The 60916-nt window shown below is 41.6% G+C and overlaps 1 protein-coding gene across 1 annotated transcript; it reads left to right on the top strand.

Moving 5' to 3' along the window:
- Nucleotides 1-3696: 3696 nt before the first annotated feature.
- Nucleotides 3697-46616, top strand: igdcc4 (immunoglobulin superfamily, DCC subclass, member 4). Its single transcript, XM_070908133.1, has 20 exons — nucleotides 3697-3763; nucleotides 19232-19546; nucleotides 26139-26280; nucleotides 28473-28606; nucleotides 32962-33096; nucleotides 34004-34156; nucleotides 35312-35722; nucleotides 35830-35994; nucleotides 36302-36439; nucleotides 36894-37076; nucleotides 37794-38006; nucleotides 38550-38651; nucleotides 38778-38964; nucleotides 39775-39902; nucleotides 42034-42204; nucleotides 42334-42468; nucleotides 44247-44349; nucleotides 44533-44764; nucleotides 44893-45021; nucleotides 46089-46616. The coding sequence occupies exons 1-20, from the start codon at nucleotides 3697-3699 to the stop codon at nucleotides 46614-46616; spliced, it is 3771 nt and encodes a 1256-aa protein (XP_070764234.1).
- Nucleotides 46617-60916: the final 14300 nt, after the last annotated feature.

The raw sequence follows: 60916 nt of genomic DNA, 5'->3' as shown, positions 1-60916 counted from the left end.
TAACAGTCACCACAGAGTTGGTACCGGGCCGGCATAGTGGAGTCCAGATGAGTTTCAAACCAGCAAAATCTAGATCACATGTGCTGAAGAAAGGAAAGGTGGACAATGCCTTCCATTTCATTAGATGGGTTACCATCCCTACCATCGCAGAAAAGAGACCAGGCCACTCCTGGTGTATGAAGTGCCAGTCTGACAGTTGAGGTCCTGGAGAGGAAAATAAGTTATCACTGTAGAAGATGGCTAGGGCTGCCTAGGAGTCTGAGCGGCATTGCACTCTATGGGTATAACAACAAGCTGCAACTGCCACTCAGATCCTTGGAAGAGGAAGACAAGACAAGAACCAGGGAGGTGTTGCAGGGTGCCGATTCACCCGAAGGTGACTACAGCTGGAATCGAGGTGAGGAGACATGCTGCCTGGTTCAGGGGGAAGTGAGAGCAGCAATAGAGGAGAAGAGGCCACGCAGGATGTGATAGTGCAGCAGGGCGCCTGGATTAGGTGGGCTGTAGAGGAAGGTGTCATCGGCAGTGAGATGGAAAGCTGAACCCCACCAGATCAAGTTCTTTGTCCAGGCGGTGCAAATCTCCACACAAGGGGCAAAGCTTAAACACTGCCATGTCTGTGCTCCAAACGTGGAACCCTAGAGCATATCCTGAGTTGCTGCCCCAAGGCACTAGGAGAGGGGCGATACCGTTGGCGTCATGATCAAGTCCTGAAGGTAACTGCAGAAACCAGAGTTGAGTGGAGCAAACAGTCCCACCCCTCAAAACAGGCCATCACCCTCCTCAGAGCTGGGGCGCAGCCAAGAGTCAGTTAGAACATCTGTTGGATGGATAAACAGCTCAAGTTCCCTCAACACATCACAGTCACCACCATGAGACCAGATATTGTTCTTGTGTCCACATCCTCCAGACAAGTCATCATGCTGGAGCTAACAGTCCCCTGTGAAGCTCTAGAGACAAAGCTCACCAAGGACGAGGAGCTGGTTGATGAATGCAGGCAAGGTGGCCAGAGGTGCTTCCTGGTTGAAGTTGGATGCAGGGGCTTTGCAGTGCGATCAGGCCAGAGCCTACAGTATTTTTATAAAAGGAAGGTTGCATTTCTTCAGTTGATTCAAGAATATTCTTGAAATTGCGTGAGTGCACAGGACACAAGTGTTTTAAATCGCATCCCATGCAGTTATTTTAAGAAAAGCATTTAATCTCACCCTGAATATGGAATACAATTCCTAAGATGGACATTTTCTGGACGGCAGCAGAGTTGCTTAGCTCCTCACCAACCAATTACAGTATTGTCTGTAGTAGAAAAATCTAATTTGTTTTCAAAGAAAAACAGCAACACCAACGTACCTCTTACTGCCAAGAGAAACTACTAAAACCTCTTGCTGTTTGACTCAAGCCAGACAAGTTTACTATCGTAATTGGTCTCAGTGGGCAGAGCGTCAAATGTGTAAATAATTTTCTCAGCAATTGGCCTGCTCTATCTTTGGCTATCCTGACTTTCCTTCTTTGCCTGCGAAAAGAAAGCTGTGCCTGTTGGAACAATGTCCTGCAATTCCTAGAGCGCATAGTTTTTTGGGTTTTTTTGTTGTACAAAACTGCTTAAAATATGGTAATGAGAGACCAATATTCAATCACAGAGCCACTAATCTTATAACACATATCAACCAGAGTGCGTGGCCTGCCATGTCTGTCGGGGGTAACAAATTGCAGATGGGGTCTCAACTGTTGCTGCAGCATGGTCAGTTGTATTGTGGTTTAAGGGACTCAGGTTACTCATAATTAAGAACATAGCTCGGAGCAGGTCGTACCCTCCACCGGATCAGCTTTTGTGGCTCTGACGGGGCACAAGTCATATAATTTCTGTCTGGAGTGTTACCACTGCAACATAAACTTAGAATTACATTGTATAATAATGCTCTGCATTACACACTTGCATTGCTTTTATTTGTTAACACTTTCTACAATAACCATACAGTAGAGCACACACATGCAGAGGCTCACCGCCAAATACTCCAGCTAATAGTGAAGTGTCAACATTTTATTAAAAAAAATTGAACTAAAGCTATTTGTCATTAGTGGTTTGTGCATTCAAATCATAGTGCTTTTGTAGAGTGATTTGCAAGCAGCTGGTAGTTTGTGTTCATTAATTTTACGGTAGCTGGGGAGGAAAAAGGAGAAGCAGGGAAATTGCAGCTTGACCACAATCACAGAGGATACAGCAATGCTATTAGTTTTCCAATACAATCACATAATCCAATGGCCCAGACATTTCCTTTAATAAGACACCTGGGAAATGCATCCATCCCATTTCATCATTTCATTTCATCAGCTCAAATCCATCTCATATCAGTATTAAATGAATACTCTGAGATGAGAAATCTGGCTGGACAAGATATTATTACCAACGGGAACTCCTTCATCATTACTGCCTGTTATGATTGCCTGACTTTTTTCCTCTATATTGTAGGCAATATATAAAGCATGCTTAAAGCCTTTGCGTTTTTCCTCTCCTGCTCTATCTTTGCATGCTGGTGAATGTGGGGATGTTGCCTGTATCAGTGATGCTGGGAGTGCAGCACGAGGCGAGTCTTTGTCTGCTCTGGGAAGGCTGGGCTCCAGCTGGCTCCGGCTATGTGCAAAAGTCAGTGGGTCCCTCAGCACTCAGTGCAGGAGGCGAGCTGGTTGATTGATAGGGATGCACACCACTAAAGCCCCCCCGCCCCCTCCTCCTCTTGCCTGTTCTTGCTAGGGGAGCACATGTGCCTCTCCTGCTCTCCATTTTTTTTAAACCCAGACCTGCCTGATCACACACAAACATTCATGCAGCGTTGCACACACGTCCGTGCGTACAAAACAAAGGTGCACGCTCTCACACACACATTGAAGAAACCCTGAAACACACTAGGATATCTTGATTAAATCACATGACTGAATGTGTGTAGATTTTGCATCACAACGCAAGGTTTTAACTGAAACGTGTCTCGGGGTGTGTGAGCGCCCACAAACACAAACCAGTGTCTCCAACATTGGGTTCATTCAGGGCAACGCATTTGCAGTCATTACAGATAACCGCTTAGCCAGACCGTTCCTCACACTTCGTCTTGCTCTGGCACAGAACGAAGCATTACCCTGACGAATCCATCATTCCAGACAGAGAGCGAGAGGGCGCCTGGGGTAAAACAGATTTTGACAAATTTGGTATCGCAAGTGTTTCTACGGCGTGTCCGCTTTCAATGAATCTCCCAAGTGTTAGTTGGAAGCGTGGAGTTGGACAGAAAGGAGGAAGAAGGGGTGTGTTTGAATCACCGACTGCTTTTCAGGACTCCAGCGACGACCAGCCAGCCAGTGTCTGGTGAACGTGCGTGTGCGCGTATGTGCGCGCGCACGTGTGCGTCCGTGTGTATGTGTGTGTGTGTGTGTGTGTGTGTGGACCAGCAGGCAACACACACTGAACATTCGTTCGCAACATGGCGTTGAAGCGCCGAGAGACACGACGGCTCTCCCCCGACTAATGCAACCTTATTGTTAGGGAAGCCGGGGGACTGTTGACCAAAGAGACCTAAACATTCACAGAGACTCCTTCCCGTGCCGGCGGAGACAATAGCGGATTCCAACATATATGCATGTCGCTATAACGGTATAGCTGCCTGTATAGACGTACGCTGCTACCCCACTGGTGGAAATCAAAAGCTGTACATGGCGGTGGAGAGCACAGTTTGGCTGTTCTGTCTTCTTTCGCTGTTTTGTGGTCCATCCAAGCAAGGTAAAGCGCTCACTTCAGTCTTCTGCATGCTTTTCATTGGAGTGCATGTGTGAGGCAGCGGGCCACTCATATTACACTGAAGTGCAGTTACTCTGAACACAAGTGGGCTGTGATAAAAAAGATAGGAGAGAGCTACTGGGTGAATGTGCACCTTGCGCGGTACGTGCTATATCTCCTCCGTGTTCTGCCTTCACCTCATGTGGCCTCTCCGGTGCGTATGAGGGGTGTAGGCTGTTGTTAGGCTACTTCATGGGTGACTCTCAGGGCGCGCTGTAAAGGCTTTTGGCGTTACGAAGTTGCAGCACATTGCCCAAGGAGCAGCCCGGAGCTGTGCCACAGAGCGGCCAGAGGGCTTTGAACCGGCCGGGGAAGTTCCGGATCAAACAGGGGATGGGGCTCACCGAGGACATGTGGGCTCGGCCTTGGTGTTTAATAAGAGTGGAAGCAGCTCCGTCTTAAAATGTGTAGATTGCTTTGCCAAAAAGAAAAATCTGAACTTTTTTTTTCCACACAGTAATAATCTATAACGAATGTGCGCGTGGGACGTCTGGTTTTAGCCACTGGCTCAGAAAAGTTGAGTGAGAGGATTTTGGGGAGAGAGTAATGATGCACGGTCTTGATAAACTCGAAGAATGAACGTGTCTGAGAGCTGAATGTGAAAGATGCACAATAGCAGTTTTATTGCTGTGGCTCCTGAGAGTGGAAGCAGGGCTGGTTGGAGAGGAAAGTCTGCCCACACAGGCTGCGACGAGTGGGTGAAAGAGTGGCCACAGGATTTACATGACAAAGACCTGTGCAGAATATCAGTGGAGGTTATGCAGTTAAATGGTCTTCAGGGCCCGGCAAAGAAGATATAACAGAAAGAAAACAACAGTGAATCTGCCATGCATTTCTTTTCTTAAAAGTTTTTTTTTTTGAACATGCACACACTGATCTGAGAACATTTATGCGTGCTGAAACATGCTACAGGTGAGCAGGTAACAGAAGTAATAGTGATGTAGTGAAGCAAAATAGTCTAAAATAGTATATTACCCATATTATCTTTGTACAGACCTTTAGGGAGTGAAATAGGGCTGAAATTAAACCAGTTGCCATCAGACTGTGTGTGTAAAACTGCAGCAAACTCTCACACAGCTGCAGTATTCAACTGAGGGACAGACATTTAGGTAAAAATTGAGGTTCACAGCTGCATAAAGTTTGAGTTACCAAGCATTAACATGTTAACAGTTTGGCATTTATCTGTCAAGAGCTTGTCGTGAGGACCGAACAAGTGGGACTGTGTGTGTGTTTGACAGAAAGAGAGTGAGAGAGAGAGAGGTGGCACACTACAGGAGTTTAAGATTTATCTTCTTTTGGACTAAGATCTCCAAGAGGTGGCATTCACATTCTGGCTGGCCAAATGGTAGGATTAAAATGACTCCTGAAAACATGTGTATCTTATTTAAAGCTACACTGTTTCACACTTTGAATTACAGCTACTACAGACAAATTCATAATCGATTAATCGCTTCAGTCATTTTTAAAGTCAAAATGCCAAACATTATCTGGTTCCAGCCTCTCAAATGTGACAAATAGTATTATAGTGAACTAATTATCTTTGGGTTTTAGATTGATGGTCTATCGATTTATAGAGCAATCAAGAAAATAATTGACGGACTAATCAATTAAGAAAATGATTGTTAGTTGCAGCCCTACTATGAATTGCTACCCACTTATTGTGGAACATTCACATCAAATCCTCCCTGGAATAGGAGTTTAAACATGATATAAAACAGGTTTCACTTCATGTGAGAAACAGCTGCTGCAGAACTAAACTTTGACCAGTCAAAATCTTAACATGTCCTGATGTGAGAACAGGCACGCCATCACATCTGACTACCTTTGACTACATGTGCCCAGTACCTGTGATTTCCTATGTGATATTTTATTGCTGATATCTTGTATTGGTTGATTAGCCCATCAGAATACTACACAAGCTATTATTTTCCACTAGATCTCACATTGACTTAAAGATTTACATTGTCTTACTGCACTGTAATGTTGTCTGTGGTCTCTCTTCCTTTCTTACAAATAGAAGACAGGTATTTTCCTTCCATTGCCTTTTGTCTTACTCATCTGTATTTTATCCTTCTCTTGTGTCTGGAGATTGCCTGCACATAGCTATGCTGCTGCTGCTGCTGCTGCTGCAACTCTAGTATGACATGCTCTGCAGTGATTGCTACCAATACAGTGACGAGAAATAAAGGAATATTGTGCACAAGGATGGGTGTGGCGGCGAAAAAGTCAAGCGTGGCAGAATGAATCTATCAGAAAACTCTAAAGTACTTACGCACATCCAGGTATATACACCACCCCCTGTAAGATATGCTGGAATTTTGTCATATAATTTCTGTTATTCATTGTTCAATTATGCACATAAAAGCCTTAAAAGGGAGGCAACGAGAGGTATGCCTCCTTGACTTCCATCTGATATAGTGGTAGAAGGTCAGAGGATACAATTTATATAGAATTAGATTACCATGCCCTGCAGACTCCAGCAGAGCAGGAATAAGGAATTACTCCCCTTGAGATCCTCCTGACAGGAGAGTGAGTGCCACACTAGAGGCGATCACATCCAGATGATGAAATCTCTTGCAGGTAAATGGCGATTGTGATGGAGGTTGTCAGTGATAAGAGTGAAGAGGAAATTGATTTATTTACACTGTGAGAGATTTATCATCGAAAGTTGCTGCCAAACTGTTTTGACATTTGGTTGCTGTCTAAAAAGCCTTTGAACTGATAAAATATCACATTCATAAAATGACTAAAAGAGCAATAACAAATCACAGACTAAAATCAATTTAAATATTTAGTAACTGTCATCAAAGCACATTTTTGCTTCAGAGCCACATTCGCGAGTGGCATCATGCTTTATGATCAAATGAACAAATTAGTATTTATCGTGTGTTATTGCTAAATAACCAAGACCCGTTAACAACACAGTCACAGAGAGCGACTCGTGTGTGCATGTTTCTGTGCGTGTGCATTTTGTGGGGTTCAGAAAGTGGAGCATGAATGTTGTCGGTGTTGGTAGTTGTGGGAACTGAGGCTGGTGAGTGGGGGCGGGGGGTGATTCTGGGACAGGGATGAATTGGCGGGCGCTGGTGGGGCGAATTTGAGGGCAAAGGCCATTGCTACAACCACAAACAAAGAGCTTGTTTTGTCCATTCCATCCTAAAAATCAAATGAAAATAATTCAGCTTCACTTAACACATAGCAAGCAAACAAAAGTGTCTGTGTGCTCACACTCCACGCAGTTATTAATGGACATAATAAAACATATAAAAACATCTGCACTCCTGCAAGACTTTATGAGCAAATTAATGTGATTATTGTGACGCCTTTGGCCTTTTTATATGCACATGAAAATTGTAAACACAACAGTTACATGATGAAGCCTTGGCACCAGGCCAACTGAGAATATCACATGAGATCATTTAACATTGATGCACCAAAGTTGTCCACACTATTAGGACATCTGTTTGTATTAACAGTCTAACTTTCACATTAGCCCTTATTAAAAATCTCCTCTCAGTCCTCCTAGTCATGTGATTTGTATCAGCAAGTGTTTCTTGAGCTCACATGGTGCTTTTCTGCACTGTCCAGCTTAACACTCACACAGTCACACAGTTGGGAGATGCCCAGTGCAACAGGGGTCTCCTGCAATTCCACTGGAGCAGCGTAGTGTGATGTGCCTCTTTTGATAACTTGTAATGCTACCTTATACAGACAGACAAAGTAACAATGTAGTCTGCAGTGAAGAGCTAATGTGCTGCACTATAAACTTTTTTTAAGGTTTTTGAATATTTGAACACACTGTAAACCAGTTTAGCTAAGTGAATACTATGATGACCTTCTTTCAAAAGAAAGGTATCCAAATGAGCAGCATTTGCTCACATGCGCTTGACATGCCTGTGAAGCATTGCAACACAGTTGATCTTATTTTTAGCTTGCTTTGAAATCACCTCACTTTACCGCCATGTGATTTCAGCTCTAGGAAGGATTAAATTACATTCCTTTATCGTGATATTGATGGATAACTCGACAACTCGACATTTAGTCCCTGAGTTACTGTTGAAGGCAAAAACCACAGTTGTACCTCTAATATTCTCGGGTCAAACGGGGTCATCTCAGCAGCTTGTTTCGTACAAAGTTAATATTTCGACTGAACACCGAGGAAAATTGGCCTGTAGGAATCCCACTGCTGAAGTGACCCTGTGCAGCGTTAGGCATGGTGGTGGGAGGGAAATGTTTTTTTCTGAGTCAACCATTTATTCCACACACCGCACCAGGGTACTCTGGGGCAAAGTCCATTCTCTAGCTTAAATATCGTGGAGATGTAAAGTTACACAAGGGTTTACATTTTCAGCTTGGCACATTATCAGAGGAAGATATTTGGAATCTAGTGAGGTTGTTGTGTTAAAAACATCACTTTAAAAAAAAGTCTGAACAAGGTTATTTGTCATGAAATTTAAAAGAAATCACGTTTTATGCTTAAAATTCAGTTAGCAGCACACTGAAGTCATGGGTATCACAGTCCCAAAGGTTGCATCACTGACTGAAGTTGAATGGCATTGTGCATGACAATCTTATCTGTGCTACATTGAATTGCATGATGCTTAACAGCAATTTTAAATCAAATGTTTTTTCAATACTCTTCTGCTTCAGTGCTTACTTCCATTATGTTGCCTTCAAGCTCTGTGTATCAAATCACCAGAGTAATGTCAAGCAAAGCAGACCAAATGCTGAACTGTGCGTGCTAATAGATAATTGATTGTTGGACGACTCAAACAAGATACTAACACAAAGCTGTGGGATAACAAACTCTTCCATTTGTGTCATCATAGAAGTTTGAAATTGCAATACAAAGTGCAACAAAGGCTGTGGTTGGCAACAAGCCTTTCCTTTACTTTTGGCCAGGCTCTCATGGTATTACACAACACTGTGTAACATTTAGCCCACAGAAGAAACAAAGCAGCATGGGCATCTCGTTTTTAATGCAAGTCCAATACTCTCACGGCCTCGGTTTGGTCTTCCAAATATTGAAAACAATTTCCGGCACTCTTTGCCTTGGTAGATGCTAGATTCTCTTCCACTTGTTTACATTGTCTCTCATACAGTAAATGTCTACTACTGGGCAGGTTGTGAACAAATGGCTTGTGTTACTGTACAGGGATGTTGGAGCTAAGAGCAGCAAACCAAAACATAGAGCACGAGGCATCAGTACACCAGTGATGTAGTGGTATTTTTGGAGGTTTTCCGTCATTCTAAAGTTTCATACTTGGTGTCAAAGTGGTATCAGAACTGGAAGTAGAGTCGAGTTTTCAGCCAAGCATGCATGCACATAGCAGGGGTTGTGAGTGTCTCTAAATTTACAGACTAACAAACACACACAGAGCTGTTATATACAGGACTAATATGCAAAGGAAAAGCCATAGAAAAAGAACAGCAAACTTCCTGCAGAAAGACGGAGGTCCACCTTTAGGTCCCCTAAGAGATGTCGTCAACGTCTCCTCCTGAACTCTACTGCCATCTGTAATGTTTAGAGTGTGTTCAGCTCCAGTTTGTTGTGTCTACACCAGAGGGCCAGCTGTTCAACTTCCCGTATAGTGGCAGCTACAGAATATTAAACATTGAATTTGTAGAGGGATGTATGCTGTCTGTAGATCGACTTATGGCCTTTACTGCTCTGACCTGACATGTCTGTGTAGGTTGTTTTTGTGGTTCTAATTCTAACAAGTAAGTGCGGTGGGTTAATGTGGAGAAATACATTATAACTATTTCTATCTCACAAGTCCGTCACCTTCCAGTCTTCCATGTCCTATAGCAGATTAAGAGATCCTCTCCTCTATGTGAGCACACCACCTTAACGACTTCGCGTAATTGGATTTCTAATTTAACTGTTGTATCAATGATGTATTTATGTGAATTGCACGTTTAATGACTATGTTCTAGTTGTTAGACCTTGTTTGAAGTTTGGGCCTCCAACTTATCGCACTCTTTCAGTATTTCTGTGAACATACATAAGCAGATCTCCTGAGACCAGAGCGTGTCGGACAGCAGTGCCTGTGGAGAATAGCTCATTACACATTAGCAGTGAATTAAGTATCTGCATGTGTGTGTTTGCTGAAGTACATTCGCCCCTGCGTGCCATGCCCGCTTGCTTGTGTGCAAGCGTGGGTGTGTCATCTGCAATTTGTGAGTGCTCTTGATCCCCTCCCCAGAGAGTCCATGCTAAATTAGGATGCATATTATTTAAAGATGCCCTGGGCTGAGTTTCAGCTGGGTATATTTGTGCAGTGAATATGTTGATTTTTATGGTGCCCTGTGTGCGCCTATTCATGCTGCCAGGAAGGCAGTCTTAAGCACAGAAGTGTTTGTATGAAAGGAGAGGAAGTCTTGAGCTTGATTTGTCGGCTATGAATTCAAATGATTTGCTCTCTTGGGATGTTCAAAGTGTTGTGTTGAATTTATTTTGTTAGTCCTTTTTTTCAGTCGTGAATTGCCCGACCTCTTAAAAATATCTGAACATAAAACTGTACGAGCCAATGAGTGTTTCATTTGAGTAAGCTCACATGTACGACTGGCCTGGATCAGATCTTTGGTCAAGTAGACAGCATACCTGGGTGTCTATCTGGTAAAATTATGGTTTTTTTTTGGCTTTAACACGAGGGTCTCAGTCATGGAAAAGTTACATTTGAACTCTTTTCAATCATGACAGGAGGGTTACAGATAGAGCAGCAATGCTTTGATGGCATTTGGAATTTGGCCCACGAGACAAGCCAAGTTACATGTCATGTATAAGGTAAGAGGTTGCTTATTGCTGCTAAGCTATCTTCCTCACCATCTGAAGGAGAACTGTTCTCTAATTTGGCCATCTGACCAATTTCAAGCCATTTTTACAAAAGTAATGTAGCTTGCACTGGTCGCTAAAGTCACACTTGCAGCATGCAGCATGTAAAGCTTCACCTCAAAGTCTTTTGTATGTATGTATGCATGCATGTAAGAGCATAGTATTCTTGAGTGTCCCTTTACCAGCAATGTAACTGCTCACACTTAAAAAATGTTACAAAAATGTTACAAGTTCATAGTTTTCGGATGACGCCAATATATAAAATCGCCAGAGCATTTACATTACAGGAAATGCCCTACAGGACCTATAGTAACTGACTTGCACCTCAAATGCACACAGAGATGAAATGTTCTCCAGTTGCTCTTTGGTAATGCTGCTATCTGTTAATTCTTTGATCCCCGGAGCACAAATAGATATTACCACTGCAATGATGCAACTCCGACGGATTGTGCATTTCATCCTGTCGGCTTACTAGGTCACTGAGGTTCGCCGTAGAGTTTAATTGATAACTTTACATGATGTGATTTGAGTGGAGGCTCAGAGTAGGGTCACAGCTGCACTGAAAGTGGCATGCAGTATATTACCTGAGCAAGCTTGGAGCCTTGTGCTCAGTCATGAACATCACCTTCATGTAAACATTACAAGAGTGATCAGTGAAGCAACAATGTTTTATGTAATGAGGTTACCAGACATGAAAGGGAGGCAGTCAACCAGCTACTTATAATAGTGGTTATTCTGTCGTTCCACAAATTTGCTCTATATACTTGGTACAACTTGATTTCTCACTTTTAGTTTTTTTTATTATTTTGACTTTTATTCTTCCAGTGTAGTTTTATCTTTGTATGTGTGTGTGTGTGTGTGTGTGTGTGACAGAGGCAGCGGTCTGGTGCCGCTCACTTGGTCAACTAACCTGCATTCACATTCCTTCCATTCCTCCCTGCTGTCTGCGTGGTCACATGAGAGCAGAGGGGTTGCACTGAAGGCGGCCATTGAAGATAGATAAATCTAAAAAGGAGTTATGGTACATTGATGATTTGAAGAGATTGACATGCAAGAAGTCAAAGGAGGGTTGACAATTCTAGTGCAGGCGCAGCCTTAATTCCTGGATTACATATATTCAATGTAACTGTCATACGATACACACATTTATGAATCTCTTCAACAGTCATTTGTGCATTTATACTGAGCACACATGCCCTTTAGTTCTCATTCCAATGCAGTATGTTACTCACAGCACATCTCTCTCACATCAGTGGTGGAAAGTGCCACTGCCGAGAACCCCATTGTGAGCATAATATGTGAAGCCCGCTCAGCGAAGAACACCCTTCCTTTCACAGTGCATGTACTAGGTAGTGTCACATAGCAGTCTCATTCATCATCCTGACCTTGTGTGAGATGCTCAAAGCTGATCCTTGCACATGAGCATTATAATGTACGTGTGCCTCACTTCAAAGAGGAGAGTTGTTGACTCTCAAGACTGTTCTGCCTGTTGTCCACTTTCCATATGTCCCATTGCTGTGTGTTCGTCTCTACATACTGGGAACCTTCACGTTACCAGTATACCATCTCGAAGTAGCAATGCCGCCAGAACAAATTCCGCCGCAAACAGATTCTGATTTGGATCTCCCGTGTTACTCCCATGTTAGTTTTATTGCTCGCTTTGTTGACTCATGCAAGTGGGCCTGGCACTTGACGTGGCCATGTGGAGGCCCCATGCTGCTGGGAGGCCCTGCATGCAGGAACGCTGCGGCGTGATTGGAGGATGGAGTCTGATTGGGATGAATGAGCACTGTACATAGAGCAGGAGGCATGAGGGACTGCATTGGAACGCCCCCTCTCTCATTCTCTGCTCTGCTCCCCTTTCTCCCTCTTGTACACACACATTCAGTGGGACGCAGGAGCCATGTTTGTCTCACCACAACCCCTCTTCTTTTCATTGTACACTTTCATGCCATTTGTTGTTCCACTGGCTTTGAGAAGAGGGCCACTGCGTGATCTTGATGATCGTAAGTGTAAAAGTTTTGGCTCGTTACTGTATGCAAAACATTGAAACTTTTCATATTCGATTTTGGACAGAAGAGCTTTAGTATATCCAAGTACAGCGTGACAGATGCAGAGGCAGGTTGACAAATACAGAAAGGTCTCATTATGTAAGTTTCGGTACTATTAAGAGCTGAAACAGCCAGGTCAGTCAATCCTTGCCCAAGGTCAGACAAAAAATCTTTGATTCATTGTATCAGCTTGTATCAGAGTGTGTGTGTGTTTGTGGTTAAGATGACTGGGTGTGAGAAGAACCCTGCTGTATCGTCACGGGAGGAAACACAGCTGGAACGGTTAACACCTGACACGGCAGCTGTTCAGTTTGCTGAGTGACTCACAGCCTCACTGTGGATTCAGTGTAACGTTGAGCCCTCTGTGTGTAGCATTGCTTAACAGTAAACAGAGAGTTTTAATTTGCCATCAGAGTGATTCAAAACTCATAAGGAGGATTGAATGTGTAGCATGCTTCAGACTCCTGATGGTGCTTTACGTTTTTACAGAAAGAACCCAATGTCCAAGGCAACATTTATAACATGGAAAGCAACAGATGAAGCCATCTAGATAAAAGCCAAAATATTTAGACAGTAGTGAGGTGCGTCTGTCAGCGAGACTTTCTGTTTCTTCTTATTACTCAGGCATTTCCACCTGCATACGGAAACCTGAGAACCTCCATCTCCCTGCAGGGCTCAGCTGTCTCTCTGCTCAGGTTATCACAACTGTGGCTTGAAAATATCGATTTTTTCACATGCCGGGTAATTTTGGGCCACAAGCAGATTAGGCTATTTTTTTTACCTTGTTGCTATGAATGTAAGGTAATTGAATTAGCAAATAAAGGCCCTGCTGAAACAGCTTGATTTGAGGTTTGGTTTGTGGTATCTAGGCCTACCACACACACACACACACACACACACACACACACACACACACACACACACAGTGCTATCAATCAGACCATCTGTCCCCGTCCACTCAGCTTGTATTTAGGTTACAGTGCATAGTGATGTACGAGACAAGTACTACCTACATGCATGAAACAATACATTGCCAACATCATTCAGGAACAACCCACAGCAATTATCTCCTGCCGCTGTGTCGATTTAGCAGGAGGTACAAGGCAATCTGATTATCACTGCTTTTGAGTGCGTTAGTGGTCCCTCTTCACAAAAGCATCTGTAATCACATTTCACTGCTCTCTTTCAGTTGGGTCTCAAGGACCTAATCTTATCTGCACTATTCAGTCCTCTATTTCATTCTATAATTCTGGGACTCTTTCTTTGTCTCGTATCCTCTCTTTCCATTTTTTTTTTAAGTTTATGACGTTGTTCAGCCTTCTTGGTTCATGCAACACTATAGTAGTAGCCATGCTAGTGGTGTAGTTCTGTGGATGGTAAGTCAACCACTTTGATCCAGACTGAAATATCTCAACAACTATTGGATGGATTGCCATGAAATTTGGTACAGATACTCATGCTCCCCCCATGATGGATTGTAATCACTGGTGATCTTAACTTTTCATTTGGCGCCACCATCAGGACAAATATTTTAATTTGTCCAATTCTTTGATTTATTTTTAAATATCTGCAAAACTGACATTCCCATCAGTCTCAGCTGTACTTTGTGTTTAGTGGTAATTTGCTAATGTTAGCATGCTGTCACGCTAAAATAAGATGGTAAACACGGTAAACATTATATCTGCCAAGCATCAGCATGCTAGCATTTCCATTGTGGGCATGTTAGCATGGTGACCTTAGCATTTAGCTCAAAGCACCACTGTGCCTAAGTACAGCCTCACAGAGCTGCTAGCATGGCTGTAGACTCTCAGTCTTGTTTAAATGCCATCTTTTGCGGCTGTGATATATATAAATATATAAAAGCCAATATGATGTATTTCAAGATAAGCTAATAACTGTGCAAAACAGATGTTTTGATTCGCAAACAATCTACAAAGACATGGCTCTGATAGAAATGTAGTGGGGTATGAATATATGACAGCACTGAGTAAATTAGAGGAGGAATTGTAGCAGCAGCAACACAGCATACATTCCATAAAAGCTGCTGCTAACGACAACATATGTTATAGTGGTGTATCAGCACTGGGCAAAAAAGAAAAAATTCTATAAATTACATGAAGCACCAATTTTTGGACTCTTTGAGCCGAGCCTCTTTGTGTATGTCTCTCGTTCCTGAAAGGCCTGAGGTTTTGTGCAGCTTCACTTTAGAGGCTGTGGAAACCTGAGCTGTTGTCCTCCGGGTCATGGGGTGTCCAGTCTCTGTTGACTGTGAGCTTGAAATATTCGCTGTGTTGGGTCACTCTCCTCCTCCTACTCCTCTCCTTCTGTTCTCCCAAACGTTTTGTGAATAGGTGATCCATTAACAGAAATGGACTAGCGAAATATGCATTGATGGTTTCGAGAGCACTGCTTTCCTAACTTCTCCATTTACTGTACCTTTTCTCTCTTTTTCTCTGTTTTGACTGACAGACAGGGATGTTCTGTTTCTTCTTTGTGTATTTCATTGTGAATAGGAACAACAACAATCCAGTCTTAAGTCTATCCATTTCTCCAGCTGTTACAGGGCAGTAGTATGGAGGTACACCAAATATGTAATTTAATTTCCAAAAATCTTGGGGATCATACCACACGCCACTGTTTTTTTACTTACTCCGAATAACTGTGATTGGCATAATTAGAAAGCCATTATGAACCCAGATAAGGTGTCCAAATCGTCTGCTCAAGGTGTATATAATTTCTGTGTGATATGTTTGCTTCTTTTTTTTGTTTTCTGTTTTTGATGGTCTCCTGTTGTCTGCCGGTTTCTATTTCATCCTCTCTCCCTTTTGTAAACCGCTGTTCTCTCTCTACTTAGAGTAAGCTACGAACCACTTGGCGCAGTGCCATCACAATCCATTCACTACAGCTCAGTGAGATCGCACAGCCGCTACTATATCCCAGAGTGCACCCTGTCCTTCCCAGCAGCTCCCATTTGTACAGTAAAATGGAAAAATGGCCACTTCACAGATCCCCCCTCTTCACCACATTGTGTCCTCATGAGACACTGACAGTTAACTGTGTGGGCGTGCATGCGTCTGTGTGTGTTGTAATGGGTGTGTGCGTGTCGGGACATGCGTGAAATTGTGTGTATATGTGTGTGTGCTGCACACGGCCACAAATCTAGGGCATGTTGTGGTTTCTGGTGCGAACGTGTGTGTGGATATCAAGTGTTTTATTCCCAGATGAAATAGCCGCTACTTGAAATATGTGATATGCTTACCTTGCCTGCTTTTTTTAAAGGAGAGTAGGTCATGCTAGTCGGAAAATGTTATAGTAACTTTTCTAGGTTGGACACCTATCGTTTTATTTCATCCTATTATATAATTAGTTTTACCACATTAAGACGTCTAAACCTCAGTAAAATCAAATTAGTGTTTTCTTTCTGCTTTTTTCCGCTCTATTTTGCATGTTTATCACACCTCTCCTCCAGTTTTGTGAGGGGTAATGACTTCCATATCCAATGCAGAATGATCCCCACCTCTCGCCAAGTGAAACCATTGGCAGTGAGCTGGGAAATGGCTGCTAACGTTTTAATGACTTAATGAGACCCAATTAGTTGAAATGGGGGAGAGGAAGAGAGGAGCCGTGGAGGTGATCTGTGTCGGTGTGTGTTGGCGCGCTTGTCCGACAAGATTGGGAGCGTGTTTTGGTGTTCTTTACATGTGTGCCTGTGTGTGTCTCCGTTTGTACGGGTTTCGAGTGCATGTGTGTGTATGCATGTTTATGTTGTCTCCATGGCAGGTGTGTATGTATATGTGTGTGTGTGTGTGTGTGTGTGTGTGTGTGTGTGTGTGTGTGTGCGCGCCAGAACACTGTGCAGCCTTTCTCAGCATTACTCTGCCTCTTCATCAGGAAGTGATGGTGGGGGGTCAGGCCTCATTTAATCAAGGAAAAAAATTCCATCTCCCATTAACTTAATTAATCCAACGCTGGAGAACAAGAGGCAGAAAGAAACCTGCCGGTGTGTGTGTGTGTGTGTGTGTGTGTGTGTGCGCCTCTGTATGTATGTGAGAAAATAGCTGAATTCACGAAGAGGTTTGTCAAATGAACTATAGAAGGGTACTTTATATTACTTGCACAGGTAAAGTAATGACTTCATGAAAAAGACATTTAAAGAAACTTAACCTTAATTTAGAGTATTTGTCAGCTGTACAGTAATCCACTGTATAACACTTTAACGTGTGCAAAGGATTTCACCTCTTAAATGCTTTTGCCAAGAAAGCTGTCCAAGAGATCCAGTGGAACCTTTTGCATGTTGAAAATATGGTCATCAAATTAAATGAATTAAAATAACATAAACATGAATTAAATTTCAACCAGTTTTAACAGATGGCTAGATGTCTTTTCTGGGCTGTGCTGTTATCAGCTGCTCCACCAACAAACTGAGACTTTGGAAAAAAATGAAAAGTAAAAGCCACAGGCCTCTGCCCCGTTAAATCAGTTATAGGAGTCTCCATTAAATCCTCTACTCTCACATGTTGCTTGGCCGGTATAAACATTTTTACAGTATCACGTGTTTCCGATTTTTATTAAATGATTCATTTCTTCAATTTGGACAATGCAAGAAATCACTGTGTGTGACGATTTAAATCATAAGCTGGCAAGTCATTTCTGCTGGGTTTAACTGGCTACTCCACACAGCACTTTTACATCCAGACTGTGGAGGTCAGACAGAGGCGGTACGTTAATGTTATTGTTGTCTAGTGAGAGTCGAGACTGAAAAACTTTCACACACAAACTACCTTTGCCTGTTGTCTGCCGACTGTGATTAACCCAAACATTTTGAATTGTGCTATGGCCCGGTTTGTCAGACAATAAGAATTAGTAAAAGAAGTACCCAACAGGGATATGATGGATATATACAGCATATAGGAATGCAATGTTTGCAGTGTTGCAGTCTTTGTCATTATGTATTTACATCACGTGCGCTCCTCTTTCCTGACAATTCAAATGTATTGATATGGAGATGCTCAAGATAAGCGATTGCAAGACAAATCTGTTTCATTTATTTCATCATTTGCTGCTAGACTGAAGACATATTTTGCAATGTTTTACCGCAATTGCTACTTACTGTACTAAGCGCCTGGCCGTAGCTCTTTTACAGGGTTTCATTTTCACTTCTTCCTTAATAAAATGCAAGCAAAGAAATGCTGCTATACACGCATGAGCGCTAAGAAAAGTTGTTTGCTCTGATATAGTAGGAAGTGTAACTTTATTGTCACAAAGGAAATTATTTCCTCAGGTCTCAGATTACAAAACAGATGTTCATGCATAATGTATGAAGAAAAACATTAAAAACATTAACAATAGATTATGCATAGGGTAATATGTGTAGTCTACTGAAAGTAATGCAATGTAGAGCTACTATTGACCCTTACTGTTTCACATTTCTTTCCTTCTGTGTCTAATGCTATCCAGCCTCCTCATAAAAGATAATTAACTGCCGTCATGTCAGTCAAGATTTGAAGTCTTCAGTTCTTTTTATCTCCCATCTCCGATTCTCTCTTGATCTTTCCCCTCTACGTTTTTCATTAATTCTCTTTCCTTCTGACAGCCTCCACTATTTTTTTCTTTTACCCTTTTGTCCTTCCATCTTGTTCTTCACAGGCCTGAATTAAAACTGTGTTTTAGTGCACTGTAAAATAGAGAGGAAAGAGGTGAAATACAGTAATATAAAGACAGCAAATTGCATTAAAACATCTGGATGAACAGTGCAGCAGGAAGAATACACTGCTATTCTTGTGTTGTCTGATATCATGAATGCCTTCATTTCCATTTAATCAAAATTATGTTGCGTTTAATAAAATGCTGAACTTACAAATAGTTATGAATTTACTCAAAATAAGAAGGAAGATGTTTTGGCATGGTAACATTGCCGTGGTTAAACTACAATATCTCCTTTGACTGCAATGCATGTAGCGCTCTGCTGCTCATGTCACACCAGCTCATCAACCTCTCACCTCAGGGCTTCCCCTCTCTCTCACTAACTTTAATGTCCTGCTGCTGACATACAAATCCCTTCATGCCTCAGCACCCATTTCATTTTACGAGCTCCTCCTCCTCATCCTCATCCGGCCTCCTCTGGCCTCCTCTCTGTCCCCAAAACACCCTGCCTCCAGAATGCACTACCCCTATTCATCTGTGCTGCCAACAATATTGATTCTATTGAAGTTATGTTATACAATGACAAATTGCCAAAAGTTGGAATTGATGCAGTAGACAAAAATGACATATGACACACATGTAGGAATAATTGGATCAATGAAGAAGAAAAGTGCAATATTTCATTTATAGTTGAGCTGTTGAGCTGTGATTGAGGTGTGCTCTGGTGTTCACAGAGCAATAAAAGGTTTCCTGCAGAGGATTCAGCGAGGCTCTGTAAATATTGAATATTATAAGTTACACTGACGGACGCATTAGAAAGTGACATATTTTGCTGCAGGTATAGAACATGGTTAGCAAACTTTTCCTCTTTGTCCCACACAGAAAAGCCTGTTTCGGTGGAGCTGAGCTGCGGGGCTGGGCCCAGCCATGTAGTGTTGGAGCCAGGTTTGCCCCTCTTGCTGGACTGCAACCTTGGGGCCAGCGATGCACCTTTCAATGTCACCTGGCTGCAGGATGGCCAGCCTCTGCCTCTTGAGGGGAGTGACTTCCTGCAGTATTTGGCCAACGGATCCCTCCTCCTGCTGCCCACCTCTAAAGATGGCCAGCCTCCCCAGGACGTGGAGGGGGGCTACAGCTGCGTGAGTGCCAGCGCCCTCGGAGCCCTGACCAGCCGGACTATAAATGTTCTCCTAGCAAGTAGGTGTCCAGCAGATACATTTGCAAGTTCTGCAGGGCTCTCGCATACAAATATAGGACCCCAGGTTAGCTGGAAGCTCAAAGCTGTGTATAGGTGCCGTGTGAGTGGTTAGTTCTGTCTTTCTGTAGCCCTGATAGACTGGCGATTTGTTAAGAGTGTATCCCGCCTTTCACCAAATGCATGCTGGGATAGGGTCCAACCCCCAAGTGTAGAAAGTACATGGATGTAATAAATGATTCAATAGATGGAGTAGAGCTGAAACAATTATTAAATTAATCCATAAGTTCATTGACAGAAAACCGAGCGGTGACAAGATTAGTGGTGAAGGGGTTACATCCCTTTGCTATGGTCGAGTCTCCTCCATTTAGGTATGCAAACTGCATTATTGATATCTGGTTATTCACAGCAATATCCATGGACTCTAGCCGTCTTTGATACATTGAACATCAGAAACAGCTGAAAAATATTGGAACTGGAACCAAGATTCCATAAGAACAGGATTCGATAAGCAGAATCATAATTGGAATTGGGATCGATAAAATTGAAACGATGCCCAACCCTATGCATCATATGAAAATACTGTTTACTATAGCTACTCTATTGTCATTACACGTGTTGTTGTGTGTCTGAATGTTGTGGATGAACGTTGGGGCAGTCAAAACAAAAACTGATGTAATGGAAAGAATATTGGTTTGCACACACACACACACACACACATACAGAGCAATGTGATTTGTCAGATTTGTCAAGGGAATTTCCTTGCATGGATGGAGATGAACTTGGTTCTCCTCGGCCTCAGATAGGAGACTTATCCTCTGGTGGAGTGCTAACAAGTGTCCTGGGAACAGGTACACTCTTAAGCAATTGTTAAAAGACACAAGAGTGAAGGAGGAAGAGTGGGTGGAAATGAAAGGAACAAACAGGAAGATGCGTGTGTGAGGGACGAGAGGACAGGCTGTAGCTTTTTAATCGCCCCTCCAAGGAGGCTTCGTTCTCTCACACTGTTAAGTGGTAGTCTTTATTTAGTCGTTAGCTTTGTGTAAAATGAGACAGTATCCTTTGTGGATGCCCCTGCTTTTGTCAGCTGTCACATGCCTATTTATGAGGATCTCTTGTTTGAGGGACAATAAGGAATAAAGGGGAGGGGGGGGGTTGGGATGAATGGTGGGAAGGCAGAAAAGGCTGAAGAGAGTTTGTGGTGATGGTGAAAGGAAAGGCTTCAGAGACCATTAAGAATGACCTTTGTGTGTGTGTGTGTGTGTGTGTGTATATGTGCATGTATGTGTGTGTGTGGTTTTTGAATTAAATCAGTGGCGAGAGGCTATGAGATAGATGTGGCCAGTGCGCAGAGGTGGAAGCCGAACTGCCTCAACATTGACATTGAGCAGACATTTTCATTTCCTACTGCGTCTTCACTGGCCTGAAATGAGACCGAAGAGAGAACGTAGCAGAGATCACATCTGTGAAAACACATTACGAAACCCACCTGCTCTAGTTTCCCCGTCGCGGTATATGATGCATGTGGCCTTGTCTGAAAGCATGTGAATGTGGCGGAGAGGGAGAGACACAGTGAAAGAGACCCGCTCCCTCTTTAAATGCAGATAAAAAATGTATGTAGGTCCACAGTATTTCAGTCTCTAACTCACTCATCTCTCGGCAAAATGCCAGAGGCGGCATACAGTGTGCAGTTAAATGATGATGCTGAAGAAAAAGCAGCTTTTAATGTTAATTAGACCAATTAACCTTCCTCATTATGAGACTGAGAATCATTGAGGGCATATCCTCACTTTCAATGATGTTGTAGTTGAGTACAACAGTATAAATACATACGAAAAAAAAATATTTCCAAAAACATAATCAAAGAGCTGATGTCATAACCATGAAGACTGTGCTCTCTCTTTCATTCAAAGAAGCTGCTTATGTTAAGTTTTTGCTCCTTAGGACATTGTAGGACTGTGCATTGTTTTTATTTCAAACTGGACCTCTTTATTTTGATACGTTTTTATCTTGAGGCAGCCTAATGTACAACTATATTAGGGCTGGGACTAACGAATATTTTCATCATCAATTAATCTGCAGATTATTGTCACGATTAATCGATGAATTTTTTAGTCTATAAAATGTCAAGACATTGTGAAAAATGCTCATCACAATTTCCCAGATACCAAAGTGATGCCTTCAGATTGCTTCTTTTGTCCAACCAACAGTCCAAAACTCAAGGACTCTTCTTTTATTATCATAAACGACAAAGAAAAGCAGCAAATCCTTACATTTAAGAAACTGGAACCAGCAAACGTTTCACAGTTTTGCTTGAAAATTACTGAATAGTACTGAAACGATTTATCCTTTCATAGGCATGCACCCCTAAAGGTGAAAGGATGAAAAGGAGACGAGGAGAATCACTTTTCAAGATGAGAAATGGTAGTTCAAGTACATCTAATATTATAAGAAGGTGTCCATGCTAAAAAAAAAAAGATCACAGATTTACTTATTAATGGCTTTGTTGTGTCTGCTGTTTGGAAGGTCTCTACATGCATGTCAACTGACAGAATTAAGCACTATTATAAAGCAAAAAGGGCAGTTTACTGTAAATAGGAAATAAGAATTTCTCATCGCACATATTTTCCAGTAGCTATCACAAATATCTGAAGCTGGGGGCATGCTTGATGGCTTTTCACACTGTTAGTCAGCCTGAAAGCAGGGTAGCCAAGAGGTCACGGGTGGAATTATCTGCTTGCACAAGGGGAGTGGAAAAAAACGCTGCAATCTGATAGCTGTGGGGCCAAAGAGTGGGGCATAGATAGAGGGACAGACAAAGAAAGAGAAAGACTCGGGCTAAAGCCAAGGGCAGGAGAGAGAGAGAGAGAGGGAGAGAGAGAGAGAGAGAGAGAGAGAGAACGAGAGAAGCAATGAAAAAAGACAAGCGAGAGGAGCAAGGAGAGGAGAGATCGGGACTTTTTATGTAGCGCATCGAAGGGTTACACACTTTACATAGAACAGTGCCCGAGGAGCTGCCTGAAAATGTTTGTTTTTTAAACATAGAAAGTCCTTGTTGCTAGGAAACAATTGGACATACTTTTGACCCTGTGACTTGACATGTCACCTTTTGCTGGGAGTGTTGCTCTGAAAAATTGCCCAGTGTGTCATCACAATCCCGGGCAGAACGGTGTCAACTTTGCAACATCTGAGTGTGTCTTCGGCGTGATGCTGGACGGATGTGCCGTGGAATTTCATTGCCAGCTTGAGGACAGTCATGGAATCCTGGGAAAAGACTAACATGATTATGTTTTGACAGAGCGGAGGTGGAAGCTCAGCCAGTCGCCATTGTTCCATCACAGCATGGGAAAAGTGTCTTCCACGCACCCCCCCCCCCCCCGTCCCCTTTGCATTAACGTCCGCTAATGTGCACTCTCGCTGATCAGCTGTTGTTCACCACTCACATGCCCCCCCCCAACACTCGAGCACATAGATGTACACTGTGATCCAGTCCAAGCAGTCCATGTACTGGCATCAAGGCACACACTAGAGTAAACACTCAGGTACAGTCAAGTTGACACACACGCAGTGAGTCTGGCATCCTGTCAGGTACTAGGTGGTGTGCTTACATGAGGGCATCATGCTGTGTAATGGCTGGAAGTGGCAGGGGTTAATCATCAACTCCTCCTGCAAAGCTTGCTACGCAACAGTCACAGCAAGTTTTTTCTGAAATGAATCAAATGCTTTCTGCTACTATGGCTGAGCAAGTGTGTCAGCCTCTGTGTACTCATTGAGAAACTTTGTTCCCTAAGCGCAGTAGGAAAACACAGATGGCCAGTTTGTTGCCATGACTAACAGTTGGTGTGATAGGGGTTAGAGCAATCTCGGATATTCTGCCCTGTGTCTCCTTGAGCTTAGAGTGGTTTGGAGGAAATCTTGTCCAAAAAATTGGGAAAGATTGAGTTTGGAAATCTTGAGGCAGCCATGTGATTGGCTATAAGTTTACAAACACCCACCTCTGAAAATGGCTCCTCTTGTTAGTTTTATGTTAAAGCAGAAACAAGTTTGGGAGCTAGTACCAGGCTTCTGCACTCAGTCCTCCCTTCCATAGTTTTGTTTGTTTAAAGTCAGATGACGTCCCACTGTGTCTCTACTCTTATGCAGCTTTTTTAGCAATGCTAGCGGCGGCTCTATGGATGGCAACGTTAGTCTGTTGGCCGGTCGAATGGTCGGTCTACCACTTTGGTCCTGACTGAAATATCTTAACAATTATTGGATGGACTGCCAAGAAATATCGGATTGGTTACTACACAATTTGATACCGCCATGGTGCTCAGAGGACAGATCCTAATGACTCCAGTGATCCTCTGACTTTTCCTCTGGCACCACCATGAGATTGGGCATTTGTGGTTTTAAGTTAATTGTCTCAGCAACTATTGGATGCTACAGACATTCATGTCCCCCTCTGGATGAATTGTTATATAACTTAACTTTTCAACTGGTGACATCAGGTCAAAATGTTGCTTTGTCCAGTTCCCCTCAGCCTCAGCTGTACTCTTTGTTCAGTGCTAATTAGTAAATGTTAGCATGCTAACGCGCTAAAATAGGATGGTGAATGTGGTAAACATTATACCTGCTAAACATCTGCATGTTAGCTTTGTCAGCGGGTGCCATTTAGGATACTGATGTTAGCATTTAGCACACAAAACCACTGTGCTACACTCTGTAGCTTTGTTTACTTTTTTTACTAGACTGCATTGACATTTCATCATTGGAGTCGGCTAGTCAAGATTAGGGATTAGAGTTGTTGGTGTGTAGTACAGAGTTAGCTGCATGGCTTCATCATGCAGTGCACTTGGCTTGGTCCAAACTAGAGCAACACAAAATAAGAAACGTTTTCAGAATCAGCTGTATTCAGTGCAGCACAGTTTATTAAGCTCTGACAATGGAAATTGGCCATTAGTCACTTCACCAGATGAGTGAACATGAAAACAGCTATCCGCAAAATACTAAGCATTTTTTCCTGAAGATCACGCTTGAGCAGAAAATGATGAGAAGAAACTGACAATCCTGTGGATACAAAACAGTAGTAGTGTGGTGAGTAGTGTTACGCTGGTGTAAAATGTAATTACAGCAGTTGAAATTGGGATATTTGAAAGCATGTTACCTCTAAGTAAGATCGAATCTATTGTAAAAAAGAGAGCTGTGTAATTTGTTCACACTTGATCACATATATGTATCTCTGCTACCAGCAGGGCATTGAAATGTGTGAATCAACTTTGTCCTTCCTGCAAAGTAGATTTATGTATGTAACGCTGCGGGATAATCTTTACATGTTTTCATGCTGTGCAAGTCTGGTCTGAATCAGTTCTGCGTTTAGCTACACGTGGACAAAATGTGTCACAGAACGGGATACTGAAACCAGGAAGAGAATGACTGATTAACAAATATGTTTTTGTTAAGATGCATTTATTTTTTCACCTTATTTTGTTAAATTTTACTTAATGCGAAATGTGATATAGTGATTTACACTCTTTTAGGTGGCTAATGTTGGTTTTCTTTCATACTACAACATGTATGCTGTGTTTTCTAGCCTGCTTATATCAGTTGGGATTTGGAGTCTTCTTCTTTTCTGTTACCTTCCCACTTTCTTCCTGCCTTTGGTTGCCTTCGCTGTCTTCTTTCTCTGCTCTCTCCTTTGATCCACCCCCCACTCTCTCCTCCTCAGTCAGAGCTACAGGCGAAGTGGCTGGGACAGCCAACCGGTTTTGTTCTCTTCTCCAACAGCATGTTGGGGTCAGAGGTTAGAGGCCCTCAGACAGCGCTCACTGCTGCCCCCTGGTGCTCAGTATTATCTATAGAAGGAGCTTTCCCCTGCGTGTGAATGTGTTGAGGCAAATTGGCGCCCTGCCAAGACTCGACCTGGAGAGAGAAATAATCTAGCCAAGCCTGATTAAATCCCCACATTTCTCCTAATCAGGACATTCAAGGGTGTTTAAATGGTCTGAACAAGTCTTTAATTAAATTACAAAATTTAAAACGGTACCTTTAAAATCCCTAAAATGGCCTGGATACAATAATCAGAAGTCTTTGAAACAGAGACGTTACGCACAGATTCTGAATTTACTTAAGCTAGTTATTTTAAAGTAAAGCAAGTGAAATAAATATACTCCCATAAATTGGATATTTTAGCCAAAAACGGAATGGGATCAGTGGTATTTTTATGGGGTTGTATTAAGACTTGAACTCACAATTAGTGCTTGTTGTCCTTTTCCCCTGTGACCGGTGGTTTGCAGCCCATTTAATTTAGTGTTCTTGGTATGTGTTGTGACGCTGTCCAACTGGGCTCTGGAAAGGAAGCTGTAGACCAATTGTGGACCATGGTTTCAAGATGACTGAACAGTCAGTCACATCAGGTGTGACCTACATCAAACAAACTGTGTCCTATTCATCATACCAGAGGTAGACGACATGACACACATGATTTCAGATCATTAAAAAAAAGGAATTTGCAGAAGGTTTAGATATGGGCCATTTTTGTGTCTGTCCACTGGGAAATCACCAGTTCTGCTTTGATAAATGCCCCCCTGACCTTTATCACCTCTATGCCCCCAGGTCTGTCTAAGTTCCATCAGGAGCCATCACCCCAAACAGTGCCCGCTGGGGGAGTTGCCCGCTTTGAGTGCCAGATTGAGGGAGTACCCACACCTGTTATTACCTGGGAAAAGGACAAAGTGGCTGTCCCTGAGGAAACAAGGTGACTCCTCTATGTGTTGTTGTCCTGCTATCTTCTCTTCTGTCTTTTCATTACTCTCTTCAGGATTTCTAAATTGGTCTCCAATTATTTTGAGCGCATATAGTTTTTGTTATTGTTCTTTTTTACTTGATACTTATATCTTTCTGTGTCCCCTCATTAATAACCTAGTACTGTCCATTGCATCATGAAATGGATGACATGATGAGCCATATGGAACATGACTTTCCTGTTTAATTACTTCCTATAAAGGTAAACTACACCATAGTTTAGTGAAATACTTAATCTTGGAAACACACACATATGTACAAGGCTATGCATGTCAGCGAATATGATGTGAAGACTGCTTTACTGTATAGCTCAAGCTGGCTGTGGCCCCGACAGTTTAAAATCAAATAAAGTTTAAAGTGCTAAGACTAAGACTGCTAAGGTCTTCTTATGGTGTGTTCAAAAGATTACAGATGAAAGCTACTTAGTGTAACAACAACAATTATCGTGTCACTCTCAGTTTGCAGCTCATTTGGAAAAACTCACATGCAGAGTTCCATAAATGATAAGAAATGGAAGCACATGCCATATCAAAATGACCTTTTTTTTATCAAGCTCATTTAGCTCTGTGGCTTTATATTTGTTCCATGCCAAAAAAATGCTACATATAAATATGCTTTTTCAATGGAATAATTACTAGTACTGAGTACTTATGTAATAATGTAGTAATGACTCATGGGTCGGAAAGTCAACATGTTGACGGGTGTTGCAGCTGGTATGATCCCATCGCAAGATGCTCTCTAGTTTCCTTTGGATTTTCAAGGTGAAAAGTGGAAAGTCTGTGGAAAGTGGAAAAGAAATGTTCAGGTAGAGGAACAGCAGGGGGTTCACTGAAGAGTTACTTGTTGATTACATTTGAGTTTTTCAGTTTCCTTTAGTTTTAATTGAAAATCAGTCAAGGACATCTACACGCCCCCACATGTTGTCTGTACCCAGCTGTGACCACTCGCTTTGAAACTTCTGTGCTCTCACAGATAAAGAAAAAAACATTAAGCAAAATGTGCACCTGCCGCCACATCCTCGACAGGTCTCTCTCTGTAAATAATCTCATTTACTGGGCCACTTACCGATATTGACATTTCACTGTGGCTCTACTGGCCCCAGCGCCTTAGAATTTGTTCCCAGCCTTATTGCACAGGGCTAAGTGCTAATGGCTGCTGTAGCCCTGCATGACCCACAAACAGCTCACTGCTTATAAGGTCTTATTGGTGGGATGTGGTTCTCCCACCTCAGGCGCTGTTAATGGCCTCTCACAAAGATGAGCCAAGGAATGGCTGCTACATCACTGGCTTTTTCTCTGTGTTCTCTCTTGCTCTAATGTGACTTTTCCTCTCTATTGGCCCCACTGCCATTTCTTGCTCTTTCTTTTTGCTATTATCCTGTTCCTTTCCATCTCTATTTCTGTTACTCTTCTATCCCCATGTTATCTTCTTTCATGGCTTCCTGTCTTCCTCTCATTATCTTTTTCTTTTCTTATTCTTTGTTTTTCCCATCCATTGCCTCTTTATTCTCCCTCTCTCTTTTTTTCTCACCTCCTCTCCACTCCCTTCGCCTTCCTCCCTGCTGAACAGGCTACAACGGGTCATATTTTGGTGGCATTAATAGGAGAGGATAAAAGCGATAAGAGGTTGTGGGATGGCAATACATTGCTTGCCCTGGGGGCTTGCAGGCCAGGAGTAATATGTCTGGAACCTGACCTCTATAAGGAAGAGAGAAGTAGAGACATGTAGGATTAAAGTCAAAATAACAAATATCAACAGTACAAAATAGACATTGCACCCAAAAAGATAACATACACAAATTGAATCACTATTTTTATGTACTGCTTTTTGGGGTGAAGCTCAAGAGCCTGTCTTTGTCCAGAAAACAACTTCATCTTTATATCCCTGTCTTTTAGTTACTTTTTGAGTTGCATGACTGGTAATTGAAACCCCTTCTTGTAGTGGTTGAACACAAAAGCCTCTCTACTGAATAAAGAGGGATGGAGTCCTGTGAGGACCCAGCAGGACCCCTGCAGAGTTCATCAGCTGGATGTTTTTACGCTACCGGGCACTAAGCCATTTATTCAGTTGTTTTTCTCTCTCTCTCATTTGCCTTTTACTCGTTCTCCCTCTGCCACCTCTCCTGTTTTCCCCCGTGTGCAACAGGTTCATTTCCCTTCCTAATGGGGTGCTCCAGATTCTGGAAGTGACCAAGGAGGATGAGGGTGCCTACCGCTGTGTCGCGTCCAACTCTGTCAGGAAGGACATCAGTCAGGAAGCCAGGCTCACTGTCACCACAGGTGAGGTCTGTTGCAGTGCTTTATAGTGTTTGAATAGGCAGCCAGGCCCTGCTGGGAGCCGCCAGGCCTATCTTAAAAATCTAATGTGAGTTTTAGGACTAGATGCTTGAAATATGTTTGGTCTCTCCAGTGCTAACAAAATGGCATTCTCTCACCATGTTCACACTCATGGGTTACAAACAGAACCCAGTGTTTGTATTGTGTGAAACTACAGTGACTAATCTAATCCAAATCTAAACCATATTGTCTCTGGCAAATATTTTGCAGACTGAACTATCAAAACAGCTTTGTCTAACAGATGTGGAATTTGCACTATTTGGGCTTTGATAAGAACAGGTTATATGCTATAATACTGAAAGATCCCCTCTACAAGATACTCTGCTTTGAATACATTTGTTTATGTAATGGTGAAAGAAATGAAATGACCATCTACTCCTTTTCCTTTATTTAAAAATCCAGAATCATATATATATATATATATATATATATATATATATATATATATATATATATATATAACAAATGTAACTGAAACTGAAACTCAAGGCTAATAAACAAGTAATGCTGTTTACAGAATAAGGGCATATCTTTCAGTATACTGTCTGTAACGTATTTGACTGATTTTGACATCAGCATACACCCTTCTCTCTTTGATCAAAATCCCCGGGTGACTCCAGCCCACAAGGACTTGCATTAGTGGATTACATGGTGCAGTGAATCAGTGAATTGTATTGTGAGGTGTGATTTCACCGTTAGGCAGCCCACATTAAAGCCATGTCGAATTATCTGCCTCTGTGGCTTGCTAGCTAGAGACCAGTCGACTGTAATTGGCTGTTCTGTGGAAACCATTGTGTCCTTTTTTTGAGTCACAGCCTTTGTGTCCTTTAAAAGAAAGACAAAAAAGAAGAGAGAGAGAGAGAGAGAGAGAGAGAGCGAGAGATGTGGCAAAAGCGAGTGAGTCATATACAGCATTTGGACTTTTAGAGGTTTTTACACCATCTGCACAGCCACCTTTCAAGTCCTCCATTTTTTTCAATTTCAATCTCAATCATTGTAATTTAAATTTGATGTCTTTTTAAGCCTGAGAACTTTATTGTGTTATCCTGACTTTTCCTTTTATGTAAGCACTTACTGCCCTGGCAAAGCTGTTTTTTAATGAAATTGTCTAATAACTTCCATCAATCAATCAGTACACCTTTTTGCACAACAGGTCCTCTACTCTTTGAATTCCTAAAGTCGAGATGAACTGAGTAATTCCCTTTTAACCCTTTTAGATCACATCACAAAAATCCAATCATATTTTCTTCCTGTTAAACAAAGTAGGATGTGTGCTTACATAAGCTTCAACCAACCATTAACAACATGACATCCACCTATCAATAAATCTTCAACTTTTAGCGGCACAAAGCTAAGATTCATTAGTTAGCTAGCTAGCAACAGCATGGAACGTAGGTTATGACACGCCCACTTTTCAACATTCAAATCAAATTCCTCCCAACGTTATGTCCCACCTGTTTCACTTGGAAATATGTCACGATACGGACGTTAGATACTCTCAAAATGCTGTTTCATCTTGACTATAAGGGGCATTTTGGAAATTAGCTTGCAGAAATATATACTGTATATTTGAATGGATTTTCACACCTAATGTAATGTAATGTAATGATAAGGAGGCTGATGTTTGCAGACTAGTTTCCCTAGGTGGTCTTGCTGCTGACATGGAACCCTAGGAGGAAACTACTTAAGGCTCTATTACGGGCCATTACAAGTAACAAATGTCACATCTAATGCTGTCACTTCACTCACTTGAAACTTCAGAATTCTCTTAATAGAATACCTCAAAACCCATTGACAAGCTTTGCCAGCTTGATGTTGAAGTCATCAAGTTCTCATACTTAACTTGAGAGGATGTAGAAAATATGAAATGCTCAGCTGCCTTAAACCTCCACTTTCTAGTTTCTTCCATTTCTTCTTTATTTTACCCTCTCAGTTTTTTTTTTACGTACTTCACACTGCAACCACACCCACCATATCCACATTAGGCCCTTATGAAGGCGCACCCCCGCAGTGCAGCCCTCGCAAAGGCAGACTGACCCACTTAAAGCCTTATGCATAACCAAGGATTTCTGTATGTAATCTCAATGATTAATTTATAATGTGTTTACAGAATGCCAGGTCGCTTTCTGGAGATCATTAGCATTATGTGCTGCTGAGACTGCCTGGGCTGAGCAGAATTGCAGGGAAGTAAGGCCCACCAACACCAGCTCTACCTTGGGGACTGACATACACTCAAGAAATGAGTGTCTGGTCCCTTCAACCCATAAACAATATGCTTTGAATAACAACCTTAGTCACTGAAGAGGAGAGATGTGCCTCACTTCCATAACCGAGGCCATTCTACTGCTACCTGTAAACAATGTTCCCTCTAATGTTTCATGTGTCAGAGCAAACACACAAACTCGGTGAGCAGTCCCTTGGACCACTGTGAGCAACATCAGACGTGTGCACTGTGGTCACGCCAGCATCGCATCCATCCAAGTTACATGGTTTATAAAAAGAATCAAATTACAGCATTTACATTTCTGTTAGAATACTTTTAATTAAGTGCTTTATCCCACTTACAATGAAAATGATAAAAATCTTGTTCATGACTTGTGTAGTATGTTAACGCTATTGGAAGTATAAATATTTAATTTTAGCTATGGCAAAACATGCCCACCAAACCAAGCCAACTGTAAACTCCAGTTTTGAAAACACACTAAACATTTTTATTATAAAGCTTAGACTTGTATTATAAGTATGAGCCAGTGTGTGAAGCTCCTGCTGTGCACTGGGTGAGATTGCTTTCAAATGGCTTTTTTTCTGTCCACAGTTTTCCTTCCGAAAACTCGCTTGCAATTTTGGCTTCGCAACATGTTTTGCAGAGCAGTCCTTTCTCGCTCGAAAAAGAAAAAATCTCCCCCAGTTTCACAGTTTTTTCTTCTGTTTGGACATATTCCGACAGCCATTCCATCTTAAAAGAACCACATTTCTTTTTTACTTTGGCATGGTGAGGGGATGTGCCGCTGCCCGTTCGTTTTGCCATTATTAGAAAGGGTCGACATAAGCAGAACTTAGCATCATTAGCGTGTCTTCCATCCACATCGGCTACACCGCTTTGCTAGCTAAAACACCGGTGGCTGCACATAAGAACGCCTGTCAATGACGTCGATTAGCTGCGACTGCTGCGTAAATACCTACAGTATGTGAATCGCATCATTCGCTGGAGCAGCCAGTCAACGGCCACTCACTGACTCACATTGAAAAATAGCACAGAATGAATTGTTATATTTTTATTTTATTTTCAGTTCAGTTTGGAGTTTTATTTTGTGCGCAGTGTAGATTTTCTGTGCGCGGACACCGTGTCAGCAGTGCGCAATTATTAACTATAGTGACTGTTTATGATGAAGTGACTTGCCGTGTTAGAAAGGAAGTCTGTGTCAAGGAAATGCTCAGAGTCCCTGAAAACTAACTCCTCCGAAGTCATCAGAAGTTCTCCAAATCTTGTCCTGTCGTCCATCTGAACTACTGTGAAATGCTAGCTGCTGATCTGAAGGCTATGCTAGCAAAATGCTAGCGCACTTCCCTTTGGACGTCAGAAAGTCTGTAGTTTTTTTTGGCGGTTTAACCAGCTATGTGTCCAAAAATCGATGTTTTCTCTTCTTTTTAGGCAATATCGCTACGTCTGTTTTTTCCATTGCTCAAATAGAAAACAGGAAACTTATCCCTCGACTATATCATGTTGGCAGTTAGTAGCCAATACAAAATATGCCTACTGGCACCGACAATGTCAACAGAAGGGGTGTGAAGAAAGTAAGTTTGTTCACAAGGCGGGCTATAGCTTCAGACGACTCGTCCTCAAATTGGAGAAATCCCTTACCAGAACTCAGGGAGAAAAGTGAAAATTTTGCGGTTGACCGCCTTCTAGTGTTTTGTTGAGAATTCCAGCTCTTAGTTCACTGAAATATTTTGTAGTATCACCCAAGAGGGCCTCAAAGCTTTTTAGCACACCCTTACTGTAGTGTTGACGTGCCGGGGCTTAAACAAGAAATAGTAAGAGAAACTTCAACAGTAACCAGTAATTGGTGAGAAATGGGATAGTAATGAAGCCAGGTAATCGGACTGAATTGCTATTTTGTTTCACTTCATTGGTGAATAATTAAGTATTTGAATTGCTGAAATAACTGTAGATGTGGGCAGCAATTCAGAAGTCGGGGCCAGGCTGATAGCATGTGTCATTCAGTCTGTCACTAACTAATCTAATATTTACTGCCTGATTATATCAAAGTATGCACTTTCTTTTTTTGTTGTTATAGGCTCTACTGAAGCCCTGAACAGAGTTGCGATTGTTGCACCACCTCAGAATGCAACAGTCGTGCTCGGCCGTCCCGCTGTGATGGAGTGTATGGCACAGGGCCAGCCGAAACCACTGGTGTCCTGGAGCAGACAAGGTAGCACCCGCAAATGCTCTTACTCACTCTTTTCTCTCTGTGGTTCTCATCCTGTTGGTTTTTCTTTTTTTACTGCTTCTGTCACACTTTCTTTATCTGTGTCCCGCTCTCTAACTATCAGTCTCTTACACACAAAGAACAAACAGCAACACGTCAGGAACAGATTTGTGTACCTGTAGCTGTAAAGTTGTTGTCACTTCGCTCCGTTGTTCTATTGGGCACATTGATTAATTCACACTTCCACAGCTTTGATGCTCACACACACACTTGTAGTCTTGGTGGGAATGATGTCATGTGAAACTTTTGGAATTCCTTCGTGCTGTGATTTGGCAACATCTCTGCAGTTTTCCTGGAGTCTAGTGCTGCATCTGAAATTCTTCCCTCATTCACAAATTTTCTGTCGAATTCTGTCAAAGACCATACATTGTGTCTGTTGTCAAAACTGCACTACATAATTCTGGTCATGTTCAACGCAAAGTGGTAGTTAGTGACCACATCTTGTTCACTACTTTTTTATATTTTTATGTGTGGCATTGTGAGATAATTCACTATGTAGGTGATGATTATTATCTGTAGAGGATCCGCTCCAACACTACAAAATGGTGGACAAACAAAATAGTGATCTATAGAGCGAATAGAGAATGATTTTACACACAGCCTAGGAGTGTGCCAATGCAGACACCTCAGTGAACCCAGACTAAAAAGTCACAGAGCCACCTGTTGGTCAGCTTGTGGGACTACAGGCCAAATCCCCTGCTGCTCAAAGTGCTGCCTCTCTGTTTTGTGCTGTTTCTCAGGCAACTGAAGACCTAAGAAATGATCCCCATATTTCTCAATGCCTGTCAGTTTTTTTTCTGTATGGTCTGAGACTGTCCTGTTGTTCTTTGTGTCTTTCTTCTTTGATCAGATGGAAAACCCATTTCCACTGATGTGGTCGTCCTCGCAACAAACCTGGTGATTAGGGACACAAGGCGTCACCATGCCGGCGTCTATGTCTGCCGGGCCAACAAGCCCAAGACCAGAGAATTTGTCATTGCTGCTGCTGAGCTGCATGTGCCTGGTAGGAGTCATGTCCCCGGCTTCCCCTTAAGTCACCAAGTAATTGAAGGGCTGATGGTACTGTAATAAAAAAAGACTGTGTCTTAAAGGTCCCTATCTATGCAGAAAAGATTGGTTCTTAGATAATCATGTATCTTAAATCCAGTTTAGCTGCTGGTAGATATAACTACATTTTAGGGTGCCCTTAAGTAGCCCGGCAGAGGAGTGTTGCATCTCTCTCTCCCTTGTTTCCTGTCATCTTTCTACCATTGTTTTCTAATAAAGGCATACCCACAGATTAGAGCAGTGCAATACAGAGAGGTAGAAAAAAAATCGAGAATAAGAGGACTGTTCAGCAACATCACTTTTACCCGTGTTGTCAGTTGATGAGAGGAGGAGGGAGAAATGAATAAATTAGACCTCAACTAACCTGAAAATGATGTTTGTCCCAACTGACATCCAAACACTTAAGTTTAGTTAAGGGCCCCAATACCGTTTGATTAGATACATTGACTACATTGCTTTAATCAAATGAATCCTTTCAGATTAGAAGAAGAAGAATCCCCAGGTGAAAGATTGTAGTCAAAATGAGTATTGCTACATTAACAATTGCTACTCAGAGACAAAATGCTAAATTTGACCACAGATATTGAACAGTTTTTTCTTAAAATGAATTAAAATATGGATTAATCGGATTTGTAGTTTTTTCAGAGCGAGACAGTTGAGAGTTCTATCTAAAATGCAAAATGTGTTTTTGTTGTTTAAAGGGGCACTCCATCAGTTTTACATATCAAAGTCAATTTATGAGTCACAAGTAGTAAGTGTTTTATATGTGGCTCTGGAGAAGTTTTGTCAAGTCTGAAGAAATTACTGAAGTGACATCACTTGTAAGCCTTTGTTACAAAGTGGGTGGACTTTGAAAGATGTTGACATTTACCTGGACTTAGTAAGGTCTATAGAAAGACGCTATCGAGATACATTGTAGGAAGTACTGGATAAAACTAAAAGTAAGGCTGTCTTAGGGTGCGCTACATTGATTTTGATCTTTCCTTTGTAAATCTGTCTCTTGTAAGTCCCCCAACTGTATCGCAGCGCAATACTAAATCTTTTGAATTTCATGGTGCACATATAATCAGTGTCCCCTGTAAGTCAGAGCTTTGTTTCCTACTTCCAACAGCCCCTCCAGTGATTCTCCAGCCCCCAGAGACAGCGTCCCTCTCCCGGGGAAACACAGCCAGGTTTGTGTGCAACAGCTCCGGGGAGCCTCCTCCGGTGTTGCACTGGCAGAAGAACGGCCAGCCCATCAGGTCATTCAGACGGGTGAAGAGCCAAAGCCCAGGAGTCCTGCTCATCAACCAGCTGGCACTGGAGGATGCAGGATACTACCAGTGCATAGCAGACAATGGGCTGGGCACGGCCTGCGCCACTGCCAAGCTGACGGTCATCGTGAGGGAAGGCCTGCCCAGCTCTCCTCACCACCTGTCTGCCACGCCCTACTCCAGCACAACTGCCCTGCTCGCCTGGGAGAAACCTGAGTATAACTCGGACCAAATCATCGGCTACTCTGTGCATTGCCAGCGCGCTGCAGGTGCGTCTCTATTCATGTGTGTGTGTGTGTGTGTGTGTGTGTGTGTGTGTAGCCGTACAGTACGCATGTCTACATTAAAATAATGTATTTGATGTGAATATTTTCAGGCTCAGATAACGTGGAGTACCAGTTTGCGATGAACAACGACACCACAGAGTATCACGTCAAAGAGCTTCTCCCCCATACTGCCTACACATTCTTTGTGGTGGCTTACTCTCCCATGGGTGCCAGTCCACCATCCCTGCCTGTTACTGTAGAGATGCTGGAGGACGGTGAGTAATCAAGCTAATACACAGGTAGAATAAGGCCACGCAGGTAAAATAAGGCCAGTCTGGCACACTTCACTGACTCACCGAGCAAACATTATTAGCCTGCCGATTAGCTGTTAATCATCAGCACCATTCGTTCACGAAGTGTCAGTTCATGTAGTCATTTTGATAAATACTTTTAAAGGTTTACTAATTGTCGATTAGTGATAGTCACAGTGTGTTTTACAAATGTCCAGTAACTGTGCAGATCAATAGGATATGCCTTGAATGCGCATCATCAGACAGTATGTCCTTTTGTTCCCTCCTGCAGTGCCGAGTGCACCTCCCCAGCTGTCTATAGCCAGCACCTCCCCCACAGATATCAGGCTGATGTGGCATCCATTGTCCTCGCAGCACAGTCGAGGAGCTGTTACTCGCTACCGCATTGAGTACAGCTCTCTGGATCAGGGTGAGTAACCCCTGCTGGACAACAAGGTGACCTCAACTGCCAGTGAAAGCACATTTTAGTGACGCACTGAGTGTGATTCAGGAGATTTTACCCACTTGATTTCTTCACACAAGTTATTCATAGAAACACAGGTATTAACAGCAACTTTACAACTTTACTTTATGAAAGTTTGTATGTTTCCGTTGTGTTCTGTGTCTGCAAATAGTTCATAATGGCTTAAGAGTGCAGAGGCTCAGAAATGTGTAAGATTATATATATAATATATATATATATAGACAATGCAAAAATGTACTTGCCTAGCAGAGAGATTTATTTTGAATACCCAGGTCTCCAGAATGTACAGGAAGTTCACTCTGAATGGAACCGTTTTCAAAAAAAATCAATCTGTTAAATCATCAATTACGTGGGTAGATACATATATACATATAGATGTGTGTATTGTGTGTTCCCGCAGTGGACACTGTGTTCTCGGTGGAAGTGGGGGGTAATGAGACTCAGTTCACACTAAGAGAACTGCAGCCCAACCAGGCGTACCGACTGAGGATAGCAGCTGGAACAGGCGTTGGCTTTGGCGTTCCCTCTGAGTGGGCTCAGCACCAAACGTTGGCCCACTACAACCACAGCGACCACAGCATGGGTAAGGAAGACACCAGACTGGGCTCTCTTTGCATTTGTACATTCCTAAAATTCCTGTTTTATTTCACCAGGTTTCCCTCTGGTCTTTTTGGAATGACATGGAATATTAGGAGCTTTAATCCGTACAGGAAATGTAACGTCTAATTATAAGTGATGTTGTAAGTGATATTTAGCCACAGTCATTTGTAATGTGAAGTGATATGTGAAATATTGCAGAACCTCATAACAAAGAAGTTAAATTTCATTGAAATAACATAAACAAGAGTCTCCAGTCTCTATTGCTGTATTGACAGTGAACTTAGTACACATTTACTTGATTTACATCACTAGTTTTTTCTTACCTTCTCTGTCAAATGTTTCCATCTTGTACTTGTCGGTTTGTGTTCTAAATAAATCTTGCTAACCTGAATCTTCATAGCCTTTCTTGTTTCTTTATTGCTCCCAAATATATCAAATTCCTAGACTTTTCTTTTCACTACATTTTGACTTGAAACACAGGTGACACTGTTAGTTTCACTCCACATTTTGCCCCCCAATCACTTGCACCCACCCTTCAATGGCTGTACTCCGTCCGAGTTTGGGAACCACAGACAGTCATATTTTGGGAGCAACAGGTCAATATATAGCTGGAGTGAAAGTCTGGTGGTTAGTGTTAATGTTATCATGTGGGATTCTTGGTCATATAATGTTTTTTTTTTCCTTTTCCAAACTTTTTCAGTGATCTTTGCCCCTACTGAGCTGAAGGTCAGAGCCAGAGTGAGCACACTCAATGTAACATGGCATCTCTCACCCAATCACACACTGGTCTCTGGCTACAAGCTGTCCTGTCGAGAGGTGGAGGCTGATGAATCAGCCAATAGGGAAAGGACAACACAGACCCACACCATCAGGCTCCGGAAGAAGGCCAGGTATCATCTCCTCACTGGGCTGGGTAAGTCGTTGACAGAGGCCTCTCCAAATGTAACGTGCTTTGAGGTGTGCTCTGCTTTCATTTCGCCAAATACACACAAACACCAACAGTGAGGTGCAATGACAGAACAGAATTCTCATGCTCATTTTTCTTTGCATTAGGCTACCTTTGACTGAATATTAAATCAAATGATGCTCACTTTGCTTTAGGAAAAATGTTTGATGAAAAGGACTGCACACTTACAGTATACCAAGCTTTTGGACAGCCTTGTTCAATTCAGAGCAAGCGAAATGCTTTTTTTACCAGTGTCCTTGTCAGGCAGAGTGTTGTATTCATCAAAGACTGCTTTCACAAGCGATCTTACTTTTGAAAAATATGGAACTGAAATAGACAGACACCTCTCATGAAAATTATTGATTCATATTTCAGCTGCCCTATTTAAGCTGTCTTGGGTCTAATGTCAAGTCTTTGTAAGAGGCTGCCTAGGTTTACTTGTAACATATGTATACAACATGTATAGCTAGAAAGATCCTTGTTTTTTCTGTTTTTATTTCGGTCTTTAAGTCCCTGACCGGCAGTACGAGGTCAGGGTGTGGGCATTCAACAAGCAGATAGATGGAGCAGCTGCTGTGTGGAAGGGAAGGACAGACAAGGTCCATGACATAAGTAAGGTTTCTCATGTTTGCATGTATACATAAATCAGTGAATGAATCTTTTTTATGGGCTAATCAAAAATGATCAATTGTATTTACATTTTGCGAGATTCAAGCCAAATGTGTGTGTTTGTTAAAGCATCGTCGCTGCCCATGCGCCCCCCTCCATTGCCCCCAAGCAGCATCCAAGCCACGGCCAACGGCTCCACCTCCATCTGGCTGCGCTGGGAGAAACCACGGTTCAGCAACGTACGCATCATCAACTACACAGTGCGCTGCAGCCCAGCGGGAACCACCAACGCCTCTCTGGTCTCCTATCACACCAGGTCTGAAACCGGGTTTCAGTGAACAACTGAAACTTGAATAATGTCTGTAATGTTAAAGAGATGCTGGCCCTGTATCACTATAATCCATGGTCAACATTTGAACAATACTGCTTTCTGCATAACTCCCTGTGTCTTAGTGTTCACACTTCAAAGCCCATTTTAAGTGTTTGCGTGAACACATCTTCAGTAATGATACAAACCTGAACTGTGATGAAATGAACACCATAAGAAGTGGCATATTACTTCTAAAAACTTTTCTCAAGCACTCTTGGTATGAAACTATGTCTTCTCCAACCCTTTGAGGTCAAAATCAGTTTGCATTTGAAGACATTAAATAGCTCCACTAAATAAAGGCCTTTAGTATACCTTCTCTGCTTTCTCAGACTAATAGTGCACATTTTTCGTCTTGAATTGCACTTTGGCCTCTGCTTTTTTATGTTTTATGTCCAACATCCAACAAACCCAAGCAGAGCATATATTGTCCTTGCATTGATTTGACTACTACTCCATGTCAAGAAATAAACTCTTCACCATCCTGAGTATATCATATTTATTCAAGATTGATCTTGAGTAAGGATATGGAGTTCATGGGCTAAAGATGTGCATAAATACTTGCCAGCTTCATACAGTAAATGATTGTCAAGCAGAAGGCTGGTAATAAGAGCTAACAATATAAAGGTGATACACATTGTATCCTGGAGTGGTCCATCAGATTGTACAAACTAACAAGACTAAATGAAACAAAGTAAATGGGTTGTTTTTCCCTGTCACTCCACATACTCAGGACTCTGCCATGTTTGTGTGTTGCAGCTCTGCTCAGGAGGTACTGCTCGGGGCGTTGAAGCCCTTCACCCGCTATGAGCTGGCGGTGCAGTCTAATGGAGTGGACGTGGTGGGACCCTTCAGCGGCACAGTGGAGGAGTCTACTCTGTCTGACCGTGAGTCTCTGCTGTGCTGCTGTCAGTTTAGTCAGTGAAGTTTGTATTCTGTTTTAATTTCTAAGTCCCTGAAGATTTTCTTAGTGTTAGTAGTATTTTGTGGCCTTTAAAACATTCTTGGCAATCAGCATTATCCTTACTGTAGTTAAAGATATTTCATTCATTTTCTTTTCTTTTTATTCTTTGTTTTGTTTTTGAGAAAAGTGCTTTGCAACTATTTAACTATTTAAAGGTGACACAAGGAGAAAACACTTGTTTTTTTTCCGTTTCCTTGGCACTGAAGTGCACACTTCAAGTCTTTTTTCACTCACTTGATGAATGAAAACACTCACTTTGCTTCACAACCTGTGCAGTGCCTTTGAGCAAGTCACTACACCTAAACAGCTCAAGGGGAACTACACTGTGCCAACAAATGGATGAGTGTTGTTGTACTGGGCAGCTGCAGTACTATGTGTGGATGTGTTTAAATGGGTGGGAAACCGTTTCTAGAAGAGGAGGAGGAGGAAGCAGGGTCCGTGAACATTTCGTGTTTGAAGGTTAAAGAAAAAAGTAAGAGCTTATATTTCAGGGTGTTGGTCCTTTCAAATTCATTCAGCTGAAAATACAGTTATTAGAGACCTAAGAATTGTCTACTTGTAGATTTACAGTTGGCCTTAAAATATGTCACACATATATTTTTTCATTGCATCTGCTAAAATATATCATACCCTCATAAATCATTTATTCCAGGGGTATTCAACTAAAATTAGAAGAGATCCAGTTAGAGAAAATGTCCTCAAGCAAAGGTCCAGAACATCATAATGTGTAACTTGCGTTGTGATTTAGTGTGATATATATTGAAGAAGCCTAGTAGTTGTATCAACGTCTGCCTGTAATCAGCAACTGACTGTCAAATCAAATAAAGAAAGTACAATTCAAAAACATTTTGACAATATTTATTGTCACTTAACATTGAGCTCTACAGATATATAATACTGTAGTAAAAGAAGGGCTGCATTTAAAAATAAAATAGGGAAAATAAATAAAATAGCTTTTGAAAAATTGTGCATCTTAAAATAAATAAAATAAAGTGTAGCAGCAGCTTGAGTTTCCCTTTTTCTTTGTTAACTGTTTCACATCTTGACTTCACAGTCTCTCTCCCTGTATCGTTAACTCGTGTCATCATCTGTCACTCGCCTCTCGCCTCTCTCGTCTGTCTGTATTCAGAGTCACAACGTTTATCGCCTGGAATGCACAGATTTGATTGGCTGAGTAGCATCACGTGGACTGACGTAACTCGTATGCAATTGGTCTGTGAGTTTCCTGATCCGCTAAACCAGCGCCATAAAGACTAGAAAGCTGCGCCAGTTAAAATGGAAGCGCCTCGTCAAAATTTAAAATCCCTTAATAATTTATTGATTATAGGTCTGGGTCGGGTCCGGACTCGGACCGCGGTCCGCCTGTCAGTGACCTATGATTTATTCCATCATGTCCTTGAAGTACACATTCATGCTTTTAGATGCTTATGTCTGATTAACTTTGTCTAATTAGCTGCACTTGATAAGCTGATCATGCTACTTTTATTTCATAATTTAATCTTGGTCTCCAGCTAGCAAGGGACAGGTGTTACATCTTTGCTCTCTGTGGCCTACAGATGCTGTAATATATGCATGTGAATGTGTGCTTGAGTGTGCCTGTGCATGCAAGTGAGTGTGAGCAACACTCTTGAGTGGATCTGTGTGTTGGCTGGCCAGCGGCCAGTGGACATGGGACTTAGTGGTTGGCATCGATGGCTGATAACTGGCCGTAATGAAATAAATACCCAGGTGTAGTAGCGACTCTCATGTTGGCCAGAAGCTCTGTCTGTCAGCCAAGTAAGGGATGTGAGTAGAGTGGGCTGCTTTTAATGACATTATTACCACCAGTCACCCCGTCACGCTCTCCACTGCCATGTATCATCACCTGAGCCCCAGCCCATTCCCCTGTTGCCCTGCTTGCCCCCTCTCTCCTGTACCCAGGTGGCGTGGACACGAGGACACAGATGGTTGTCACACAACATGTCAAGTCCCCCACCAAGACAATATACATTCCGCAGCTGTGAGGCCTCATTTCTGGGCTCTAATTACTGACCCAGTCCTCCTCTCTCCTTCAGGGCCCTCCACACCTCCAGAGGAGCTGCAGCTGAGCGCTCTGGACTCTTCCTCTGTGCTGGTGAGCTGGCGCCCTCCGCTGGAGCCTAATGGTATCATCATCAGCTACAGGATCTTGTACAGTGGCAACCTCAGCCAGCCTGAGCACTTGTGGGAAAACCTCTCTCATGATGGTGAGTGTGACGCGACTCCTCTCCACTGCACTAAAAATATTTGTATTTAATTTAGGTGCAACTTACCCCTTTATCTTTATAAATCTGTTTTTCAAGATGTTTCTCTGTCTGCCTCTTTCTCTTTCTCAGGGAGCATTACCAGTGTTGAGGTCCAGGGTTTGTCCAGTGGCACCCGTTACTTTTTTAAGTTGGGGGCATCTACTGAGGTGGGGCCAGGGCCTTATTCACCTGTAAAGGATGTTCACACCCCTCTTCAGAAATATGGTACATGTCATGTAGCGCATATGTAGGTGACAGAAATAATAAGAAAAGAAGAAATAGAGCACTGGTAACATCATTTAATGTCTTTGTATACTTTATTGATGCCACAAAAGCCATTGCATTCATTATTCCAACAACATGATTGCTACTTTTTATTTTTGACTTTCACTGCTTAGAAATCATAATACATGTAGTTTTTTTCCTTATTTTCTGATCAGTTCCTTGGCTTGATTGCTTATTATTGCTTGTCCAGATATTGAAGTTTGGATTTTTCTATCTTAATTTTTGGCATCTGAATTTCACCAATCTAATATGAGCAACAAGATTTTTGGAATTGACTTTGACTAACCCTAAGCAACTTGAATACAGTTATTCAGCATACAGCACTGGACACTTGAATTTTATACCTGAATCTGTAAACTAAAATATTTAAAGTTTTTGAAATTGCACCACTTTCTGGGGATTTAAAGGAAGAATTCAAACCACGTAAATTCAGACAGATGGTGTCTTTTCAGTGTTAAATATTCAGTAGTGGTTAAATTTTACAGTAACGTATTCAGTTGCTGTTAAGATTTAAAATATTAAGGCCATTTTTGCAGACACACTCAAGCACACACCATGCATTCACACACGTTCCTATTAAAGTGGGTAATTTGTCCCTGCCAGCAGAGAAAGTGTAGCTCGGCAACACACTGTTATTTCGCTTCTCCCATTCTGGTGCATTTTGAGGACAATATTAAGTGAGGACATCAAAGGCCTCATTGGGGACCCCCAGGGGAGATCTTTGAATTACTGCGCTCTGTACCCAGCACAATTGCTGTGAAAAGCACTTTCTTTACTCTCATGTCACTTTGTGTTTAAGCATGCAATCTCATTACACACTTTTTAATTCCACCAGTCAGCATTTTAGCTGTACCTGTAATTAGTAAATGCCCCTTTTGTCTTTAAACTGTCATAAATACAGAACCATTAGCTCCCCTGTGAACTATTATCCAATATGAGCCCATCAAACTCACTGTCCTTACAAACAATCCCATTAACGATGAAATTAATCAACACACATTTTAGTTTTAGCATTTAAAAATTATATTTCTCTCACATGTACCTGTGTGCATGCTATCCACCAACCTATTGTACTTATGCATACAGTGCTTTGTTTTTTATCTGTGCCAGCCTAATTGCATAATGGGTGGGAATTGATTGATCAAAAGGATCATATATTTGGAATATCTAAACATTAAGCTTCCTCGTTTCTTCCTTAACAAAAGGACAGAGTAACAGGTTTATTTTGTTCACGTAGGATGTAATAGTGTTGCCAGTATGCAGTGTGAATGGGACTGAGGTGACTGGTGGGTGGGTGAGAGCTCGCGCCATCTGTTTCCTTTCCTCTCTATGTCCAGACTGCCAAAGATACCCAGCATAAATGAATATCAATGAAGGTCTGCTCTCCCTAGTTGAACGTCGCCTCATATCTCTTCGCTTCTGTGACTTTGTCTTAAATGGAATCAATACATTCAGAGTCTCTTTACATCAGGCCTGAGACAAATAGTATTTCAAAGTACATATGTTATTATAATATTTTTTATTTATTAAGATGGAGTTCTAGATATGAGCCAACAATTACTACTGGCAATAGATCAAACATGAAAACCAATATGGCATATATTTCTGGGAGTGGGAACATTTCTGCCATTGTTAAACTCTGTGTTGCCCTGATTATTGTTTACATTAATGAATTTATATTTTTTTCTCCCTTTCCATGTTGTCTGATATTTTAACAGAGCTGGACATCCATGCAGTGACAGGCATAATAGTCGGTGTTTGTCTGGGACTGATATGCATCCTCCTTTGCATGTGTTTCAGCTTTCGTAACGGCAAATCCAGGTATGGTAACTCTAGAGTGTTCTCGTACAGTACCTATGCACATCTTACTTCTTTTACTTACTTTGAACAACTATTGTCTCACAAACAAAAAGCCATCTTGAACAACCCAGGAAACTGTATTAACGTTCACTTTTCTCTAGTGCCCAACTCCTATACTATCCCTTTCATCTCTGCTACAAACAGGGAGGTGTCTAGGGGCCTGGACTCCACAACTGTGACCCCTCAGTACAGGAGAGGAGGCAGCCCCATTCCCTCCAACATGCCAGAGTGCAGCGATAGCCACGAGCTGGAGACATTGATGCCCCCAGGCAGCCAAGAGTCTGGTCAGCTGCTAGAAGAGGCCCCAGAGGAGCAGAGCCTGATGGCAAGTGCTAATCCAGGGGAAGGGGAGGATGCCCCTGCACCTGAACCCAAGGTCAAACCTGCAAAGGGGAGCACTTTTCCAGATGGGCCTTGAATACTCTATTGAACTATTTTTTCACGTGTTGATAGAGGGATAATAGTTGTAATTTTGGTGCATCCGCTGTGTTGTTCATCTTGCAGGCTGCTTGGAATGGCTCTGTGAGTCATAACTGGGCCAACAGAATCACTAGATACAGAGACACCATAACAGAAGACTCTCCAACACTCATTAATGGAGCTCCCAACATGCTAATTACTGATAACGGCACGGTAAATGAATAAACTAAAATCTATTTTAGCTATCAACCTGTGTCCGACATGCAACTTTAGCTTTAGCATCACTGGGTCAAATGGCATTTCTAATTGACTGTTTGCTAAACCACGCCCCCCTTAGTTACTGTTGCCATGCCTGTCAAGCTTTCTGTTTTTGCACATTGCACAGTTTATAATGATGTCGGGGCAGATTTACAACTTGAAATTTGTTGTAATTTTTTGACTTTGACTTCAGAAAGAGGTTAACAAAAGCGGGGTTCTCATTTCTGGCTGCCAAATGTTAATTCTGCTGGCTGAAATTAAAACTGTCGCTGGCAGATTTGATCAGCTATAACTATCTAAAGCTAAGGTTAACACTTACTTGTTCATACTTTCAAACAGCTTGTTTTTTTTACTATTAACATTACAAGAGAAAAGACTTTTAGGATGAGGACTAACCAATGTGTTTAGCAAAGGTAATGCTGCCTCTGTTAACAATGCCAACAAGGTTGTTTCCCCCAATCCAACAGGATAGAACGGCTAATTTAACCCTAAACTCTGAACCAACCAGCTTCCATACGGTGGGAAACTATACTACACATTGGATGTGCTATTCGTAACTGGGGCTTTTGTAAAATCACCAGTAACCCCACAAACTGACCTACTTAGATAATTATGTGCTCCATTTGCCCTGGAAGTAACATTTACTGCTGTAGGCAGTAAGCTAGTTAGTCGGATATGCTAACAGTTGAAGCTTATGTAATCCATTCCTTACACTGTTGCTCATGGTCTTGGTTTTAAAAAGAATATACAACTTCAACATGTGGAAAAATTCAAAACTTGACAGGCCAGTTACAGTTGCTAAGCTGTGATTGGACCATCGCTGTTCAGGGGAGGGGTTTAACATACAGTCCATTGTGAGCTTTTCTAATATCTATGTAAAATGTTTGTCATGCTCTAAGGATATGTAAGGAGTGGCTATGACTGTACACTGTACAAAAACCACTGAATGTTTGAGTTACCCGGGTAGATCAACTACCAGTAATAGAACAACCTGAAGTAACAGTGGCATTGTTTTGTTGCAGGACTTAGAAGATCGTCTATGTACGTCCCTGTGCAGAAACCAGGTGGAGGCAGAAGTCATCGTTCACTCAGAGCTGTCAGACCCAGGGAGGGAGAAAGACGAGGAGGGCAGCGAAAGGGATTCCAACACCAACAGGGGACCCTCATTATCAGAGGACAGATATTCCCCTTTGAGCCAGCCAAGCCCACCAGGAGAGGAGGATACTCTTGAAAAACTATCACTGGCCCAAAGCCCCTCGAGTCTCCCCTCGATGAAGTTGGTGGCCAATCACAATGGGGAACTAGAAGGCACGGGAGACCAGCCGAACGCAGTCTTGGCGCCACGGCTGGACATGGGGCTAACCAATGGCTTCCACTCGCCAAAGACCATGCGTTCTGTGCTGAGGTCAGAGCATCTGGAGAACGGGGACTCCAGACACTGCCCTTCGGCACCGGGGAGGGCCATCTCTGCCGGGTTGTCCCCTGCCCCCTTTGTCAGCTCTGGCTTTGTCCACTCTACCTCAGCAGCACACAGTTATCTGTGCCCGTAGCCTCTGCATGTAGGGCATCGACCCTTCCACACACATACAGACATCAGACTGATTTTCTTTCTTTTACATACCCAGGAACAATCCCTAAACGGATTCTGTTTATGCACCTCATTATTGGATTCCTTTCTCTTCTTTGCAAAGTTTTTATAGGTACTTTGAATCCATTGTTTCATACGTGTGTATATACAGTATACATATACAGTATATTTTTAGTGGTAGAGTACTGTATATGGGTATGCATTCTCTAGCATTGGTACGATATTTTCTTCTGGGTTTCTTTCCCGTCCGTAGGAAAGAAAAGAAAGATGTAACTTAACCAAGCAGATGGAAGTGGATTGAAGGAAGCTATTTCCACTGTGTCGCACATGGCTCTGTTCCACTCAGGAATGAGAAAGCCTGGAATGTTTCGTGAGTGAGTGAGACAGGCTATCATCCTTGATGTTTGGATCGGAAGCACAGTCTGAATGGGTCTCCCTGGGCTTCGTCGAGTGGATGCTACTTTACTGTGGCACTGAGGAATAAGCCTTAAAAGAGTATCTGCACACTCTGAGAGTGCAGAACACCTGTCTCTCTCTCCAGCCTCCTGCTGTCTCAGGGTCCACACACACACACACACACACACACACACACACACACACACACACACACACACACTGAAAGACACATAGAAAGCTAAAATATTGCTGATTCCATGGTATCTCACACAAACTCAAACGGTCACCCATAAACACACATTTACACACATATTTCATTTCCTGACTGGAGTGTGGAGGTCTCAGGTGCCTAATTATTGTAGGTGCATTTATAAATATTTCTATAGATGATTATATTCAGTACAATACAAAACACATGTCAAGGAAAAAACAGGCAAAATGTAAAAAGATATGGAGTATACAGATTTGGTACACATGGAGTATTCTTTTCCAAAATGCCATATATCCAGGTGGTGTGATTTTGTAAAACAGGGACACTCAGTTGAAAAGTAAAAAGTGGTTTTGCCAAATTTCAGATGGTGGACATCTCATTTTGGAATCAAAGTATTGACTTGTTCATGTTGGTATTGGTGGAATTATGTTGGTGGGAGAACTAGAGGAGATATTACAACAACCCATCTGTACACTGCTCCTCTGGTTTTGCTCCCAATTAGGGATGCACCAATGCGATATGTGCCATTAGTTGTCATTTTTAACTCAGTATAGTAATTTTGTACGTGAAGTGCTTGCCATGGTTTTAATTCAAGGGAAAATCAACTTGACTCTACAAGCCTATCTGATTCCAGTTGTATGAGAACATTTCCACAATGCTCTACTCTGCTATAGTACCACAAACCAACATAAGCTGACTTGAAATTTCTGCATTTATCAGATAGGAAAGGAGTTTGATGAGAAAAAATGTATAAATGTGCTACACTTTTTTTACATTGACCCCAAACTGTTCAATGTATTCCTTAAGTATTCGATAAGATTGCTTTTCTAATTGACTGATATGTGAAGCTGAGCGAGTCAGTATTGGTTTTGCCGGTGTAAAATTGGAACATGGTGCATCCCTACTCCTTATCAACAACACTACCTCATTTCTTTTCAGGACGGTTTCCAGTGTGGTTTTATTAGTTTTATGTAACTAGCACCTTTTTAAAGATCTCTTTCTTAACTTGTCAGATTTTACAGCCTTTGGTATTTGCAGAAATAATCGTCCGACATTGACTGTATGTTCTTGTGTTTTGTCAAAGGAATTTATGTCGCTTTAGTGCATTGCAGCTTCCTCTCATATCTCTGAAAGATTGTGTCACTCTGTTACTGTCAAAGCCCTACAGAAAACATAAACACCCGGTGTCTTTGATACGAAGCACCTGGAACTAGGTCCAGCCAATTTGATCCAGTTGCAGTTTTGGACCTGAAAGTTCAGTCAAACTAGCGCCAACTATAGGCAAGGAAAGTAATAGCTCCTGCAATTTGACACTTGTGCCACTGCAGCCATTTTTAAATGATGACACAAATTCTATTTTTTAGCTAACAGATAATGCAGGATGTAAAACGGAAAAACCAAAAACTACTCACATTCAAAGAAAACCAACAATAATAATAATAAAAAAAGACTGTAAATGCCTGGTCACATCAGCATTTAAAACAGCTATTCCATCGTAATGAATTGAAATTGAGCAATCGGAGGGGAATAATTAAGGTAGTGTAGAGTTCAACTTTGGTGAACTTTGACACAAGAATGTGCTCCATTGACCAATAGCAAGCCCTTTTGACAGGGCTGACCTTTGAGTGGATGGACAGCCGGAGAGTTCAAAGTGGAGGAAGCCATTTTAGCTCATTAGCTGTTTTGCACCATCCACTTTTAATCAACCTCCGCTGGCAGGGGAAAAACTGTTCCACAAAAGAGCAACGGTTAGTAGACAGTTAAGAGATAGGAGTCGACAAATAGGCCTACATCTTTTAAATAAACTGTGTGAACCTATTGTCCTGTTAGCAAGAAATAACAAGCTAACTGTAAGCAAACCTTAGCTCAGAGAGCTTTATTTCCTTCTTCAATAACTTTTTATTGAAAGAAATGGTGTGCAAGGGAGAAGTAAACAGACCAGTAGAGAGAAAATAGAGAGACGCTCTCTGAGCTATTGTGACTGACTAGCGCTAGCCCAGCCTAGCTAGCGTTATGGCAATTCACCAACTAGCCCTGTGAGCAGTCACTACATCACCAAGCTTCCGGCCCCACCTATTTTGCATGGACGCATGAATGTCACTTAGTGGTGTGACCACCACTTAAAAGTCATTGCCTATGGGACTCTCGCATGACGTAGCAGATGCCCATCTCAGTGCACAAATGAGAGGTTGGACTGGGCTAATTTTATTTCTAAAGCTTGGAGAATTAGGCAAACTAGACTGAATAATACAAGCATGCAACATGCGATCAGTTTATTTGATGCATGTTAAGTATGAAGGCATACAGAATATTCATGTTTTCCTATAATTTGTATATTTGGTCTCATACCTATGTACGTGGAAACTGATAGTCTGTAAGCCCGTTCGGGCTGGGTATCTGTTGATGCAAGGTAAGATAAGAGATAAGATAATCCTTTATTGATCCGTCAGCGGGGAAATTTGCATTGTTCCAGCAGCATACAGGGTAGTGCAATAGAAACATAAGTAGAAAATCAAGATATAATAAATAAGAACAATAAAGACCGTTAGCTACTAAAACTAAAAAACAACTGTAGTTTACAAATTTACAAATTTACAATTTACCACATTGATGACCCCCCATTTGAGTAGATTTTTGTTGGACATAATTTGGTCCATCTGTATGTCAATATATTATAGCACTATTTAGTTGTGCATATTTTCCAGCGCAGTATTTTGATGGTCAATTTGAGAATTTATCAACAGTTGGGTAAAAGTCATTTGTAAATCTGCAGAGAAGTCTGCCGTGCCAGCAGTAGGCCACAAGGAGAAAAAATCTAAGTGACGATCAGAAAGAAATCATCTCTGTTTGAAGTTACAATTAGGCCCAAGGTCTCCTGTAGGTTTAATCTTGGGGTTAAGGCAAATATTAGGTAAATAAACAACTTCATAAACACAACACTGAGCTGAAATACCAAAATTTTAGGGAGTCCCCATTGCCTGCAGCTGTCTCAAGTGTTAAGATAACAGCAGCTTTAACATTCTTTTCCTGTCGGAGGTAATAATTGACATGTCTGTAGTCATGAGAAATAGTGAGTTAGTAAACTGGTTCCATTGGGTGCTTTATCATTTAACTCAGAAAGAGTGCGAGATATAAATTGTAGATATGTCATAACATCCGTATGATTCTGACATAATGGCAAGTTGGCATCAGTTAATAATAATTACAGTAATAATATCCACTTCAGAGATTGACAGAATCAAGCAGAGCATTCAGTCTAGCCCTGTTGTACATGATGTCTCATCTTCTCTCAGGTGGCTTTCTTTGAGTCATCCAGCACTGAAAAGGCCCATGTTTCCACCCATGTCCATTTAATTCTCACCAGCTCAACTCAATCACATCAGCAAGATAAATGTAAATGGTTCCTCGTGACACATGAAACACCCTGAACATGTTTCTCACCAACATAATTGTGTTTTCTCTAAAACTCATATTGTTCTTGATTTTCTGAACAAAATGTACGATTGGTACCTCAAAGAGACTTATTTTTTTATTAGCATTGCCATGTACAGTATGTACTTAACATCACAACAAGATTAACGTGTTGTTACTGCAATAGCAGTCATATAGGGACAGAAGTGAATGTGTTCTTAGCAAACCTGGGTCAAAAGATAATTAGAAGGTCTTTTGGGGGTGACTGAGTGGGGTTTGCCACATTAGGAGAAAATGTTTGGCTCTCACTTTACTGTGCTATTTGGCAAACCACACTTAAATGGTACACAAAGAGCAAATCAACAGCAAGCTCACCTGTGGCAGGGGACTGCTGCTGCACCACTTAGCTCATCAATCTAAAGTGGCAGCCATGTTTTACATGTGGCAACACTCCAGTTAGTGGTGTCAGAGCAGGTTTCCATCAGCTGTTAAAAGTAAAACACCTGCTGTGACATCATTGATTTGATTTGTGTAGCAATTTAAATGTAGAGAGTGCAGTGCAGCCACAGCTCCCTGCCATGTGGATTTGATGAGCATTTGCCCTTTATATGCTGTAAGCTAAAGCAAACCACCAAAAGTATGTGTGTATATTTTTGATCCAGGTTCCTTACTGATGCTGTTCAATCTTGATACTGTTTCTCATCATCCTCAAACGCCTGTATGTCCTGAGTCCAGAAAGAAGCATAATATTGTCAAAAGCATTCCAGTTTGATATCTTAAACATACCTCTCTCAGCCCAGGTCAGCCATGATTAGCCATGTTACCTTAAGAGGAGTCGTGCTTAAAACTCCAGACTGCGTTCCTGTTGCTCTGATAGGTTTCATCCAGACCTGGGTTCCGTTCTTCCATTCACTGCACTAGACTAGAAACCAAGTGGATTGAAGTCACTGAATCAGGTCCATTAAGATAGTGTTTCAAGTAAGTTGTCAGTCACAGTGACAATAATCAAGTTAATTTTTAAAACTCTGTGACTGTTGAAATCTTTTGAGTATAAAGTTTGTGAGGTCTCTCACCCAACATGGCCATTTTCAAAAACAATATTATTAGACAATATAGAAATGATTTGCTGTGATGCTTTTCTCCCCTATAACAGAGAAAGTAAACTCTCTACACCAGTGCACCATTTTGTTCTGATGGACATTTAACACTCTTGAAATCTATTGATTTGTGCCAGTGAGTTGCAGTTTCTGGATTTTATTCAATTAAACAAAGACACTATCACATCTGTGATGCAGGGGTTAGATTTTATGATAATGTAGCTGCCAAACTGATGTAAAATCTGTAAATGGATTGTAGTAAGATACAGCATTTAAAATTAGGGCTTTCATGTTCTTTTTTTCCAATATCAGTATAGTAATACTATATGATATAGTAATATCAGTAATATATCAATCACGCTGTTTTGACTGTGTTTTAAGTCTTGATGCAGTAGTGGATTATTATGGTGTGTGGAGCTGACACAGAGGATCTGAAATGGTGATTAGCTTAAAACCTGCCTGCAGCATAAAGGTGTATGCTCTCCTTGTAGAAGCTCTATTAACTCTTTTAACCACTATCTTTTAAATACACGTGACTTTTTTTCCCCTTTCGTTGGCTAGAACAATCAGATTTTTTTGGGAGGAAAATTACTCATGCTCTAATTTTGTAGGGATGATTATTACTTTGATTATTTTGTTTATTTCACCCTCCTTTGTAAGGGTTTTATTAAACAGTATACCTCATGTTGGTAACTTGCTGATTTGATTCTGATCAGTTTCTTGATACTGCACATTTTGTAAGGAGTAGAACATATATACATACGCATCCTGTTGTTTTGTGAACCAAGTTTTTCATAGAGGACAGGATCGACTGTTTCGTTTTATCTCAGTGTGAGTTTTTACTCATTACAGTGGCCTGGATGGTCTAGTCTAGTGGTGAAGGGGTAAACAAAGGAGGGGAGGAGGGGTCAGTGGAAGTAATCTAAATTGATTTTTATATTGTTATTCTGCAATAGTAGTTATTACCAAGCTTTTTAAAGAGTTTAAAGCATGGGTTCGCTCAAATGGTAGTCATGCTTCAAACTAAAATCATAGGAGAAAAAGCAAAAACGCTTCTGCTGAATAACAGCCTAAGAGTCACTTTTTGGTAGAATACCACTTCAACACAACCCAGGCGACTGAAGTACTAAGCAGGGAGAAGGGCTAAAGGGACATCCTCCCCAGGCCATACCTCTCAGTGCAGACAGCCATTTCAAAATAATTGTCTCTTCTCTACTCAGGTGCCCCATCTTTGCATAAAATTATAGTATAGAGTATCATGCCAGTATATTCGACTCAGTTACATGTTATTTGTTGTCAAACAAAGCCTCATGTTGTCCTTTTGTTAAGTAAATCAAGGAAAACTCTTATGCATAGATGATATTTTGTTTTGTACAAATCACTCAGTGTATTTCTGTCTCTCTGGCTTTTCCCTGTACATTCTGGTGCTTTGTGGTGAGCTGCTTCGTCCAGTGATGTCACATTGTTGTGCATTTTTTTGTACGTCTTCTCTAGTTTTGTGTGTACCGGCTCAGCTGTGCTTCTCAGAATGTGTAAGCACAGACTCAGACTCTGTGGTCATGTGCCACCAGCGACGCTCTGCAGCTACTCAGACACCTTTGTAATCATTGTGTGCCGAAACAAGACCTCATTCCTGTCAAAAGACACTACTGTAGGAGCTAATTGTAGGAGCACTTAATAGATTAGCTCTTCTTCATGGGCCGTGAGCAACTTTGGACTGACATCTTTACATTTTTAGAAGTGCAATTTTCGTAGTCTGTAAAACGACAGATGGATTACTCAGTGTTAGTCATGGCGACCGTAGCCATGATTTGTGATAGAAACATTGCTTGTTCAGAGGAATTGTCGCAGGATAGGTATTACTTGTGGTTTGTAGAAATATTTCTACTGTGTTACCATATGTGAAAATGTCAAAACTCACAGCGACTCTCAAGATGTCTGTGGAAACTACTCTTCTGTAAATAAACATCAAAGAAAGATGGAAGCGAGGCTCAGTGTGATTATTTTTGAATCTCAACTAAACTGTTCATTCTTCAGCCTAACTTCAATCTCACTTTGATTTTCTTTTCTATCACTTTTGTCTTCAAATATTCATCAGTCAATTTGACTTCCTGTGTGGCTGCTTTTCCTGGCATTTACGTTCCCAAAAGATGGCATTTAAGATCTGAGGGAGTTTGCCTTCTTGGGTTATCTCTTGTCATATTCCAATCATTTTGACCTTTATGTTATATCTCAGTGTATGATATATTGTGCTGTGCTGGTATGCATTCAGAAATTAAAATGAATCTCACCTTCTTAACTGTGGGAAGGAAATTAGAAAAGAGCCCTGCAGATAAAGATAATGTAATTAACAAAAAGACTCCAGTATGTGCTTAAGTAGTACCCCTCTGGAGCACATAATGTATACTGTATACAGCATATGATGAAACACTGAACCAATAAAATATTCTCCTATTCTGGTCTATTATTTCCAGTCATGTCATGTTATTCTTATGCCAGACAGTTTGTTAGTTAGTGGGCTTACTTGCTTTCTTGCTTGAGAGAGGATTGATACCACTTGAGTATAGGAGAGTCAATCTTATCATCTAACTCTCAACAAGAAGGCGAATAAACATGATGCTCAAAATGTCTGTATTTCGTTAAATGCTGTGACTTGTAGAGCTTTTGCGTGCTAACTATGACATTTACTCATATGATTATACTATATTTGTAAATCACAAAATGTATAGGCTAAAATGGATACTTTCTTAGAGGACAATTATTTGCTGCAGGTAATCATGTTTGAGTATCGTCATTTATCACTTAAAAGAATCAAGAACATTATAGTGTGTAATTTAAATTGCTATTATGCTATATATGAAAATGCAGGAAGAAGACAATCACTTTCTTAAAGTTACTGCCCCAGTTCCACGCAAGGATGATTGCTTATACATGACAAATCAAGTCTCTAGGGCCCATATCACAGTTAAATAAATCCTGCATAGTAATAACCGGCCACCCAGCTTCCCTTTGGGCACACACATCAGCCAGGTAACGTGCCCTCAGTTGCTTTGTGCCCCACCCTTTTCACTCCAGCATAGCCTCTGGGTAATCATCAGTCATACATAAAGATGCTGTTCTTTTATGAACCACTGGGGGGCAGTGTGATCCTTCACAATGACTATTGTGAAGGATCACGGTATCCTGGTGCCACTCCCATTAGGAGAGACTGGTGCCTGATTGTTGGACCTCATGTGCTTCCCCTGACCTCATACTTGCCTTGGCTGTACATCAAATAATGCAAATGTATATAACATTGTATATTCCCTGTATTACTATCTCAAGCAGAAGAAGGGAAAAATAGAAGGGAAAAAACATCTTTATCACACTGATTTTCCCGTAAAAACTAAAAATCCTAATGTCATCAAATACAATGTCTGTGGTGGGGTGGGTGGGTCAGTGTGTATGGGTGCACAGGGGAAACAGACAGACAGACAGACAGAGAGGGAGGTGATGGAGATAAGAGGGTGAGATGAGGGCACAGAGTTAAGACAGGAGCATCGAGGCGACATCACATGGCCAAATCCCCTGAAGAGTTAGATAAAAGCTCTCGCTGAGCGACAGAGGGCTCGGCCTCACTATCTTCAGCCACTCATCACCGTTAATCAGTGAGCAAGGCTCCTCTGCAGAGGTCTGAGAGGGGACACACACGCACAAAATCAGGCACAAGCATTTAGACAAATACAAACATGCATGCATGCATTCTCATACTTTACTGTACTCACCAATGCACCTGTCTGCTGCCGGAGGAAGGAAACACAATGCACACACTAACAATACACATTACGCATTCAGAGTGCTCTCTGGGCTAGTTCAGCATGCCTCATATTTCATTGGAGAGGCAGGTGAGTGGAGCATGAAGAGTCGGGTGAGGGCCGGACTCATGAGGTAGGAACTCGCCGCCTGTGGAGAAATAACTGTGCGATTCTCTTGAATCAGTCCCATTCATTCGGACTCTTCCTGCTCCTGCTAACTACGCTACTACAGTCTCCACCGTCAGCGTCAGCCCTGCTCGGTTCACCGCTGAACAATGTGCTCACTGACAGTTTAAAGTTTACAGCAGAAGACCTCCTGGGTTGGCAAGTATTTGCAAATGATTCTTTGTGCTTGTGTTAGCCACAGTACATAAAAGAAGGACCAGGTTCAAAACAGAAATGGCACAACCTAATTAGTACAAAATAAATGGATGCTTATGTATTTATAACATGACATTTCAACCGCAGTGACCCTCCTTCATTAGATTCCAATGATGTCTTGTATTTTTATCATCTTCGCCAGACAAATAAACATCATGACGATCCAGTTCGTACAACTTAAAACATGATCTGACATTTCTACATTTGCCTGCCCTGTGTGGTATGGTAAAATCCATCTTATCCTCTATGTAGGTTAAAACAAAGAATAATGTGCATTAAGTTTGAAATGTCACAGATTATTTATCTTTGGATTTTGGCTTGTTCAATTCCAACCTCTTACACTAAAAGCATTATATTGACCGCATTCCCTTTTCTTTTGACTAAGCCTGCTTTACATCCCCACATAAAAGCTGCTGAAGTCGTCGTGGGTGGAGATGTACGACATGGGGTGATGACATCATGGGTGCAGGTCTGGCACATGACCTTAGCTGAATGTCATTCCACCTGTGCTGTCTTTCCTACTGGTTGCCTATAAATAAAGCAGAGAAACCAGAAAAAATCTTAAACTAAATACATAAGAGTGTGTCCTTGAATGTGCTTGGGGGTTTATATTCTTCTGTGTGTATACTTGATATTTAAGCCATTTCCTTCTCTTCATGTGAAAAATTTAATAGTATTCTGACTGAAAGATTTCACAACCACACACATGCGGTTGTCTACATGCATGTCCCTGTTTCTTTTTGCCTCAGTCCACATTTGTGTCCGCCATCTTTCCCTGCATTTATTTGGTTTTTCTCTGAAATTACTACAAGAAGCAATGTTACTTACAGATAAGACCTTTTCTCAATGTCAGCCCTACTGTGGGTTATAACCTGCCAATCAAATATTCCCCAAACTAAACAGAGACAGCCCTGAGGAGAAAGAGAATGAAGGAGGATGAGGCAGAAGATAAGAGAATGACGTCAGGGAGAGGGGGATTTGAGGGGAGGATGAATGTGGAGGAAGTCATCTGCTTTATTTGGACTAGTGGAGTTATATTAAACCCTGTGTGCATTACAATAAGCTTCAATAAACCCTATAAAGTAGCTGTAAAAGGTGAGCTCACATGGGCATGGCTGGCAGAGAAACCAGGGAGCTGTCAGTAATGGCTGTGGACTGTTTGCCCCAGCTTCTTCTCTCCCTTGGGTTCTGTGTGCCGCTTTCTATTCACTGTTGGCTGGCCACAATAGGACCCCAGAGGGGGAGCAACTTAAAAATTCATTGTATACTCATTTTCTATACTACAACTATGGGCAAAGTGTGACTGTTACTTGAAGTGAAGAAATTGTGTATCCTTGACTCCCTTGTCCAGGCAAGTGAGAGGATTGCATGAAGGAGGCAGGAGTTTTATTATGTAGTTACAAAGACTCAAGAGCCAATGTAGGAATATTAAGCTTGATATGGTGTTGTTTTCCCATATGTAGTTTTTACTTTTACCAGTCTTCATCTTCCTATCCTACTTACAGCCCAAACCACACATCTCCATGGATGATAAGGGATGCTTTGAATCTGGTAATGGACTGACAGCATGCCTGTGTCATTGACTTTACATTGGGCCAACAGTGAGTTGATCCAGCTATAGTTGTGAGCCAACCATGGTAATGAAAACCTTCAGCTTTAGGCCCTGCATGTTGCCTGCCAGTGAGGGCTTGCTCAGAGTAAAGTGCTGGCTGCTGGCCATCAGTCATCTGACAAGTGTTTTACTTGCCCCTACATTATATCCAACTCTGACCTGAGCTCAAATGTCTGCATACATTACACCAGGCCTGGCAGAGTCATACAAACACACAGGTTCTGTAAACTGGAGACATATCATTCTACCAGGTTTTTGCCTGCTAGCAACCCAAAGTTATGCATTTCTTTCGTTTTGCAGTCTGTCAACAGCAGTGGCAGCCAAATTGATGTGGCTAACTGAGAGTGGTCTCATACCCTGTTTGCATGTTTGTCCCTGCTTTTGCTGTTTGCTTTGCTGCTTTTCTCTCTCTGCATAACTCTCTACAGAAATAACTTGGGTTGTTCCATTTGCCAGTGACAAATGGCAAAGATGAAAAGTCATGAGGCCATTCTGTGGACAAAGAACAGCATTTATGGGCATGTGGTGCATTTAGTGATAATAACCTCAATGGTAAATAATCATATTAAAAAACAAGATTCAAATTGAGCCTGTCTTCCATTACCAGTAAAAGATCTCCAGAGTATGTCGACTAAATCACAAGGATTACTTTTGCTCAATTGTGATAATATGCAGATTTATAATTTTTTAAGGGTGGATTTTCTTTTGAGGCATCTTTGCAGAGAATCTAGAAAAAGCCATTTGTAACACACCCATGTGCACAGTTTGGAGCAGCATGCATTTCTGTGTCAATACAACATATTAGCATGTGTTGAACATTACAAAACAATGACTGTAATCATAAAAAAAGATGTGGTGAGAATGACTCATTCTTTGTTGAGCTTTGTGCAGTACACAGCTGGGTTCTGACTGTGGCAGTGTTTGGTAGTGCAGCCTTGCTAGCTGGGCCTGATGCAGGAGACTTATTTCCACATCAATGAATGGTACAGACTGAATCTCAGTGGGCTGGGTGACCCACTTTTCAGCTCTCCAAGTACATGTAAGCGCTGTGCGCTGCACATCACACAGCACTCAGCCGTTATCTTGATTCACTCGCATGCCGCTGCCAGCTTCTCATGGCAAAAGGCAGGGACGGCAGCGAGGCATGCCAGCCATTAACATCATATCCCAAAGAGCATCAAGAAACCATTAAAAATAATTTGTTGTTTATCTTACATAGGCTATTGCTTTAGTTTTACCATCACCGCCCTGATGATGAAGCATTGTTAATGTTGTTGGCTGAATTTGAAATTAAGTAACAACGTCAATAGTTGCTCATTGGTCACCTCATGTTATTCTGCTATATTTGTGCCACCAATATCATATACTGTAGAGAAGTGAAATGTCTTGTGCTGATGCTAACACATTCCAGAGTATGCTAACTGCTCTACTGGCAACTGTTAAGAAAGAACTTTACAAAGTAGGTGGAAAATAAGGAACTGGCAAGATGTAACTGGAGGAAGCAAGAGATAACAGGCAGGATATGAACAGGTTCTGGTAAACACACAACATAAAGACTGGCAGGCTACAGCGACAAAACAACGTAGTCTTAATGGCAAAAAATGTCAGCAAGCTTCCCTCTTTTTGTATTGTGACACTGATTATACTGATGACAAGTTGCAGCTGTCGATGTCAATCCCACTGTCACAGCCCCACACATTTTACAAAAAATTTTTTGGTCATCCAGGAGCTGTCTCACCACTGTTCACAATGCATTTCTGTTTCCTGCACCTGTGAGCAGCTCCTCAATTTCCTTGGTCCATTGCATTGTGAAGAAATAGTGTTCATCAACAGCAGAATTACATTTTTTTGCAAAATGAGTACACTGACATAGTGCCATCATTGAGTATAATTAAAGAAAAGGTTCACAGTCTTTGTTTTTGTGTAGCCACTTTCATTGATTATAGTGGAAGCACAGTGTTGCAGCAGCCGCTCCACATACGTTACTACTCAATGTAGCCAAAGTGTAACTCTCCCAAGATGCGAATCAGAAAAAAAAAAAAAATTATAGGCCAAAGGACAAATGACAAAATGAACAGTTCTTAGAACTTTGAAGCTATGATGTAAACATTCTATGACATCATAAAGACACTCTACAGGAGATTCAACAGTTCAGATTATGCATTCTAATGTTACAGCAGGAAAGAGTACTTTCTAAGATACGTACTTACCTAATTACTGACTAAAAGATGAATTCCCGCATGGAAATGAGATCGTGTCCATATGGAGTGAAGAGCCTGGTGGAGTGTATTTCCAGAGCGGTATTCCTCTCTCAACCTACCGACATCCCCGACTTTTTACAACAGTACTTTTTGGAGCTGATCAGCTTCAGAGACTCTCACACTGAAGCTGATCCCAAGATTGTTTCCTTCAACTTCCAAGAGCTGTGGGGTAAGTTACTGTTCAAATTTATCAAACATAGCCTTTTAAAGTAATTATTTGTCCCAAGCTCCTTTGTAATAGATCTGTCAAGTGATGTTAGGTTCAGGTTTCTCAGATAGATACAGGCAACCAACCAAATATTCCACCAATAGCAACACATCAACAATGTGGAGTGTATGAATAAGATTAATATTCTTGCAATATGTATTAATTATTGCAAGAATTAAATATGCTTTACTGATGTGTAGGCCAAGTTTTATAGTCAACATCAAAACATCATAAAACAGTTTTACGAATAAAATTTCAGACCTTGTCTACACTTAACATTGCATATCAAAATACAGGAAAATCAACTAATGAAATCAGTCCCACTCAACTGTCAAACATCCAAAAATGCTTAATCAATTTTAATCCAGGGCTAGTTTAATATTGGCACAAACTCACTTGAAGGCAAAATTGGGACATCACTAAAAATAATCTATGATAATAAAAAATCAATGAATTTTATCACCCATGACACGTTTTGGAAAAAGATGTACTAATGTCACGTTTTTATGAATGGCCTCTTTCAGAGAATACGTTTCTGAGAAACATGAACAAGGGAACAACAGAGACTCCAATCGCCACCACAGAGATGTCTGCAGCATCACCATCTGAAGCTGAGATAGAGGAGGCTCTAAAGATGCTGTACACAGATTTGGCGACCTCTACTGAAGAAAATGTGGTAAAACGACATCAAAGTCCAAAGGAGAGATTGGGAGCCAAAAAAACAACAGGTAAAGACAAGAAGCCCTCTGCAACTCAAATGTACCCAACACCAACACCACCTCCCCGTGTTGGAAGACATTTTGGGAAGAATGTACCACCACCTCTTCTTGTTGCTAAAGGTGAAGGGAAGCCTGCACCACCTCCCAGCATCAAGACACGTAGAGTGTCCTC

Source organism: Enoplosus armatus, chromosome 1, assembly GCF_043641665.1.
Source record: "Enoplosus armatus isolate fEnoArm2 chromosome 1, fEnoArm2.hap1, whole genome shotgun sequence".
In the NCBI taxonomy this organism is placed as follows: Eukaryota; Metazoa; Chordata; class Actinopteri; order Centrarchiformes; family Enoplosidae; genus Enoplosus; species Enoplosus armatus.
Note: the sequence above shows the minus strand (reverse complement) of the source record. Positions and strands in the feature narration are given on the sequence as shown.

Excerpts from the sequence above, each read along its gene's own strand:
- igdcc4 (XM_070908133.1), top strand. The coding sequence starts at position 3,697 with ATGGCGGTGGAGAGCACAGTTTGGCTGTTCTGTCTTCTTTCGCTGTTT. Across the intron at positions 36,440-36,893 it reads GTACAGCTCTCTGGATCAGG|TGGACACTGTGTTCTCGGTG; the intron begins GTGAGTAACCCC and ends GTGTTCCCGCAG. Across the intron at positions 38,007-38,549 it reads TCATCTCCTCACTGGGCTGG|TCCCTGACCGGCAGTACGAG; the intron begins GTAAGTCGTTGA and ends TCGGTCTTTAAG.